Source organism: Panicum hallii, chromosome 7, assembly GCF_002211085.1.
Source record: "Panicum hallii strain FIL2 chromosome 7, PHallii_v3.1, whole genome shotgun sequence".
Classification (NCBI taxonomy): Eukaryota; Viridiplantae; Streptophyta; class Magnoliopsida; order Poales; family Poaceae; genus Panicum; species Panicum hallii.
In genome coordinates this window covers 19,908,359-19,980,447 of record NC_038048.1, presented here as the reverse complement: position 1 = coordinate 19,980,447, position 72,089 = coordinate 19,908,359, and the positions used below count along the sequence as shown (strand labels likewise).

At 45.4% G+C, this 72,089-nt stretch overlaps 1 protein-coding gene across 1 annotated transcript; it reads left to right on the top strand.

Annotated features, from left to right (window-relative positions):
• Window positions 1-40,521: 40,521 nt before the first annotated feature.
• On the top strand, window positions 40,522-41,029 carry LOC112898724 (two-component response regulator ORR42-like). Its single transcript, XM_025967000.1, has 2 exons — window positions 40,522-40,734; window positions 40,844-41,029. The coding sequence occupies exons 1-2, from the start codon at window positions 40,522-40,524 to the stop codon at window positions 41,027-41,029; spliced, it is 399 nt and encodes a 132-aa protein (XP_025822785.1).
• The last annotated feature ends 31,060 nt before the right edge of the window (window positions 41,030-72,089 follow it).

Sequence of the window (72,089 nt, the reverse complement as noted above, 5' to 3'; positions counted from 1 at the left end):
CCTCGGGACTGGTGATGAAATTGGCCCATCTGAGCCTGCACTAGCGGGTTGAGGAGTTCTGTTTGTCGGGCCATGACCTCGGCTAGATTTGGCGGGGCTGGTGGCGGTTGCTGGGAACCGCTAGCTTGGTCTGGCCGAAAACCTTCAGGGGTTCCACGAGTAGCTCCAACCATCTGAAACAAAGGAGATATCCATTATCAACCATATTCTTACTCCTAATTTGAGATGATATACAGTTGCCAAACAGATTTGTAATTCATATGCTTCATTCAATCAACTCATTTCAGATGTAAAGATAGTGAATAAGATGGCAGAACACAAGGCTTAGATTACTGCGCAGATACTGGTGGTCCTTACATCTTACATCAGGGTGGTTTGATTGCTACAAGTCGATTCATAAATACACATGCCACATATATTACAACAAGTGGCTCTAGGTCTAGGTAGGCTACACATTACCTATGTCATAATATGCTACACTAATTACATCAGAAAGATCGACGATTTAGTTAGACAAAAAATTGTCGAGGTTGCCTACTGAGGACTGGCTGCTAGAGGAGGAATGATCTGGCTGAGGATTGGGTTCTGGGTCTCCATGCTCGGAATCGAGATCGGAAACTTCCTCGATTTCCTCCGGGTCTTCTTCTTCGCCTTCCGGTGCTACAGGTACAGCAGGAGGTACTGGCTGTTGTTGGAGTTCGTCGATGTGGGCACGAGCGTCATCCACCTCAAGGATAAGATCGTGGATTTGTTCCTGGAGCAACTCAATGATCATGTTGCGTTGAGTGATCATTGCATCACTCTCGTTGATCTGATCCTCCCGGTGAAGAATGGTCTCCTCTCACACTGCGATAATCTCCTCCTTCTCTGTGACCAAGGCTTGAAGCTCTACTATCTGAGTGACCTGTCGATCAGCATTCCTGTAGTGACCTTGCGCGACACTGGTTAATTGACCCATACCACGGCGTAGCAGAAGTTGATAGTGATGCTGAACATTCATGAATCTGATGGTATTTCGGAGCGTTTCTTCAGCTGAATCTCCCAACATGTGACCATAATGAGCTATCCTGAAATTCCACTCAGGATCACTGGAATCTATTGCAGGGAATAGGCCGATGGGATGCCCTGCAACTTCCATGGGATGCTGGTTGCAAAAGAGGTGGATGGCTTCAAGAGCTGCAGTCTCAATAGTGTTGACTAGATGATAGCGCACCACATCGACCTCGATGGGCTGCCACTGGGAGCAGAAAGGATGTTGAGGAATCATCATCTTGACTCGGCATCGGGGGACACCTTCTCCCCGATACTCCACTCCATCATATTGTGGGGGCTCAGTGTAGAAGAACAAACTTAGTGATTCCCATAGAAGACGGGGAAAACCCTCCCAGTGCAAGGCATTGGTGTGGAGATGCCCTGCGTGATCCTAGAAGATGTTGGAGGGGCCGCCATCTGCAACAAGAATGCAAATGGTGAGATATATTTACCCTGCTGAGAACTCACAAGGTAAATGGAACGAGACAATCGATTCTGATAACAGCAAAGGTTGGAAATCTGATGGATGCTTAAGGTACTCAACTAAAGCTATCACAAGAATCTTATTGACCCATACTAGAGATAAACAACACTCTATTCATTTTTAAAAGTACAACCTATACAATGCATTTACTTACTTGATGATGAGTTATGCATGCACGTTCTACCCGCCCTTACAACCAAAACAATTGCCGAATATCTTCGGACGTACGCGGTTAATTTCGGTGGCATAACACATACGTCTCTCTCTAATAACTAGTCGATAAATCCTATCCGTCTTAACCTCTTAATCATGGTTAGTGTACCTGCAGAAGATCACATATATATAACATGAACCTTTCATGGCAGCACGACATGAAAGCGTCCCCAAATAGTACTATTCACTATAGAAACAGCATCCGTACCATTACCGCCGTACAGAAAACGTTGACATACGTCGTTAAAATAACGAATTCACGGGGGTACCACAGAATGCGGGGGTATGAACAGCGATCGCCATACCCTGCGCCAAACCATATACTCCCAATATAACCAACCTAAGTTGATATATTGGCAGCATCTCAAGTAGGCCACTGCTTGAGAATCAGCGTTCGGTTCGCATCACCGACGGGAAGGATAACTCCCTAGTTAGCTGAGGATCCTTACCTTCTTACCTCACCATCGAAGGTGTCGTTACAGAAAGTAAAATTGAGTTATGCATAAATTTAAGTTCTGACCAAAAGTAGTGCTGCAAGTTAGAATTATATCCTATACATATATATATATATATATATACCAATAGCCATCTGATTATTCCCATATAATTCCCTAGGGCTTTTTGATCTAAACACCAACCGTAACGGATCCAACGCACTTTGTAAATTCATTTGTTTAGCAAATTTTTATCCTGAAACCATTTTTAAGAGCTGCTGCAGTTGTAAGAGTAAACCTATAGCTCTGATACCAGCTGTGGCAGAACCGCCTGAATTATTCCGGCTTAAGTGCGCTAGTCATCGCTATACAGCCAATACTAACTCAACGCACTTCAAATGGAACAACTCATTGGTTTGTCGGGTCTCCGCCCGATGCAACCACGTTTCAACAGGATCGAAGCAGGTTTACCACGCACGAAGGCGAGTTTACAGTCGCACAATAGCTCATCAACTTTTAATTCACAGAGCATTAAGCATTATTACAAACCAGTTCAAACTTAAGTAATAAACAAATATTGTTTAAAACGACAAGCTAAACATGCTTGTCAAGTTCATAGCGGAAGAGAAATTAACATGCGACTACACACGTCGCGAAAGTTGACACCACACTCAGCCCGAAGTATGGCATCATTGAGGAGGGTCACTGCCAGCCAGGGATGGATCCCACACCACGGACCAGCCAAACGGAACAGAGGTTGGCCATGCAGGACTATCTGTGGGGTTCTCAAGGGTCATACCTGAAAAATTCACTAGCAAGACTGAGTGTATTAATACTCAGCAAGGCTTACCCAGGATTAGGGTATACTTTGCCCATAACTAAACTCATGAAGGCTTGAAATGGTTCTGGGTTTAATTTCAGCTGAAAAGCAACAAATAGTATCAGCTAATTTTTATATTTTAGCTTTCAGATTCTAGTTTTGCTAATCATTCTAGGTAAGCACCTATTCTAGACAAGCAAGATAGAGATTATCATCCATCAAGATTATTCCAACAATAGTTGTTATTTTTTACTCTATGTGGTAGAAGGAATAAGCAGTCTCAATCTCCACAAGAAACGGACAATTCTGAATCGAATTTCATAACCTTGCAAGGGTAAACCTAACTCACACGCTTGGAATATCCAACGATAGTTCCGAAGCAACCGTTTGCCTTTCGTTCCGACTCGTGGAAAAGTGCCACCACAAGAGACTGTAGGACCGTACGCACACCAATTGTGCAGGACATACGTCTGTAGCGCGACTACATGACCGTACTCCTGTCCGCGTTACGGAACGTACTTCCGCACATCGGTGCATGAGAAAAACCAAATTACGAGTGGTGGGAGGTATGTCCACTCCTCGGGCCGATTGGTTACTAGGCTTACCGCTTTACCATATTTCGCGGCATGTGGCTAGTACTTTCAAACGCTTAGCCACCACTACCACACACTGCGACCTTATCAACTTTTATCAACACAGACGGGGTAACCTTCCGGGTGATATTGCACATGACCCCGTCCATCATCCTTATAGTGATTGCAGAATAGTAAACATTCAACTCCTATATCGCGTGAGTGACAGGAAATCACCCGACTTCTGCCGGTCCTATTAGCAGAGCATCTACTCGATATGGACTCAGATACAATACATAGGTACCTAGGATTCATGCATCTAGGGTTCCATTTCAACTCCTAGACTTAATGCAAGATATAATATATAAGTATAAAATTGTAGTAAATTAAATACTGGGTTATGCACCGGGGCTTGCCTTCTTGAGCGGGGCTAGGGTCAGTGGTGTCAGAGACTTCCGAACTTTGGTTCGGGGCTTCAGTTATAGTCTCGACAACGTTCGCAGGATCTTCAGAAAATCCTAGCTCATTTTTCGGGACTAGCTCGTAGTCTCCATCGTCAAGTGTCATTGACTCTACATGATATGCAAGGATTTGATTAGATGGTTCTTGAGTTAAAGATTTTACTTCACAATAAGGTTGCAATCTAATAAATTAACAAAGATAAACTCATGAAACAAGGGGGAATCAATTCTACTATTTGTATTTAATGCATTGTCATATTAATGGAATTACTTTAAAGTATTTTGAAAAGTTTGATTTTTATTTTGAGAACCATCAAGGTTCTGACTTTGAATTTTTGGTGGATAAGCTTATTCCTAACAATAAGCTTATTGTGAATTTTTTATAATTTTCTGAAAACAGAAACTAAAGCATTTGAATTTAAGTTCAAATTTCAAGTTTAAATTCAAACCTTGAGCAAACAGAGCTTTAATTTCTTGAAATTTAATTAGGAACTCATTATCAACAGATTGAGTTATGTTAAAAATATCTAAGCAGGAAAGTTTTAGGAACTTGCTTAAATAAATTCAAACCATTTCAAATTTGATTTGCAAAAGTTTAAAAGAGCTTTAACTACAGAGCAGTACTGAGTATGAAATTTTCACACAAGCTCACTTATTATCTAAACAGGCTACACACCAAAAATCACAAGAAAATAAGCTTGTATGCAAAAGTTATGCATAAGATACCCTTTTACTTAAGTTTAAAATAAATCAAAACGTATTTAGTTTCAAACCATATTTTATTAACAAAAGTTGTAGAATTATACTTCTAGATTCCAACAAAACTGGTTTGGAAATTTTTGGATTTTTCTACATATTCCTATAGATTTTACAAGTTTACAGCTAACACTCATTAAGAAACTTGCAGAGAGGCCCTCGGGTTCTTGCACATGGGACCCTAATACATAAACTTAGATTACAATTGGGTCCTTGCCGGGGCGAGATGGCGGCCATGGCGTCTGACCGGCGTGTTCTCGCCGACGGCGAGGGTTTGGCCGGGGGAAAGCTGGTCCTACACGACTTACAGGACCTGCTATGCTCAAGGGTGGGTGATGTGCACCAGGACAAGTGGTGGAGCATGGCCGGTAGCGAGGATTGGCGGCGGCCGTGATGGCGTGTCTGTGTTCCCGGTGAGGGGCCGGCGAACATGGATGGATGGGACGCGCATGAGCACCGTGGAGGTGTGGGGGTGCGATTGCCATACCTAATTTGGCCGGAGGTGAGGCGGAAGGGGGTCGTCGATGGTGAGGCGGCTTGGGTTCTTACCGGCGGCGATGGCGGCACGGCGTTCTGCTGGCTGGGGTGTCAGAGGGCAGTGAGGGAGTGGCCGGATCACTTCTGCGGGATGATGTAGTGTTGCCGGTGCCCTTGGTTGGGGCTAAGGGGCGATGTAGCGTTGGGTCGACGGCGAGGCCGAGCGGCGGCGGAGCTTAAGCTCGCCGGCGCTGTGGGGAACGATGCTCGGGTGCGGGAAAACGAAATTGGACGGGTCAGTGAGCTGCAGGGAGTTGCGGTGATGCTCTGGGAGTACTGGACCGGGGATGGGAAGCGACGTGGGTGGCTGTCGACGGTGGCCAGGAGTGGCGGCGAAGGTCCGGTGAGGAGCTGCGGTCTAGAAAAGAGAAATGCCCGGGAAATGAAGCGTTTGAGTGAGTAAAGAAGGGCGTGGAGCAGCTGCTGAGCATGCTTTAAGGCTGGGAGAGGCGTTGTGTGCGTGAGCAGGAGCTGGTGATGCCGGCGGCATGCGTGGCGGCTCGGGCGGTGGCGGCGCGATGTGGAGAGGCGAGGGAAGAGCCAGCGGGGGCCGGGAAAGCGGCGGCGCAGACGCTAGTGCGACACGTGGTGCGAGGAAAGGCGGCGCATGGGCGGCGGGTGCACAGCACATGGCCGGCGAGGGCAGCGGGGGCGGCGCAGAGAAGAAACAGAGGAGCCGGGGCTGGAGGAAGATGATGAGGACCGATCTGCAATTTCTCAAAACTACAGGGACTCCACTGTAAAGTCTAGGTAACTTTCAAACCATAGCTCAAATAAAAATGTGCCCAAAAGAAAAAGTGTAGGGTTTAGTAAGGTCTATAACTTTGCTTTAAGGTTCAATTGCAAAAGAGCTAAGGATTGGAAACTAACATAAAACTTGGCAAAGTTTTAAACTTTAACTAAATCCTATTTAAAAACTACACTACACTTACATCCTATGTGTAGTTTCACCTATATTTGTGATTTAAAAGCAAATTTTTGACTTTTGCAAAACAACCTTCATATATTTTGATTTTACCTCCCATGCTCTCCCATTTAGCACTAAAGGACCTATATTTTCCAAAATATAAGAAAATATCCTTTTCCCTTTGCATTTAGATTTTTGCGCACCTATGCAAAATCAAACATACACACTTCATACTAGAATCTAGTGTATTTTAACCCTAGTTACCTGAATGTCACAGAATGGGTCCATCATCATCATTTTCAACTTGTGGAGCATCTTCTTGAGCTCCTCCACCTTGTTCTCCCCCTTGATCAATGCCATGAACTTGGAGGTTCAACTCTTGTGGATAATGATGGATCATTGTTTCATTCTTCAACCAGAGTTTAAGCTTGAACTTCACGAGGCCTCACCTCTCGCAAGCCCATCCTCATGATTGATAGACTCGAGGGTTCCTCTTCGTCTACAATATTTTTATCAACTTGCTCTACTTGAGAGCCATTGGATTTATTAAAAGTTACGTCCACCGTGACCTCAACACAACCAGTGGTTTTGTTGAAGACACGATAGGCGTGTTTGTTAGTACCATAACCAAGTAGAAAGCCTTCATCAACCTTTGATGCAAACTTTGAGCTTTTGGTTTACTTATTAAGTACGAAACACTTACTCCCAAAAACTCTAAAGTAGTGCACCTTGGGTTTGTTACCGGTGATTATCTTGTAGGGTGTTTTGCCCAAGTATTTGTGGAGGTAGAGGCGGTTGATGGCATGACACGTTGTATTGATTGGTTCGGCTCAGAAGATATCCGGAGTCTTGTACTCATCAAGCATTGTTCTTGTGGCTTCAATCAACATCCTATTCTTCCTCTCTACAATACCATTTTGTTGAGGTGTGTATGATGCGGAGAATTCATACTTGATTCCTTCTTCATCAAGAAATTCTTCAACATTGGTGTTCCGGAATTCTGAGCCATTGTCACTTCTTACACTCTTGATCTTCAACTCATATTCATTTTGAGCTCTTCTAATGAATTTCTTGACAATTCCTTGGGCTTCACTTTTATCTTGAAAAAAGAATACCCAAGTGAAACGAGAAAAATCATCAACAATGATAAGACCATATTTGTTACTGCCAATGCTAATGTAGGCAATGAGTCCAAACAAATCCATGTGTAGAAGCTTCCATGGTCTTGATGTAGTCATGATATTCTTGACGAGGTGTGGAGCACCAACTTGCTTCCCAGCTTGCATGCGCTACACAACCTATCTTTCTCAAAGATAACATTTGTGAGTCCTAGGATGTGCTCGACTTTTCAAAGTTTGGCCAAGTTCCTCATCTCAACATGGGCTAGTCGGCGATGCCAAAGCCAATCCAAATCAGATTTTGCCACTAAACAAGTCTTGGGCTCAACTTTCTCCTTTGTGAAATCAACACGATAGACTTTGCCCCTTAAGCGACCCATAAAAGCAATAGAGAAATCCTCCCTTCTAAAGACGTTCACACCCTAATTAGTAAAGAGACAATTGTAGCCCATCTCATAAAGTTGCGAGACCGACAACAAATTGTATCCCAAAGTTTCAACCAAATAAACATTTGAAATAGAGTTGTCATTTGAGAGTGCAATTTTACCCGAACCAATCACATCTCCTTTGCTATTGTCTCCAAAGACAATAGTTTCTTAGGTATATCATGAAGCTCTAGGGATGTGAACAAATCCTTCTTCCTGGTCATATGATTTGAGCATCCACTATCAACCAACCATGCGGTGCCACCTGAGGAGTAGGCCTACAAAACAAGTTAAGCTTCGAATTTAGATACCCAAAAAGATTTGGGTCCTTGAGGGTTAGATGGATACACTTTTGGAACCCACACACTCCTAAGAATTGCCCTCTTAGTGTAAGCTCCAACATACTTAACCACTATTTTACCATTGTGATCCATTGTCACCATGTAGTCAGTAGTGTAGCTTGGTGATGACACATAAGTGATAACCTTAGTCTTGATGTGAGCCTAAACCTTCTTTTTGACTTGAGAAGGAGTTGTGGTGGTCCTCAAGATTTGCTCCTTTTTTTGAATGTGACACATTCCTTACCTTTGACCACCTTCCAGTCATTTACCTTACCTCCCTTGTAATATCCAAGTCCATCCTTTTTGTTTGGATATCTTCCATCCTTGTAGTTTACCTTAGGCTTAGGCTTGGTATTAACTTCATATCCATTCTTTACTAATATGTTCAATCTCTCAAGTTGAGCATCCTTTACTTGGATCTACTTTTCTAACTTAGCCATGTTAGTAACACAAGCTTGTACATGAACTTTATAACATTTTGAGCACCCTTCAGGAGACATTGGAGTCAAGAGTTGCTTTAGAATTGGTTTTGGTGCTTTCCCAAAGGGCATTATAGCTAACTTCAAGACCTTTGTACTTGGTCGTTAAGCATGAGAAGTTTTCTTGAAGTTCACAATGAGTGGCCTTTAGGGAAGCTAGAGATTCATTTATCAAAGTGGTCTCCTTTGAAATCCTCTCTTTTGAATCATTAACTAGAGATAAATCGATAGCTAGTTTTCAACTTTCACCTTTTCTTCGGCAAGAGCCTTCTCTAAGACAAGGTTTCTCTCCTTCTCAAGGATGAGCAAGTCCTCTTGCCTATCGAGACACTCTTTCTTTTTCTCCAATTTCTCCAAAAGCTTTTTAATTTCTTTAAAACCTTTCTTTCCAAATTCTTTTATCATAAATGCTTTATGTTGCTCTTCCTCATCACCAAAATTATTTTGTGTACTACTAGATGTGGTGGAAGGATGAGAGGAAGAGGTGGATGATTCTTGTACCTTATTCCCTCTTGCCATGAGACAAAAAGGGGAGTCATCTTCATCATCGGAGATGTTGTTGAAGAGTTTCCTTCAAGACTTGGGTATGACTAGAGTTGCCATACCTTCATGATCGGAGTCTTCATGACTAGACTCCCACTCTTGACCAACATGAGCATGACCTTGATATTTCTTCTTATAGTCCTTCCTCTTCTTTTTATACCTCTTCTCATCCTTTTCTTTGTTCTTCAATTGTGGGTACACCATTCTTTGCACTCATAGCATCTTCTTTGTCATTACCACCTTCTTTATGATGGCTTCTTCTTGTCATTACCTTCAATTGTAGTGACCCACTTCTTTGCACTCATAGCATCTTCTTTGTGATGGCTTCTTCTTGTCATTACCATCTTTCTTGTAGTACTTTTTGTTCATGAACTTCTTGAAGTTTCTCAACACCAAAGCCATCTCTTCATGGGTGGAGACTTCATCACTTGAATCTTCCTTCCTTGACTTTAGAGCCTTGGGGCTTGATTCAACATTATCACTTGAGCTATCATTGAGTGTTACATTCTTGTTCACTTTGTAGCTAAATAACTTGGCTACATCCCTCTCAACCAACTCTTGATGAAGAATTTCACCAAAAAGTTGATTTGGTGTTTTGGTCTTGAATTTGGGATCTCTTCTAATTATTGTTGCAAGAGTAGGGTTCCTTGGTGTGAAAGCCGTAAGCAACTTCTTTGTCACCTTGTGATCTTCCCACTCTGTGCTTCCAAGAGATCTAATATCCGACACAAGGACCATTAGTCTATCATACATTTGCCTCATGGTCTCTTCATCACGCATGGCAAAGTGCTCTAGCTCTCCTTGCAACAAATCCATCTTGTCCACTCTAACTTTATCGGTCCCGTCATGAGCTTCTCTTAATGTGTCCCAAATTTTCTTGGCTACTTCAACATTGCGAACCTTGTTGAATTCTTGGGCACAAAGGGAACTTGTGATGACCCTCGCGGCTTGCGCATTGCGGAAGTAGTCTTGAGCTTGTTCGACCATGGGTACACCGTTCGTAGGATGAGTCCCACCAACAACCACCACTTCCCAAATAGAAGGGTGAAGCCCATAGTGATGCATTTTCGTATCATAAGACCACTTGGGATAATCTGTCCCATCAAAGAAAGAGGGTTTTCCCAAGTGGACCGATTAAAATTGAGAAGTAGAATGTTGAGATGAAGCATAGTTATGAGGAACTTGATGTAGCCCAAAGAAAGGATGCTTCTCGCTTTCTTCCTTGATTCGCTTCATCATCAACTTCTCGGCCTTCTTCTCAATTTTGGTCTTCATCTTCTCTTTTCTCCTTCTTCTTACTTCTAATGTCTCACCCTAGCTTTCATCACTTGAACTTGAGTCGACATCATGAATGGAGGGTGAACAGCTTGTTTGCCCAAAGGGATTTCCGGCACCATCTAACCCGGTAACGGCATCGACTTGAGCAGCGACGGTTGTGGCGGCTTCGGCACCATCCCCAACTATAGACATCTCTATATCCCTTAGCAGTTAAACCTTAATCAGGAGATTAGGCTCTGATACCAATTGAAAGGATCTTGGTGATGCCTAGAGGGAGGGTGAATAGGCGTAACCGTAAAATTTGAAAAAATCTTCGCAGCAATTAAATCTGTCAGAACTTCCGACACTGGATCGGAACTTCCAACAAAATAAAAGTTTTTATACAAAATTCAAAATTAAACTTGAAACTGTAGAACCTGGCTGAATCAAAAGTTGCACAATGATACTAGGAGACTTCTGCAGATGATCTTTGCAAACACAACAACTCGAGTCCATAGATCAGCACAAAACAAACTCTAGGTCAACAAGAACTAAATAAATGCAATAAGCACAACACACAAGAGATTTGTTCCAGAAGTTCACTTCCAGTAAGGAAGCTACGTCTCCGTTTAGGAGCTCATAAAGAGACGGGTCTTTCACTAACCCTCTACCTCACTTAATCAACCACAAAGGAGGATTGAGTCAGTTACTATGAAATCCACAAAAGATAGGGTAATACAAACTTCCCGAGGCGCACACACACGAGAGACACTCCACAGGCGATACCAAACCATCTAGAAGCAAGCTTCAAGAGTAACAAACATGAATCAAAGGATAAGGATGCTTCAAGTGCTCTGAGATGAACTTGGCTGCCCTCTCACTTAAATGGTTGAGTCTCACACCTCAATCTTGCTCTCACCCAAGCCCTACCTCAAATCAACTAAAGGATTAGCTCAAGAAGGGATTGGAGAGAAGTAGTAAATGCTCTTGGAGGTGTTTGTCTTAGGTTAGGTCAGCAGCAAATGGAGGAGGGGCTGAGAGGGCATAAATACCCGAGCTCCAAAAACTAGCCGTTAGTGCACTGGTTAAGTGATTATCGGAACTTGCGACACAAGGTTGGAACTTCTGACCTAGCTAAAATCAGCTGGCCGAGCACCCCCTGTTGGAAGATACAGGGAACTTCCAACAGGTGTCGGAACTTCTGACCCACACTGAAACAGTTAGAAAAATAGGTGCACAAGTGTGTGATTATGTGTCTCTCCTTGATGATTAGCATCTCAAATAAGCACTTTGACATCTTCATGCTATCCATTTGCATCTCTCTTAAATTCAAATTACAGTGTTTCCTATACTCAAATTCAAAGTAGAAAATATTAAAAGATCTTCTTTTAAGCCCAACACCTTCCTTTAAGCAAATTTTGCGTCTTTTTTTGCTCTTTTCCATTTCATTAAATTTTAACCTGTCCATAACTTGATGAACTCATTAGCTCCTTAATTCTGTATGTCATCAACACCAAAATCCACTTAGGGGGCCAAATGCACTTTCAAAGAGCAAGCAAGATCCAAGGTGCACAAGCGTCGACCAACCAGAACGCTCTGTTCAGCCTCACACGGATCAAAGGGCCCACCAGAGCCAGAAATGGACTTAGGAAAACACCAAGTCACCTGCCATAGAGTAAGGGGCCCACCTATCAGCCTCCTACCCGAAGATGGAGCTGGTTGGAGCCCAACCTGGTTCGGCCGAACTAGGCCAAGCTCCACCGACTTAAGGCTGCGACGTGGCATGTCCTCATTGACTCCCAAAGTTGGTTCAAGGTGCAACCTGCTGAATTGCCGGCCGAGAGCTGTTGTGCCACACCTATAAATATGAGGGGAGGTGGGAAGAATTAAGACACACAACACCTTTGCCTTCTCATGCTCTCTCAATTCCAAAGCTAAGCTTTAGGCTCATCCTAGAGGTGTTAGAAGATAGGGAGAAAGTGAGGGGAAGTTGTAAGCATCTAGGCCCTTAAGGTATGTTTCGGTGATTAATGACAACCATTATTGTGACTAATGAATTTGTGCAGCTTTATAGATCATTATTGCTCATTTGGTTATATGTCAAAAGAGGCCCCTAATTTACATTATTCAAAAAGGCGATCTCGGCTTTCAACTCAATAATATGTCAAGACTAAGGATCTTTCTAATCCTAAGTGTCATAAGGTTGAGAAGGACACTTAGGTTAGTATAGGTTTTATAGTTTTGTAGTGATCGCACTATTAAGAGGGGTTTAGGCTTAGTAACTTGAGCATGGACATGGTCATTTGAAAATGGATGCACACAAAGGTCACTCAGGTTTCTAGAAGCTCAAATAAGTGGTTCTCAACTTATATCTCAAGAATTTTTGGATTTCATTCAAGACTCAAGTTAGAATAGGCAAAATCAGAAAAATCATATTCACCAGTTTAACCGACGCTTCAAGTTTTATATACGTCGGTTAAACAAGGTCAGCAGGACTGGACAAGTCAATACACCGGTTAAACCGACGTTATTTGAATTTTGACGTCGGTGCAGTTGTCCAGAGACTCGGTTTTCAGTTGATCAGTGGACAACTACACTCACCGGTTAAACCGACGCTATTTGAAATTGGACGTCGGTGCAGTTGTCCAGTGACTTGGTATTTCTGTTGATCAATGGATGATTACACTCACCGGTTAAACCGATGCAATGACGGTTAATCTGCCCAAGCTGTAACGGCTAGTTTTCAGAAGTGGCAGTTTACATTCACCGGTTAAACCGACGATGACTATTGGAGGGACGTCGGATTAACCGGCGCTACGCAGTTTTCTGGCAGCTTTTTCTCCAACGGCTCTATTCGTGTGAGCTGCCCATATATACCCCTCCAATGGGTCATTCTACCACTCTTGACACCAGGCAACATCCAAACACACATACTATAGTCAAGAGCCACCTTGAGCTTCAACATTTCATACACTTGTTCATTCAATCATTCAAGAAGCAAGATTAAGGACTTGAGTAGAGAGAAGCTTGTGTGCATCCATTCTTGGTGATTGGTTCTTGCTCAAGTGAAGGCCTTAGCTTGTTACTCTTGGTGATTGGCATCACCTAGGCGATCTTGGTGATCGAGGTGATTCTCGCGGAGCTTGCCAAGGATTGTGGAAGCCCGGAGAAGAGATTTGTACGTGGCTTGATCTCCACCACACCGGGATGGTGAACGGAGACTCTTAGTGAGCGCCCTCGTCTTGGTGACTTGGGAGGTGACAATACTCTTTGTGAGTGTCACAACGTGGATTAGGGGTGTGTGCCAACACATCGATACCACGGGAAAAATCCGGTTGTCCCTTGTCCACTTTACTTTTTCAAGCATTATCTTTCATGCAATTCATTCATGTGCTTGATTTAGGAATCACTAGTTAGATCTACATTGCTAGGCTTTATCTCTTTTCATCTTAACTAGCTTGTGTAGGTTGTTTAGTTATCCGGTTGGTGAATTGGGGCCTTTCTAGTTTTTGCATAGGTTAAGGTTGTTTTACCTTGGTTTAGAAATTGAAAAAGGCCCAATTCACCCCCCCTCTTGGTCCATCGATCCTTTCAATTGGTATCAGAGCCTCGTTGCTCATTTGGATCATTAGGCTTCACCGCCTAGAGCTATGGCCAAGATGGGTGGTTCGCCGCCTCACTTCGAGGGCAAGAACTTTGCCTATTGGAAAGTTCGCATGGCCGCATACCTTGATGCGATTGCCCCCGAAGTGTGGTTGGCAACTAAGGTCGGGTTCACCGGAGATCCCACCCCCGACCAATTAAAATGGAATGCTAGAGCTAGAAATGCAATCTTCGAAGCTATTAGTGAGGAGGTCTTTGCTAGAGTAAATGGCATGGACCTAGCAAGTGATATTTGGAAGGAGCTCATTGAAATACATGAAGGTTCCACCAAAGTTCGTGAACAAAAATATCACCTGTTTAGAGCTAAGTATGATTCCTTCAAAATGCTAGCTCATGAAAATTGCAATGATATGTATTCTCGCTTGAATGTCATTGTCAAGGACATTAATGCACTTGAAATATCCAAAATTGACAGTGCATCCATCAACCGCAAGATCCTCATGCTACTCCCGAAGCCCAAGTATAACATTATCAATGCTATGCTTCAAAAGGAGGATCTCGCCGCAATGGAAGTTGGAGAACTTATGGGCGAAATTCGCGCTCATGAAATGAGCATTCTTGGTATGACCGAAGAGCCAACTTCAAGCAAGTCAATTGCTCTAAAGACCAAGACAAACAAATCCCGCAAGCTCAAGATGGTCAAACAAGACTCAAGCTCAAGCAATGAAGAAGATGATCACCATGAGAGCTCATCCGATGTTGAAGATGATGGAGAACTTGCTCTCATGATGAGAAAGTTCACACGCTTGAATGAGAAGATCAATAAGAAGGGCTTCAACTTTGACTCCAAGAAGGGAATGTTCCGGCCAATGGATGTCAAGAACAAGATTTGCTACAATTGTGGCGAAAAAGGACACATCCGTCCAAATTGCCCCAAGCCGGACAAAAGAAGCAAGGACAACAAGAATAAGCATCGCCATGATTCAAGTGATGATGAAGAAGAGGAAAGAAAGAACAAAAACAAGAGATTTGGGAAGAAGAAGGCCCATGACAAGAAGACCAAGCTCTTCCCAAAGAAGAAAGGGCACACCAAGAAAAGTTTCTTGGTAGAGAAACAAGAATGGGTGACCGATGTCTCATCAAGCGAAGACTCAAGTGATGAAGAAGACATTGTCACCATCGCCCTCACCAATGAAGAACCATCTCTATCTCCGCCTCCTATGTGCCTCATGGCAAAAGGTAACACCAAGGTATGTGAGGTAGATAGTGAAGATGATAGTGATGAAGAGCTTGATCCTAATGAATTTACTAACCTCATCAATGAGTATACATCCGTCATCAAGAGGGAAAAGGGCAAAGTCAAAACTCTTGAGAGCACTCATGCCAAGTTAGAGCTTGCCCACTCCGACTTACTTAGTAAGTACAATGACTTGCTCAAAAGGCACAATAAGTCACTTGTACTTGCTAAGCAAGTTGAAGAGAGCCACAAAAAGCTCAAACAAGAGCATAGGGAGTTGGCTCACAAGTATCAAGAACTTGAATTTGCTTATGAAGTAATTGACCCAAGTCTTGAGAAAGTTGTTAATGAAAAGGTCAATGCTTCTACTTCATGTGATGACCTACTCATTGATGCATATGCCACTAATGTTGTGCCCAAGCTTGCCTCTTCTAGGGAAAAGGAATTGATGGATCAAGTGGCAAGCCTCAAGAGTAGTGTGGAGAAACTCTCAAGGGGAGAATACATCCACAAGGAGATTCTCTTTAACAATGCCCGTGACTATGGTAAGAGAGGTCTTGGTTCATTTCCGGAGCCAAACATGGCTACAACTCCTTCTCCGGAGATCAAGACAAGCTTCATCAAGGAAGTTGGGTCATATTGCCAACATTGCCAAGTCACCGGGCACCACACTAGGGAGTGCACTTTACCATCACGTCCTCTTCCTAAATTACCCAAGAATTACTCATCAATGTTTCAAAATAATCATTTTCTCTTGAGTAAAGTGAAGGGCAAGGTGAAGGCCAAGTTCATTGGCAAAATTGCTAAGGAGTCGAAGAAGAAGCTCCCCAAGCAACTTTGGGTCCCAAAAGCTCTTGTCACACATGTGCAAGGCCCAAAGCTTGTTTGGGTTCCGAAAACTCAAAAATAAATTCTCATGTGTGTAGGTGAACTACAAAGCCGGTGGAAAACATTGGGTACTTGATAGCGGTTGCTCTCAACACATGACCGGCAATGATAGCATGTTCACCTCACTTGAAGACCCCGGCGATCATGAACATGTCACCTATGGTGATAACTCTAAGGGGAAAGTCTTAGGTTTGGGTAGAATTGCAATTTCAAAAGATTTATCCATTTCAAATGTTTTGTTTGTAGAAGCACTTAGTTTTAACCTCATCTCTATTGCACAATTGTGTGATCTTGGACTAACGTGTGCCTTTGACAAGAATGGTGTTGTAGTGACTCATGAAAAAGACAAGTCATTGGTATTCACGGGGTTTAGGCATGGCAATATCTATTTGGTGGATTTCTCTTCAAAGCAAACAAGCACCATGACTTGCCTCTTCACCAAGTCATCTCTTGGGTGGCTTTGGCATAGAAGAATTGCTCATATTGGCATGAGCAACCTCAAGAAAGCCCACAAGAGAGGGATGATCACCGGCATAAAGGACGTCACTTTTGACAAGAACAAGCTATGCAAAGCATGTCAAGCCGGGAAGCAAGTTGCAACTCATCATCCTATCAAGACAATGTTGTCTACCTCCAAGCCGCTCGAGCTACTACACATGGATCTCTTTGGTCCAACTTCATACAAGAGCATTGGTGGTAACCTCTATTGCCTAGTAATTGTTGATGATTTTTCACGTTACACTTGGGTCATGTTTCTAGGCGATAAGGGTGAAACTCCGGAAATCTTCAAGTCATTTGCAAGAAAAGCTCAAAGGGAATACAATTCCCCAATCGTGAAGATCCGGAGTGACAACGGCTCCGAGTTCAAAAATATGAAGATTGAAGAATGGTGCGATGAAGAAGGAGTCAAACATGAGTTTTCCGCCACCTACACGCCTCAACAAAATGGTGTGGTGGAAAGAAAGAACAAGACACTCATCACCCTAGCAAGAGCAATGTTGGATGATTATGGCACGTCCGAGAAGTTTTGGGCGGAAGCAATCAACACGGCGTGTCATGCATCCAACCGAGTGTATCCTCACCGACTCCTCAAGAAAACTCCATATGAACTCATCACCGGGAAGAAACCAAATATATCATACTTTCGAGTCTTTGGTTGCAAATGCTTCATTTATAAGAAGAAAAGGCTCGGTAAGTTTGAAAGTAGATGTGATGAAGGTTTCTTTCTTGGTTATGCATCAAACTCCAAAGCATATAGAGTATTCAATCAAACCTCCGGGTTAGTTGAAGAAACATGTGACGTGGAGTTTGATGAATCTAATGGCTCCCAAGAGGAGGTTGTTGGCTATGAAAATGTAGGGGATGAAGAGATTGAAGAAGCCTTAAAGAAGATGTCCATTGGGGATATCAAGCCGGAAGAGGTGCATGAAGGCAATGATCAAGGGGGAGGACCTTCCTCATCTACACCAAGCACCTCCACGGCACCCCTAGTGGATGAAGATCAAGATAAAGTTGATCCACTACCTCAAGAAAATGTGTCAACGCCAACACCCCAAGTCCAAGAACAAGAAGAGCAAAATGTTCCACCACAAGCACAAGTCACTCATGATCCACCCCAACAAGCATCTACGGAAATACCGCTAGTGAAGCACGGTCGCATCTCCAAGGATCATCCAATTGGTCAAATCATTGGTAGTCCTTCCAAAGGAGTAAGAACTCGCTCTAAGTATGCTTCATTTTGCGAACATCACTCGTTTGTGTCTTGTATTGAACCCACTAGCATAGAGGAAGCACTTGAGGACTCGGATTGGGTGATGGCCATGCAAGAAGAGTTGAATAATTTCACCCGCAATGAAGTATGGGTCCTCGAAGCTCCTCCGAAAGACAAGAACATCATCGGCACAAAGTGGGTCTTTCGAAACAAGCAAGATGAACATGGGGTGGTGGTACGCAACAAAGCAAGACTTGTGGCAAAAGGGTTTTCTCAAGTCGAAGGTTTGGATTTTGGTGAAACTTTTGCTCCGGTCGCAAGACTTGAAGCTATCCGCATCCTTCTTGCTTACTCTTCACATCATAATATTAAGTTATATCAAATGGATGTGAAAAGTGCGTTCTTAAATGGCTTTATTAACGAACTTGTTTATGTTGAGCAACCTCCCGGGTTTGTAGATTCGAGGAATCCTAACCATGTTTATAGGTTGCACAAGGCACTCTATGGACTCAAACAAGCTCCAAGGGCTTGGTATGAGAGACTTCGTGACTTCCTAATCATGCAAGGTTTCAAGATCGGGAGGGTGGACACCACTTTGTTCACAAAAGACGTCAACGGGGATCTTTTCATTTGTCAAATTTATGTTGACGATATTATCTTTGGCTCAACTAATGATTTACTAAGCCATGAGTTTGCTACCATGATGTCTAGGGAATTCGAGATGTCCATGATTGGCGAATTGACCTTCTTCCTTGGCTTTCAAGTCAAACAAATGAAGGAAGAGACATTCATTTATCAAGAAAAATATACTAAAGATATCTTGAAGAAGTTCAAGATGGATGAATGTAAGCCGATCAAGACACCCATGGCAACCAATGGACATCTCGACTTGGATGTGGACGGTAAACCGGTTGACCAATCCCTCTATCGTTCTATGATAGGGTCTTTGCTTTACCTTACCGCATCTAGGCCCGATATAATGTTTAGTGTGTGCTTGTGTGCCCGTTTTCAAGCTAACCCTAAGGAATCACATCTTTCGGCTGTGAATAGGATCCTTCGGTATCTCAAGCACACCCCTAGCATAGGCTTGTGGTACCCCAAAGGCGCTAGCTTAGATCTCTTGGGATACTCGGATTCGGATTTTGCCGGAAGCCGTGTCGATCGCAAGAGTACCTCCGGGGGTTGCCACTTGCTTGGGCGTTCTCTAGTTTCTTGGTCGAGTAAGAAGCAAAATTCCGTGGCTTTGTCCACCGCGGAAGCGGAATATATAGCTGCCGGTGCATGTTGTGCCCAAATTCTATATATGAAGCAAACACTTTTGGACTTTGGTGTGAAACTAGGAAGAATATCACTCCTCTGTGACAATGAAAGTGCCGTAAAAATTGCCAAGAATCCAGTTCAACACTCTCGCACAAAGCACATTGATATTCGCCATCACTTCTTGCGTGATCACGAAGCCAAGGGGGACATTTCCCTTCAAGGTGTGAGATCCGAGGAGCAATTGGCGGATATTTTCACAAAACCTTTAGACGAGAGTACCTTTGTTAGGCTAAGAAATGAGCTTAATGTATTAGATGCGGCAAACGTCATGTAAGTTGCCATGTCATATAGAAAAATGCATACATATAGGACACTTGTCTAACCATGGTAAGATAGTGATGAGCAAGGGTTTAGCTAGAGGTGGTGGTCCACTTGTTTTCCTCTAGGCTTGTAGAAAGGCTCATCATGATGAAGCTTTCCGTGGGATCAAACTTGACAAGTAGATCTTAAATTCTCGCTATGCATTTCTTGTCATATAGTTGTGCATCTCATGTTTACCTTTCTTTCGCATGTGTTTGTAATTTGCATTATCATTGCATGCGTAAAGGTCACAAAGGAGATCACTTGATGAAGATGAGACTTGTTTTACATGCAAGATCTTAATTCATGAGAAGTGAAGAGAGTAAAGTGTTAGGTGCGTTATTGCCTAGTGAGCAATGTCAGTGTGAGTTTGAAGCTTTCCTCCTTCAATATTCCTATGACATGGCTCATACATTTTAATTTGGCGCTTTGTCTCTCTTGCGACTTATCCTTGATTTTGAAAAGAAAAACTATTTAAGTTATTAAACTATCCTATTTTGAGGGGTAAAGTCGCCTATGCAAGTCCATTAACTTGAGTTTAGTTGAATCTTATAAGTTCATTGGACTTAGCATAGAAAAGTGAGCTGAGAGAGGGTTTTTGGGTTCACCGGTTAAACCGACGTTCAATGGATCTATACCCATCGGTTTAACCGGCGTTACTAAGTGTCAGCCACAGCTCAGTCATTTCAGGCGTTCAACCGGCGTATACAAAGCTTGCAGCATCGGATCAACCGATGAACAGAACACAATTCTGACCTAAAAATCAACTGTTATTTGCATCGTTCAACCGACGAGTTCATTTTTCAGATCATCGGTTCAACCGGCGTACAGATACAGATTTGGCTGGGTTTCTGGGAAACTACACCGATGCAATCAACCGGTGTTCAAAACCTAAGCGTCGGATCAACCGGCGATAAGAAAAACTGCGGGGTCCACATGTCATATTTCCCTCTTGACCGGTCACAACCCTTCACTCGCGTTCGTGTCTAGCGCGTCTTCTCGCCTTCGCCCTCACTGCCGTCACCGCCGTCCGCCGCCTTACGCCACCGCTCGCCGCCGCTGTCGCCGTCCACCACCGTGCCGCCGCCGCCCGCCACATTCCCGCGCCGGCCGTCGTCGCACCACCGCCTGTCGCGCCCGCGCTGCCGCCACCGTCCTTCACCATCTGCCGCGCGCGCACCCGTTCCACCGCCGCTTTGCTTCGCCCGTACGCGCCGCCATCCGCCGACCGCACTCGACCGCGCCGCTGTCCGCCGCCCACACGCAACCACCGGTCGCTGCCCGCACACACACCTTCACGCCATCACCCGTGCGTCGCCAACACCACCACGCCTTGCAACGCCTTGCATTGCCCTTGCGCCACCGCGTCGACGTCACTGCCGTGTCACCGTGTCTTGTTACTATCTGTGATCGTGATGGGCCGTGACAAGAGGAAAGGAAAGGAGGTAGTGGTCGAGGAGCCCGCGCGCAAGCGGACTCGCGCAGCGAGAGAGGCCGAGAGGGCCGAGATGGTGGCTAAGGCCGCCGAGGAGCAGGCATCCGGCCGTGCTCGTCCTTTTGCGATCAGAGATCCGCCAGCCAGAGGCAGAGGCAGAGGCAGAGGCATGGGCAGAGTCAGAGGTGCCAGGGCCACCAGAGCCACAGCCGCAGCAGCAGCAGAGTCAGAGCAGTCAGCTTCAGCGGCAGAGTCCGATTCAGATACAGAGACAGCGCAGTCCGAGCAGTCTCAGGGGCAGGACACTCAGTCACCAGCTCTACGACGTTCTGGCCGCACCCGGCAGACGTCCCCTGCAGAGCAGCCCTCACCTGCGACCGAGCGTCGCACTGGACCTAGGACGCGAGGAGGCCACCAGCCACAGGAGCCTCGCAGGTCCACCGCAGCAGCAGCAGCAGCTCGACGAGCCGAGGCCCTAGCGGCCGAGCGCGCAGTGTTCCGCATGGACACTGTCGTGCGTCTGGAGCCAGGTGTGCTGCTCCAGAACTTGACCAAGGCCAATGCGGCGAAGGTCAAGAGGCTCAGGTGGAGTGTACAGGAGGAGGAGTGGTTCCCGGTGACACGAGACAGCAGGGTCGATCGTAGATTCTGGACGCTACTTCAGGCCAGTTTCTACGAGACCTATCAGAGGCGGGGCCACAGGATTTTCCCTCACCGAGTACTGGACTGGGTTTCACTGAGGACAGCTGCAGGGGGAGCCGATGTCCGCGAGCACTTCGATCACTTCAGAGGTCTGCCCAGGTTGCTCTCGATTGAGAGGAACAGATATATTGAGGACTGGGTCAGAGTTTTCTACGCCACAGCTTGGATTGCCCCAGAGCGCAGAGCAGTTCACTTCATGTTTGGGGGGCAGGTGTTTGGTTTGTCCAGGGCGACACTCGCAGGGATTCTAGGAGTTGACTTGGTTGACGTCTCTCTGCACGAGATGGTCTATGGTGATGCAGATCCACCGCGCAGAGCCATGATTGGCGGAATAGCACCTTCTCACGAGGCTATCTCACAGTGCTTCCGCCAGCCCTTCCCGGCTTCCTACGCCAGAGTACCGAGCTTGCTGACCCCAGAGGCCTACGCTGTTCACATGGCACTCCGGAGGACGTTGCTCCCGAGGAGTGGCTACCCTGAGGGGTTCACAGGTCTGCAGCAGCTGCTACTTCTTCACATCCTCACTCACGAGCCCTTTAATATTGTCGACTTCATCTTAGCTGAGATAGAGGATGTTATCACTGACGGGATGGGCATAGTACGACAGTTTCCTTATGCTCACTGGATCAGTTTCATTTGCTCCATGATAGTACCAGCTGAGTCACCCGTCAGTGCAGTCTACAGACAGGACGAGACTCCCTGGTTTCCAGTTTACCGACCGACTGCACCCTCAGACAGGAGGAGAGGGAGACAGGCAGATCGTGCTGCCATGGCACGATTGTCACCGGAGGTACAGGCCCGAGTGGCCCAGGAGGATGAGGCACTGCTCGCCGCTGAGGCACAGCTTCCCGGAGGAGATGATGAGATACATTGGTCAGACCTTGAGTCAGACTCCTCCGAGGATGAGGAGTACTTCCCTGCACCTGCTCCAACGAGTCATGATCACGAGGCAGGGGGTTCAGGAGAGCCGGCTCCAGTGACAGCTGCTGCTACTACAGTTTCAGAGTCTCAGGTGTCTCAGCCGTCTGAGCTCACCGCACTTTTGCAGCAGCTGGTCACTCAGCAGAGGGAGGACCGCCGGGCACAGGAGGAGGCCAGGAGAGCCCATGAGGCCCAGCTTGCACAGATTCAGAGGGAGGCCGCCCGAGAGCGAGCTGCTACAGAGGAGCGTTTCGTCGGCCTTATTGACAGAGTCTCTCAGAGGACGGACGCTCAGTTTCAGCAGATGCAGCAGGGCATGATGGCGATGTTCGGGATGATTTCACAGCTATATTCTCACACCGGACTCGCCCCTCAGCAGCCAGGACCATCAGGCCTTCAGGGCACCGGAGCACCTCCACTTGCAGTCACACCAGCTCCGGCCACTACTGCTCCAGCTTCTTCCGCGACCCCAGAGATCATGTTCTCCCTGTCAGCATTACTTGGGTCTGCGAGTCGTCCTCTCTTCTCTCCACTGCCTGCGACCTCGCTCTTCCAGGAGTCACCTTCAGCAGTGCAGTCCGTTGGCCTCCCCGTCGTACCACAGCCATTACCTTCAGGGGGAGGCGGAGAGGTGTCCTTACTTCAGCAGTCGTCACAGCCGGCAGCATCAGCACTCACTACTTCAGATGTTGACACATCTTCTGCTGAGCCGGCTACTACTTCCACGGACCCTCTCCCAGGCAGTGCTAGCACCAGGGCCTCGACGACAGCCTCGACGACAGCTACACCTCCGGTCAGCTCAGCACCAGCAGGCCCTTCAGATCAGCAGCTACCGGCAGTCACTGAGGATCCACCGTCTGACGACGACGACGACGACGATGACCCGGATCGCTTCCTCGCCGTCCCTCGTCACCCGGATCAGTAGCTACCCTTTTTGGGCTTGGATGCCAAAGGGGGAGAGGGAGTGAGAGTCAGGGGGAGGGTAGCACTAGACAGAGCTCGATCAGGACTTTGTTGTCTCTTATTGTATTATATATTGTCTTATATCTGGTTTTAGTTCATGGATATGTACATTTGTCATTTGAGCATGCTGAGCTTTTGAGACATATCTATGGATTTCGTTTGAGCCTTTGAGCTCTTTGGTTCCTTTCTTTCGAGTTTGCCTGTGTTTATTCCTGCCATATCTTTCTCGCTCTCTCGTTATTTATGTCTGTGTTGTCATCAATCACCAAAAAGGGGGAGATTGTAAGCATCTAGGCCCTTAAGGTATGTTTCGGTGATTAATGACAACCATTATTGTGACTAATGAGTTTGTGCAGCTTTATAGATCATTATTGCTCATTTGGTTATATGTCAAAAGAGGCCCCTAATTTACATTATTCAAAAAGGCGATCTCGGCTTTCAACTCAATAATATGTCAAGACTAAGGATCTTTCTAATCCTAAGTGTCATAAGGTTGAGAAGGACACTTAGGTTAGTATAGGTTTTATAGTTTTGTAGTGATCGCACTATTAAGAGGGGTTTAGGCTTAGTAACTTGAGCATGGACATGGTCATTTGAAAATGGATGCACACAAAGGTCACTCAGGTTTCTAGAAGCTCAAATAAGTGGTTCTCAACTTATATCTCAAGAATTTTTGGATTTCATTCAAGACTCAAGTCAGAATAGGCAAAATCAGAAAAATCATATTCACCGGTTTAACCGACGCTTCAAGTTTTATATACGTCGGTTAAACGAGGTCAGCAGGACTGGACAAGTCAATACACCGGTTAAACCGACGTTATTTGAATTTTGACGTCGGTGCAGTTGTCCAGAGACTCGGTTTTCAGTTGATCAGTGGACAACTACACTCACCGGTTAAACCGACGCTATTTGAGATTGGACGTCGGTGCAGTTGTCCAGTGACTTGGTATTTCTGTTGATCAATGGATGATTACACTCACCGGTTAAACCGATGCAACGACGGTTAATCTGCCCAAGCTGTAACGGCTAGTTTTCAGAAGTGGCAGTTTACATTCACCGGTTAAACCGACGATGACTATTGGAGGGACGTCGGATTAACCGGCGCTACGCAGTTTTCTGGCAGCTTTTTCTCCAACGGCTCTATTCGTGTGAGCTGCCCATATATACCCCTCCAATGGGTCATTCTACCACTCTTGACACCAGGCAACATCCAAACACACATACTATAGTCAAGAGCCACCTTGAGCTTCAACATTTCATACACTTGTTCATTCAATCATTCAAGAAGCAAGATTAAGGACTTGAGTAGAGAGAAGCTTGTGTGCATCCATTCTTGGTGATTGGTTCTTGCTCAAGTGAAGGCCTTAGCTTGTTACTCTTGGTGATTGGCATCACCTAGGCGATCTTGGTGATCGAGGTGATTCTCGCGGAGCTTGCCAAGGATTGTGGAAGCCCGGAGAAGAGATTTGTACGTGGCTTGATCTCCACCACACCGGGATGGTGAACGGAGACTCTTAGTGAGCGCCCTCGTCTTGGTGACTTGGGAGGTGACAATACTCTTTGTGAGTGTCACAACGTGGATTAGGGGTGTGTGCCAACACATCGATACCACGGGAAAAATCCGGTTGTCCCTTGTCCACTTTACTTTTTCAAGCATTATCTTTCATGCAATTCATTCATGTGCTTGATTTAGGAATCACTAGTTAGATCTACATTGCTAGGCTTTATCTCTTTTCATCTTAACTAGCTTGTGTAGGTTGTTTAGTTATCCGGTTGGTGAATTGGGGCCTTTCTAGTTTTTGCATAGGTTAAGGTTGTTTTACCTTGGTTTAGAAATTGAAAAAGGCCCAATTCACCCCCCCTCTTGGTCCATCGATCCTTTCAGAAGTCGGGAAAGTGCCAGGGTTGTCTGTACTCCTCTCCAGCTTGTACCTCGACAGATGCTTATCAATCAAAGCAAGTGTTCGTGACTTCCTCTGTGCTTTAGTTTCTAAGTTAAGTAGTATTCTAGTTCCTTAGTTGTTTACTGGATCAATAGTTCACTAGTCTAAGTGGGTGCTCTAGCTTAAAGCTAAGCCTAGAGTTAGTAGAAGACGGTATAGACGTGGTGTCAGAACAGACTTTACCTGTTGGTACTGGTATATCCCATGGTGAGATGAGGTAGGTAGCAGGTGGTGATATCCCTGCCTATCCAGCGTAACCCTCTACGTTCGGGTATATCCCAGTGCCGTATTACTGGAACAAGCCAGGTTCTATCCAGAAGAAGCCAGTAGCCCAAAATAAACAATTAGGAAAGTTCTATCTTATCTTTGAATCTTAGCCTTAAGAATCCTCTCTACCCCTTTCCTCTAGCTAGTATGGTGTCCTTGGATGAACCTGAATCTTAGAGAATATACACACGTTTCTTAGTGGATATGATACCCTAGAATACTCTTGGGTGAAAGCTACAACGGTACCTATAAGCTTGTAGATTTATTTGTAATTGTAAAAAGTACCAACAGGTGGAATCTTCCAGGTGCCTTATGTAATCATCTTGATTGCGGCTCTCCTTGTGCCAACACAATAGTTGTGCGTCCTTTCTTAATTCAAACAAAAGCCTCAGACGAGGAACCAAAGGGTGTCGATATTTTACCGCCAAGCCCACCGAGGGATACCCTCGAGGTGGTGAGTTTTAGATGGGGTGTCACCGAGATCAGGAGCTCGAAGGTGCAAGGAACACAAAGTTTAGATAGGTTCGGGCTGCCGAGAGCATAATACCCTACATCTTGTGCGGTGGTTTTTATTGTTTTAGGTGTTGTATGTTTGGAGGGGGTTCCTGCCCGTATTTATATAGTCTGGGGGGACACGGTTACATGGAAATCCTAGCCAGATACAAGCTTAGGAGCCCTACCCGAGTACTACTCGGGTAGTTTCCTTCTGTTCTGACTAGTTCTACTATGGTACGAGTAGTTACAACTGATGTAGGGTGTGGGTCATGTCCCATCCCTTATCCAAGCATATCTACGCCATGTGTGCAGTCCTGTGGCCCCGGGTGTGACAAAGGAAAATACCATGCCACCTTTTGAGGAGCTCCGTGCCTCTTTTCCTCATCATTAATGTCATTTCTTCGCTTATATTGAGATGTTCCACACTCAAGGCATTCGGTGTCGTTTGCATGGTCATCTGATCTTCCACGTGTTGGTCCCAAGTGCCTCCCTTGGATCAGTGGGTCCATGGCCGCGCCGTTCTTTCTGTGCAGGTAGGCCCTTGAATCCAAGTGAAGTGTTTCTGGAGCCTTAGATCAACTAACTCAGTTTTCATAGTGAGTGATACATCTATATGAGTTTTCTTGCATGTAGATGAAGTTGGGCAACGGAAGAGCTAGGCTAGGGTCGCCCCACTCCCTAGGGTCGATCGGGCCTGGTTCTTGACGCCATATTGGTTAAAAACGCGTTGAACTTTCTTTGATGAAATGCAATGTGTATGAAACTTTGCTTATACTCCATTATTTTTTGAGTGTTTGGGTGTCGGATACTGAGATAATGACCGCCAACATGTATCATTCCTAGTGGTATTAGAAAGGCTAGAAAATCCTTCTCTCAGCCTAGAAAAAGAACCCGAACAACAACTTTACTGGCAAGGGAATTTTATTAACACCAGCATCATAAATTTGACCTAGAATAGCCCCGGGAGTAGTAGTGGAGAATCAAGTTAGATGGGAGAAACTACGGGTAATGGAAATCTCACAAGGTGAGTTACCTTGAAGCGTTGTCTCCCGAGGCTTGGGAGATCACCGAATCTCAATTGAAATGGACCGCTAGAGCTAGAAATGAGATCTTTGAAGCAATTAGTGAAGAAGTATTTTGCTAGATTTGTAGCAATGCCAATGCGTTTGATATATGGGATGAGCTTGATAGGGTCAACATTGGCTCTAAGAAGGTTCCTAAAGTAAAGTATCAAGTACTTGTTGACGGTCCTTAAATGCTAAATCTGACCGTCAACTATACTCATAAATAAAGGAAAACTATACCCCTTACTCACATATATATGTATCACTAACCTAGTTCCACAGTTGTTTTGGATAATAAGCTATTTTAGGGATACAAGTCTACAAGAAGAGATAAACATACACAAAACACTGGCAAAAGTACACAGAAGATCCCATCCTACGATTACCAAAGATAAGAAGGCCCACAAATCAGACTAAATGGGCGTCAAGGCACAAATCACCAAGGATCACCATCAGGACCCACATGCCAGCCAGCCAAGGAAGGTAGAGATGAGGGAGCACCATTTGTGTTCAGCCGACCCTCAGGTTCAGCCGAACCTGGATGGCTTCCCGGCTGCCCAATCTTTGCCGGGAAGATTGTCCTTACCTCTTTAGAGGCGATGGCTAAGGTTTCCATATGAAGAGATGGAGGGAACCACCCTTGGAGGCTATAAAAGGAGGCCTCCCCCCTCATTCACACACACCACACATTAGAGCCTCTCTCCCTCTCTCACTTTGTGACTTGTAATCCTTAGGGTAGTGGAGCTAGGCTAGAACTTCTCTTTAGCGAATCCAGTCATCCTCGAGGTCGTTGAGCAATCCTCGGCCTCCGATATGGCTTTGTATTCGAATTTTCACTATCTCATTCATAATGCAGAGCTTACTCATGGTTGCTATGCTATCTTGATAGTTTATCATATCATGCCTTGTTCTTCCAAAAATTATGTTTTATATGTGGTTAGGGCAGATGTTCTTAGTAAGGATCTCGGTTCGTTCTGCCTTTGGGCTTGCCTTAGTGCTTTACTTGTCCATCCGAAGGGTGGGAGACCTGGGCGGTAGGATAGTGACCTCATATACGGGCGTGGTGCCCGGGTATGCGGGATCCTTCGGATATGACAATGCTCCACGGTATTGTAGGGGTAGACGGCAGGTGGTCACAGCTCGGTTAGTCTGCTACGACGGAATTGCCGTGGTTAGTGTAGTTCCCCATGTTCGAGTATGGTGTAGGAGTTCTGAAAGATGTAATGGGTCTGGTTGTACACCGGTGCGGGACATTCTTCCTGATATCTGAGCCTTAGCTCTGACCCCTAACCATTTATCTTGTTTAACCCTTACTTGTATGAATAGATGATTTTAGGATATTTTTTGTATGCCAATGCCCTGCTAACATTATTCTTTATCTTGAGATTAGCTTGTGTGTGTGTCACATTACCCTTATCCATACCATTTATCATGTCTTACCCTGTGTGAAATATAGTCTATAACTTATTCATACTATTTTGTTTATGTACCTAGTAAACTCTTTTACACCATGCCATCCTAGGGAAAATATAAATAAGGATACCCGAATATTCTTCGGGTGAAATGCTACAGCGGTATATCTGTGTGCTTGCAGATCCAATATGTAATCGTTAAGACATACCAACATGCATTTCTTGGTGTCGTTGCCAAGGACTAACAATCTTGGTGATGAGGCTAAGAAATGTCAACAAGCATTTTCAGTGCCGTTGCTAGGGATGGCATTGGTTAAAAGATTTACTAATACATAATCTTGGCAATATGTTTAATAAATAGCTATTGCTTCTATAGGCTAATGATGTTTTTGTTCTCTCGTGATAGATGAAAATAGGGTAGTGTATGACTAGTTTCTCTCTGCCAACAAACTCCATTGAAAATCCAGGGAACCTCATGAGAAAGGTTCGACCTCGCGTCATCCCTCCTCAAATCATTGTCTCGGCAACTGAACCAGTCGTTCAAGCACCATCAGCGCCTGAGCCTATGGCTGAAAAGATTCTTCATGACTTCCTCGTCCCCTCCGCTACCAACGTGGCCACCGGACCCAACATTGACGTCGGGGACGTGAACTTTGAGCTTAAATTGAATCTCATTAACATGGTGCAGGCTAGCCCATTCTATAGCAAGCCAAACGAGGACGCCAATGCATGTGAATCTGGAATGACGGATTCTTGAGATGGTGTACCAGAGCGTCAGTCGACCCTAGCCCATGAGCACCTTTGCCTATAATTACCGGCAAGTTACCTTAGCACTATAGATTGGTGTGCTCATGCCAGAATTAGACACTCACCAAGAAGGAGGTCTCCACTTCAGTTTGTTGCATAGTAGAGTTAGAGCAGTGTAGTTGGAAGTTAGAGTTCGGGTCGAGCTATGCCTTAGGGTTCCGAAGGAGTCTTCAGAAGTTCTAGTATAAAGTCTTGTATCTTTTCAATTTTCTTTTGAAATACTTGAGTTATCAATATATGTTCAGTTATTTTCTTACTTTGAGTCAGTTTATGTTCATCATCTACTTTATTCTAGTTGCAATATTTCTAGTTTAGACTATAGTTGCTCAAGTCTTGGCTCTAGTAGAATTACTCCGGTAACTCTCTATTAGCGTGTTTCTTGCTGGACTGCTATTGGACTCTGGGCTTCTCCCTTGGATCTAGGGAGAATATTCATGGGAGAATTCCCTGGAAGGCCCTGAAATAAATCACGCTTCATTCTATGGCCCTGGAAAACTGAAACGCCCTATTGTGGCCTCCTTTTATTTTCATTCTCTTCCATGGCCCTCCCATTAGACCCGTTAGGCCAATCTGTTAGGGTTTGAGGTTTGAGGTGAGAAGCAAAAATTTCTTGGACTGAACTACCCCTGCCACTCCCACACACACCCCCGACCCCATCTCCCACATCCTATCCCGTGAGCCCCTCATCCTCTCCCGTGGCCTCCAGGCGGCGTTGCTCCGGAGGACCGGAGCAGAGGCGGGTGGCGGCGTGCGAGCGGCGGACGGCGGCGGGCCAGCAGCGGGCGGGCGGCGGGTGGCGGGCAGCGGCGCGCGGGCGGCGCCGGCGGGCGAGCGGCGTGCGGACTCGGAAGCCCCTCGTCCTCTCCCGTGGCCTCCAGGCGGCGTTGCTCCGGAGGACCGGAGCAGAGGCGGGCGGCGCGCGGCGGCGCGCGGGTGGCGCCGGCGGGCGAGCGGCGTGCGGGCGGCGGGCGGCGGCGTGCGGACTCGGGAGCAGAGTCACCCCAGGGGCGCGGTGGAGGGCTCCCTAGGGGCACGCGCGGAGGAGGCCCACCCCCAGGGCTGCGCACGCGGCGGAGGCGCCAAGGGGCGCGCGCGCGCAACACCTGGCGGTGGCCGCGTGCCTCCCGCCGCAGGTGCGCAGGAGCAGGCGCGCAGGAGCTCGGCGGCAGCCTTTTTGGCAAGGTAAATATCCTCTATTCGTGATAGATCTGCATGTGTTTTCTAGGGTTTAGGAAAGATTAGTATTGCTCATGTGTGTAGGACAATAATTGACAGGATTGATCCAAAATCAACTTATTTGTTGGAAATTAAGCTTCTTGGCAATCCAAAAAAGGTCAGAAAGGATGTCCGTTGTTTTTGCTTTGACAAGGTTGTTGACAGTGATACAACAAATTTGAAAGACTTGGTCGATGAGATCACAGATATGTATCCACCAGGTTATCTAGAAGTAGCACATGTTCAGTACTACGATGCAGATTTGAAAAGCTTCCCAGTAGTTAATACCGACCAAGAGTTGATGTTAATGTTTTAGAAACATATTGACAGTAAGGTCGTGCACATGTTCATTGCATATAGTGATCCATCAGGATGCTATGAGCCTATCATTGAGTGGGAGGGTTATCCTAGTAATAGCAATCAATTTTCTGAGCCTGAGCCAACCATACCTAGCAGCAGCACACAAGCAAATGAGGAAACTTCTACAGAAAACCCAATCACCGGGAATGAACATGTTGGTGTTGATGAGGAGGGTCTGTATCTAAAGATCAAACCTGTACTTGATCTCACTGTCATTGCTTGTAACAAAAAACAGGACTATGTTCCTGAGGATGAGGATGAGCATGAGGATGAGGATGAGGTTAGTGAGGATGATGAGGAGTTTGTTGGAGCAGCTCATGGGGAACCCATTACCTATGACAAAGAAGACCCTCCAATGACAATAGGCTCCAGTTATCCGAATATGTATAAATTCAAGGTGGCACTATCTCAGCATGCAATCAAACATGAATTTGAGTATAATACTGTCAAAAGTGCACCGCATAGATGCACGGTATATTGTTCAAGAAAAGTTGAAGATAAGTGTCCCTGGATGCTGCATACTTCATCTAGGAACAGGAGCTGCACTGTAGTGGAAAGAAAGAATCAATCTATTTTTCCCCCCTTTGTGCCTGTTCATTTTTATTTGACAATGATATTTATTTGACCAAGCCATATTGTTGTAGGTGAAAAAGAATCAATTTGCTCATAGCTGCTCAAGCAGTCAAAGGAGTACGAAAGTGAAGAATGCAACCAAATTTTGGATATGCGAGAAGGTCAAGGATTGGCTCATTGCAGATCCTTGTATTGGAGCAAAAGCATTGCAGAAGAAGCTTAAAGAGCACTACAAGGTGAAGAGCAATTACAAGAGAGTTTATGTGGGTAAGGAACTAGCAACACAACAACTCTTTGGTGATTGGAATAACAGCTTTGATAATCTGTTTCGGTTCAAGGCACAAATTGAGAAGTCTTGTCCAGGTAGTTTAGTAATTATTGATCATTACACAATCAATGGCAAGATCAGATTTAGAAGATTGTTCTTTGCTTTGAAACCTTGCATAGAGGGGTTCCTAAATGGCTGCAGGCCATACTTGGCAATTGATAGCACCTTTTTAACTAGCAAGTACAAGGGACAGTTTGCTAGTGCCACCGCTATTGACGGCCATAATTGGATGTATCCGGTATGTGTCGGGGTTTTTGCTTCTGAAGATAATGAAAATTGGATCTGGTTCATGGAAAACCTTAGGCAAGCCATTGGATCACCAAGGGGGTTAGCCATATGCACAGATGCAGGGTAGGCAGTGATGAATGGGGTACAAACTATTTATCCAGAAGTAGAACATAGGGAATGCATGCATCACTTGGTTACCAACTTCAAGAAGAGGTATACTAGCAGAGTTTTTGATGAGAACCTTTGGGCAGTAGCTTACTCATGGAACCCGTACTTGTTTGAGAAGCATTGGGCTGCTATGGATAGAGAAAAGCCTGCTGCAACTGCATATCTAAGAACTTGCCATACTAAGTTGTGGACACGGAGTCAATTCTCAACCATATGCAAGGTAGATTATGTGACCAACAACTTGGCTGAGTGTTTTAATAACTGGATTAAAGAGCACAAGGCCATGAATTTGGATGACTTGTTAGACAAGCTTAGGCAAATGCTCATAGTGAAATGGAACCACAGGAGGAAAATCTCTAGACAGTTCGAAGGCTTGATCCTGCCCCACATTATTAAGCATTTGAATGAGAAGAGTAGAGAACTAAACTTGGAGGTTATAGAATGCTCTGAACATGTTGCTGAAGTTACTACATTGGGAGGTAGTGGCTTTAGGTTTGTGGTGAACTTACATGAGAAGACATGTTCTTGCAGACAATGGTAAATTTCTGGCATTCCTTGCAAACATGCTATTCAATTCATTACCTCACTTAGCAATGTGCCTCTAGAGAACCATGTGGATATGTATTACTCAGTTCAAAAATTTAGATTAGCTTATGCTCAACTAATCCCAGCTATGGAGGACAAGTCACAGTGGCCTCAATCTTGCCATGGGTTTTTCATGCATCCACCTTTGTTAAAGGCCACAGCTGGTAGGAGAAAGACAGAAAGATACAAAGGTTGTACGGAGAAGACAAAGAAAGGACACCACAAATGTCCTATCTGTAAAGGTTATGGGCATCACTGGCCAAGTTGCAAGAAGGGCAACCCAGAGGATATTGCAGCTCTGCTGGCTGTGAGGTAATAAACTATACTTTGTTTTAGTATTGGGTTAACATGAAACCAATTTCTAGACTAAAAATGACACATTTGTTTACCCCATACTTCTGTAGAGGACCACCAAAGAAGATAAAGACTACCAAGGCATCAACTGAGGAAAGCATAGTGCTTTTTGATGGTGAAGCACCAGCATCCTCTATGACTTTTCCACCAAGGTTCTCTCTTTCACAATCTTTTTATGTGCATCTTAATATTCATCTAATTATCTCTCTTTGTTTCCAATAGCTAAAGTGTGCAACCTACAACTAAGAAGAAAATTAGAAAAGGTACATTAGATTCTGGAGGCTCAATTAGGTAATATATGCTTCTAATTTTGATGTATTTTATTTTGCTGCAATCAGCCTTGAATACAAATCAGTCTTATTTTATCTACAACACTTGATATTTTTATTTGTTATACATATATAGATCCAAGTCAGCAGGTAGTGCAGGTAGTACAGACCAGCCTGAGCCCATTAGCTCTGAGTTTCCCATGGCTAGGGGAAATCCACTTGTTGCAGCCAAAGAAAAAGGGAACAAGCTAGCTAACAAGGCTAAAGATAAGGGAAAGCTCATGAAGAACGATGTATCATTTGAAAGCCTTGCAATGGGCACAAGAAGCAAAAAAGTTGATTCTTGCAGCCCTGCAATGAGCACAAGAAGCAAAAGAAAGCTCAGTTTGTGATTTACCATATTCTGGACTTGTTGAACTCGTTTTGTGGAGCTGTATGTGAACATGCATGTCATGCAGTATCTATTGTTAGGTGTCTGAACCTACTATATGTGAACTCACGTAAGAAATATGGCTGTGAACTCATTAGTATGTTGACTGTGTGATTTACATTATTATGTGAATCTATTATATTGTACGTGAATCTAGTGTGTTAGAAATATGGAGAATTTGCTGCATAATATCGTGCTGTACATCTCCAATATCTGTTGTCCATGAGATCTCAATATCTGTTGTTTGTGCGCCAGGGGTACTATTGTCTTTTCACAGTCACTTAACTGGGAGTTAACTGCAGATGTAACGGCAGGGCCATGGAAGGGAAGGAAAATGAAATCAGGGTCAAATAAGGAAGTTGCAATTTTGCAGGGCCATAGAAGGAAGCGTGATTTGTTTGAGGGCCTTGCAAGGAATTTCCCCAATATTCATTGATTAGTTCAACAGAACCTAGGACTTATCTATGATTGATATTGCACTCCATTCAACGGACTATGTGGTAGCCGGCAGGTGGTGTCTAGCCTACGTAATCCGCCACATTAGTTTTCGGTAGTAGGACTTAGGGGTGGGCTCGCCAACTTCTCTTCTCGTCCCTTTTCGCAAGTTGGCTAGTCCTGGGCACCCGAATGTAAGAGAGAAATCTAGAACAAGGATATAGAGCCACTGTTACGATCTTCTGTAGATTATATGAAATGAACCGGATTCCCAGCTCGAGAATCCGACTCCCTGTATCATTGTGATAGTCCAGGATCAGGCGCTATCACATACAGAACTTATTCTAGACATAATTTCATAGTCATACTTTGCATAAGATCAATCACGGGTTTAATTATTACATAAATCCATAGGATTTGTAATACGGGATTCATTACAAGCCTCTCGGCTAGAGCGAACAAATAGAAAATGGTAAATGGTAGCTAGGCTTCTGGCCATCCTTCATCTTCTAGAATCTTCTCCATAGGCAAACTCGAGCGTAGCATGGGCTTCAATCGTACCAACCGTCATCGTTGGGGTCGAACTTCGGATCGGATCCTGCATCGTACCAGACTATCCCCAAAGTATGGGATAGGATAGGTTCACGTCACCATCCAAATGTAAGCTTTAAAGTGGACTATACTAAGGGTATAACAAAAGTTCAAGGGATTAAGCTGGGGTTTTCTATGCATGCGCAACAACGTGTATAACGTCTTCCAAACTCCAAACTCGGGCCATTCCGGCATTCCGGACTCTCGATCCAACACACACCTTCCAAAACCACCAAGTCGATGCGAGGACTCCCTCTCCTCGCATCTCAACTACCCCAGGCAGGAAGTCATCTCTAGGTGGAGGTAGAAAGCTTAAGTAACACTAACTAATAAGAGCAACAGAAGAGTAGGGTTGTCCATGATCAAGGATGCGGCTATATGTACAGTTTTCACCATGCAGGGGTTGTACACTTGGACCCACTCAAATCGAAGCCAACAGGGGATCAGCCAACTGAACGACGAGACACAGGTCTACTGAAATAGAACTAGGAGCCATGGCACCATCCGGCTTTCCTGGGTCTTAGGTGCATCCTCCAGCAAGAGGTCGCCCCGGGACTATGAAGCCTCCCTTGCGTCTCGGGGAACGTGAGGTTAGCACCTCCTTCCCCTGCTTAATCCCTTGAATCGGCTTGGTACCGTACTTGCTAGCCCCGGATCGGGCCCACCCTCTCAATGGGTAAGTGGTGTGCATGCTTAACATAGTCCCACTAGTCATAGTTACTCTCACCCGATCCTCAATTGCCGAAGCGAGCATCTTCATCATATGCGTCTCCACCGAAATGGTCTGCAACTGCGCCCATTACGGGTGCCCCCAACACCTCAACCAAGTATCCAAAAATTTGTACCCGCCATAGGTACTCCGTAGGGTGTGCCAAGATACACACCACCCCAATCTCTCGATCCATAATCGAGTTAAGTTCGCTCGCTCCCAGCTAAAAGGCCCTAAGCACCAACTCCTTAGAAGTGTAGCTCCACTCACGCCAAGACTATTCATCCATTCACACACTTACACATGCAAGCATAGCAGGGCATTTCAGAAGTGTATGGGATAGCAAGGAATTTAGGTAAATAAATAGGCTATGCAGGTTCATTTCATTGCAATACATTAGGGAGCACTAGCATATCTAGCAAGCAATATCTAATAGGTTTCAAGTCAAAGATGGACGTGAACCTGGTGGTTCTTTGAAGTCCTCTTGGGCTTCCGGGTGGTCCTGGCCATCGATCAGCTCCTCGTAGTTGGGTCCTATTCGTAAATACGAGTAAGAGCAAGGACTAAAGTGCAAAAATGCATAAAAGTCACCAAATAAGATCCAAATCACCAAAAACCTACTCTAATCGGTAGTTCATGATTTTAGAAGAATTATCGAACTGGTTTCATAATTTTTGGAGGTCCAGTTGATTTATTATAAATTTTCTAAGGAAAAACCTCTTTCTGAAATTAATAAAAAAATTTGGAAAAGAAAAACACTCAGCAGTGACACGTGGCAGCACCAGGGCATGCCACGTGCCATGCTGATGTCAGCAGAGGGTCAGTACCTGCTGACGTTAGTAGTGGGTCCTGGTGACGTCAGCATTGACCAGTCAACGCTAAATGGTCAACGGTCAACGAGGTCAGCAGGTCAATGGGACCCACTGGTCAGTCTCACCTCGAGGCTGACAGGTGGGGTCCACAGCTCGGCTCCAGTTTTGGGCTGAAAGTGATGGGCCGGCTCGATCTAGCCCATCAACTTGGCTCGGCTCGCAGGCCGGCTCGGCTACGATTAGGCGGGCCGGCTCGGGGTTCAACAAGCTGGCTTGGGCTTTGGCTTCATTGCTGGTTGACGCGTCTTCGGGCCCAGTAGCACTGTGGACCGATTTGGGCTGGAGCGGCTCCTCCCATCCTTCTCCTCCTCCTGCTGACTGGGCGGCCCCACGCGTCGGCCTTAATCGGATCCGGTGTGGCAGCGCCTAGATTCGGTGCGGCAGATAGGTGTGCGTGTGTGCATGTGCGTGCAGCGAGTGTGTGCGTGTAGATGCATGCAAGGCGCTCGACGAAATGCCATAGAGGCATCTGCAAGTGCCACGCCGCGGCGTCGCGGGGACGTGTGCGGTCACCGTGGCCGCAGCGCGATGGCGGCAGGGTGGCGGTGTGGCAAAAAGGGAGGCCGGTAGAAAGGCTCAGTACAGGTCGGTGCTGGGTGTGCGCGTGTGTGTGCCCGCGGTGTCCTGGCCTTCTGGGGTCGCGGCACAATGCTGTTAAGGCGGCACAGTGGTGATCTGGATGGGTCAAGGCCAAGGCTTGGGCTTGGCTGTTAGCTTAAGTGTGCACGCACGCGCGCATCCTAGCATCCCGGGACCATGGCATGGGCGTGCTGTATGCGGGGTACTGGCATTCTAGGCCCGCGGCACGATGCGGTAGCAAGGAGGCGACGACGGTTGCAGGAAGTACGGGTGGCGCGAAGGACTCCTTCAACAAGGGCGACACGAAGGCCGGGAACAGGGGCTAGGGGTCCTAGAGCTGCGCTAAGGAAGGCTCATCAGCGGCGCCGGCAGCACAAGGGTGATGGGAGCGGTGGCGAAGCTCAACGGTTGAGGCTGGGGAAGACCGAGCTCAGGGCGGCGGAGAGGCGAGGCCGTGGCTAGACAGAGCAGTACCAGGCAGCTACAACGGCGTTGTAGATGATCGGGGTGCCCGCTCGGACGGCATCGCCTTCTTCTTCGCGTTCCCTTCCTCCTCCTCAGCTCCCTCTTCTCCTTCTCGGTTGTGGCGGCGGTGCTAGAGGAAAAACCCCAAGGCAGCTAGGGTTTTCGACAGCGGTTGTGGGGGGTTCTTAAAGAGGCCGCACTAGGGTACGCGGCGCGGGACCGGATGTCGAGGGCAGCGATGGGATGGGCCGCGGCACGGGAACGTGTGGCGCCATCGCACGGCGTGGCGCGGGGCTAGGGTTTGCGGTGCGGGGCTTGGTGGCCGACACGGGAGGCGCGACGGTTTCGCTCCCGTGTCGCGGAGTGGGGATAGGCGAGGTGCGGGCTCGGCGGTGATGCAGGCGGAGGGCATAGCCGGTGGGTTGCCTTGTCGTGGAGTGGGAGAGGGAGCATCGCGGGCGAGCGAGGGAGGCGCGGCTGGAGGTGGAAGGGAAAGCTGACAAGCAGGCCCCGCTTGTCAGTTGCCCGGGGAAACAGGAAAAGGGGAGCAGCGGTGAGCATGGGGGGCTGTGCGGCTGGCGAGCTAGGCCAGAGTGGGCCGTGCTCGCGTGGGCTGTGCTCGTGGGGGAAGAAAGGATGGTGCTGGGCTGGGCTGCCTCTGCTGGGCCGGTTTTAGGTTAGAGGCCCAAGTAGGCTTAGGGTAGTTAGCATTTGAGTTTGAATTCGAATGGTCCATTCAAATTTGAACTCCACTCAATTGAGTCAAACAAACCGGAAGAAATTCATGCAAGATCCAACAAACAATTTCAAAACAATGTAGATTGAAAATAAATCCAAATAACTCCAATGTTGCACACTAGCAATATCGTCCTTAGTTTAATTTTGGTTTTATTTTCTAGGGATTTGGGTTAGCAAAAGATTATCCTTATATTTGATCCTAACTAAAAGCACTTGCAAGAAAAGTTTTTAGAATTCACGAATTTTGCGAGATTAACATTCCAGGAAAAATCTTGGATGTTACATTATACTCGAGTTGACTCAAACAATATAATATACAGGAATCTTACCTTGTTCTCATTGTTCTCCCAACTAGCTTGTTCTTCTCTATGTTTATTTATCCTGGATCTCGTTGTATGTCAAAGTTCTTACTAGAGCATTGAATGTTAAGTTAGCATATCTTCAAGACATTTAGTTATCGATCATCTTAGCCACCGCTTCCCCGTGGAAAATATAAATAAGATATCCTAAAATACTCTCAGGTAAAATGCTACAATGGTTATTCTTTGCGCTTGCATAATTAATTTCAAATTATCTTGAGAGCATAAGAAATACCTACAATAGCCCACAACATCGTTGGTAGTTCTTTATCCCACTTGCCTGATTTCTTAACCAAGCGGTTGAAAAATCTAGTCTTGAGGCTCTGGAGCAGAATCATGTTGGTTCCCTTATATTGCCCATTGCTGAGTGGGGCTATGCCACTGAGGCAAGTCAATGTTTTATGCTGAAGTCTTTGGGAAGCTACTGTCTCCAAACGCAACGCTGGTGTTCTATGAATCATTGTCCATGATGATCTTGTTGGGAACATTGAATCGGGTCACTACATTACACATTATCAAGTGTGCTGCTGCCTTGGTGGAAATCATAGCAACAAGCTTGCCTCAATCTACTTTCTGACATGGCGATCGCAATGAAAAAGGAAAGGTTGGCATGAAGGTGAATTTGGCGACTATAGAATTGGCATTGCTCATACCTTTCGTACTAGCTCGCACACAACATAAAGGGCTGTAGGGTAAGTAAAAACCATGTTGAAAGGGCCTTCCTAACATGAGCATGAAAGTGTACTTGAATAATGAACATTGACCGTACCAATCTGTACGTGAATAATTCTTTTAGTCTCGTATAACCCGATGATACAACATAATATCATTTTTAGGTATGTTCACAAATATTTGCTAACCAGTTGTTATTCTTTCAGGAGTGGAACCAACTATACACACCATTTATAAATTCAAGTTGTAACCAGAACATAAGGGAGAGTGCAAAACAAGACAAATATTGTTCCACCACAGCCTGCTGGATTTGCCGAGGAAAACACATTCATGCAAGATGCATGCAGATACTTCCAAGGCATTGTCCACACCTGCATGTTTGCAAAAAATTTAATCCCTTGTGGTATCCTTGAAATCCTAGAGGCCATTTTTTTTCAGAAATACAGTGCTATATTTAATGACAAATCTTACTAGATTCTTCCACAACTAGGAATCCAACTGGAATCCAACATAAAAAATGGCCGATTTTGATGTGTAAAAATGCTGTAACGGCTTGCTCATCATCCGAGAGGATCCCATGGCGGATTTGACATGGAATGGCCAAGAGTGAACTCATAAACAACTGAACGCCATGCATACACGTGTTAGAACCCAAGAGATGTGATATCTCATTTTGATCTGGAGGGAGAATTGAATTAATTGACCATATCAAATTTTGGATTCGCATTTATTTTCAAGCACATATAGAAAATCTTTAGGATTTGGCGTGGCAAGATTCTGCCCTTGGCTTCGCCTATAAAATGGACCGTGCTGTGCAGAACTCAGAGGGGCAGCAGAGTAGCAAGAAAGAGACGTGCATCATCTCAAGTAAAGGTAGGTCTAGATTTCCTAGCTTCTCTCTCTATGTGCATTCAGCATTTTAATTTTTTTGTTGTAGAATATGTTTGACGAACTTACAGTTCGTATAAATCATAGTTACTGCAGCATTAATTCATCTAACCTACGTTCCTTTGTTGTAATCAACAAGAAAATATTACGATTTTCCTTAATCTTGAGATGCTACAAGGCGATGAAGAATCTTGAAGTTGTTTGGTGTATCTAAAATATTTACTGATATCTTTGTTTTGGTTGCAGAAGTTTCTTCATGGCATCCAAGATGCAAGGGTCTGCTACAAAGGCACTAGTCGTGGAGGATATCAAAGTTGACTGTGTAATTCTTTTGCGTATGTTGCAGAAACTTAACTGCAAAACTACTGTTGCGCATAATGGCAAAGAAGCTGTTGACCTTTTCCTTGAAGGGAAAACATTTGACATTGTTTTCTTTGATAAGGATATGCCATTGATGACTGGTCCTGAGGTACTTCAATTTCGTAGTTGACTTAAATTTATTTACCGCTCTACTAGTTTAAACTTATAAGCAACAAAAGTTACACTTCACTGAGGATTAATTCCTGGTCATTTTGTAGGCTGTGACCAAGATTCGTTCCATGGGAGCTACTGAGGTGAAGATGGTTGGAGTCTCAGCAGATTTTGGTGGCATGGAGGCATTCATGCATGCTGGTGCTGATATGTTTGTTCCCAAACCCATGAAGCTCGAGACCCTCGATTCTATGCTGCAGGAGGTCATTAGCAAGAAGAACATGAGTGTCTAGCTTGTAGCAGCAACAGATGAAGTGCAGCTCATAATATACATGGAGTTCTCATTATATACTTTATGTGGGGTCGTAGTCGTATAACTAGATATAAGGAGTTGCACTTTATATATGCTTTGTTAGGGGTGAGAACTCAAGTTATGTTTTTTCAATATAAATTTGGATACTATCAATGATAATTTATGTTTGAGTCAATCTGATCTATTGTTCTATCTTTCTAGTTTCACATACTCAAATTCAAAGAATCATGCAAACAGCAGTATCTTTTTTATTCAATGCATTACGCCTCTAGTATATAATTCATCAATAACAATCTGCATACACCCACCCATGCGTCACAGGATCACGTCAAAATTGATAAACGATAACCCCTGTTCCATAAGATGCATCATCACCTGTTGGTACAACTACGCCATATGTGGAACTTTTTTAATACTAATTATTTTGGCAACTATACATTAATAAATCCCAAAACCAAGAAATTCAGAAAAAAAAATATAACCACATCGCGTACCGAGCTGATGAAAAACTAAATTGTCTTTCCAGGCCATGAAATCATGCATTTTAATTGAATCACAAAAGAACTATTTGTCAAGCACATAAAATCTCTATGGCCCGACGATGAAATTAGAATTCTGACCAACCAATCAACAGAATTTAGGCAGGCCCCAGTGTGGCTGCTACGAATGCGATTGCAACGGTTGCCGTCGTTCTTGCCACCATTGTTGTAGCAGGGCCTCTCGTCGTCATCCTTGGCCACGCTGTTATGGAGTGCTTGGCAATCACGTGCGGTGTGGTTGACATCTTGGTGCCAGGGGCACTTGCCGTTAAGGAGTTTGTCAAGGTCCGCCTAGCTGAGTGTACTTTCGACGGCGAGCGCGATCAACTACGGCAATGACGTTGTTGGCTCCTTGCTTGCGGTCTTGGTTGCGAGATGACTCAGGGCAGTCGCCTGGATTGTTGTTGTTGTGGCGGGATGGACAATCATTGTTACACCAAGGTGGATGGTCATCGTTGCGGCGGTTTGGGCGGTCGTCATTGTGCCAATTTTTGCGAGTGTCAGTGAGTTGGCATTCCTTGTGTTAGAGGTGGGCCTCTTAGTGTTTTCCATGTCAGCGTGCTTGGTGGACCACCGCCACATCATCTTGAAGACCATCATCTGGTTGCTCTCGAACATCTTACACCATAGATGTTGTGGAGCCCTTCGTGGGAGTAGCTGATAACGTCCCGGTCATCAGCATTCGTGACGGTGTTACACAATTAGCGAAGTATCTCTTGTGATAGTCATGGAGGGAATCCGTGATGGGATGCTGGGTGACGCTTCCCCGATCCCATCTAATTTTGGAGTCTGGGCAGGCCGCCTGATAGTTGATAAAAGCATCACAAAGATCTTGCCCGCTATCAATGGATCTCGTGGGGAGTCCTTCCAACCAGCTTTGGGTTGTTTGCTTATCTTCACCGGGAAGTAGGCGGTCATCCTAATGTTGGTATTGTTGGCCACCCTGATCACGATGCAGTAAGTGTGCAGCCACCTCTTTGGATCCGAGTCAGCATCGAATTACTCAATGCTAACTTGTTTGAAGGTGATGGGCTAGCGGATGGCACGAGGTCGAGTGGAAAAGGCCGAGAAGCTGTCCGGATCTGAGACGCCATCATTCAGAGCGTCCTGGTTCTGGTCATTGTAGTCATTGCCTATCTAGAGAGCAACGCTGCCGGTCATAGTCGCGAGGGTGCCCAGGCTCGGCATGACTGCACTTGCGATTGCAATTGGCTCCTAGGGGCCATAATCAGCATCCTATTCGGCATTCCTGCTCCACAGCGTCCTGTCGCAGTGTCACTTGGTCAAGCTGGATTGGAGATCGCAGTGCATGTTGATGTTGGCCTTTAGGTCCCGGGGTTGATCCACTTCTTTATCCCTGGAGGAGCGATATCCCTTGCTGCTACGATGATTGCAGGTAAGTTGAGCACGGAGCGCCGAGTTCTCATCCCTCAAGCGCTGGGCTTGCATTGCTGCCACGTGGAGGTGAGCGAGCGCGATCAATCCCGGGGGATGGCGGTAGCACTTCAAGTATCTGGAGAACCACCAACATGTTGGTGGAGGGGTGGCAAAGACTGCTTGGTTGCCGCAGTTGAGGAGAAAGTCTTGGTCGAGGTTGCGAGGCTCAATGAGGGTTCGACACGGGGTGGTACCTACAAGAAATGTTAGTTAAAGTAATTCTTTAGGCAGCTTTTTTAATTAATTCTATATATGGGCTTTTCAAAACTTGAACATACTATATATGAACCAAGTTTAGAACCAATAAACTTAGATTGTGTTTTGAGATTAACACTAAAATGATAAAAACCCTAAGGTTAAAATTGAAGCTGAACAACTTTTTTGAGATAGTAGGTATTAAAATCAGTACGTTTCCAAATAAAGAAATTATGTTAGATGAAAACATATATTATAGTATAGATCACTTAAATCCTAATTTCGCCTATATTTTGAAATGGAGTAAGTGTTTTATTTTTATGATGCGTGACATCTGCATCTTAAGTATTTTGAAGTTGATTAAGTAAACAATTCTAAACTTTTGGTGCGAATGACTTCTTTCTGTGTCAAATTCAGATATTTGAAAATACAGTTGGATTTGTCTAGAAACATAGTTTAAGAAATTATATTTTCACTATTTTAGAAATTAATCGTAACAAAAACTAGTGAAAGTTATGTTTTGGAAGCCACGTCAATATGTACTTATTTGTGACTAATTGGGGCTATTTATTTCCTTTGCCATGACTATACGTTATAAATCATCCATGAAGAATAACAGTAAAGGTGTCAGATCAATTGAAAGACCATACATGTTCAGCTTTTATTTTTTGAGTTTTTCGATCTCGGGTGGTCCTCTCCATAAAATATGTATGCACAAATCCTAAAGCAAATAATTTATCAATTATATATTTTCTTAACTATTCTTGTCCAGGGTCTCGCCTAGTGTAAGGAAAATGACCGTCAGGCCATTGTTTGTGATTCTGATGATTGAATAACAACGTAATTATTTGGATCAATATTTTGTCAAGGCATACTTTTATAGATGTTTATAGGTTCAAAAAAATGCAATGAAAGTCATTCAAATGATAAAGAAGAAAAGACACGTGAAGAAAATAACTCAGGAAACCAAGTTTTAACTGAAAGATTAAATCGGTGAGGGAACAGTTTAAATTGGTGAAGAGACCGATTTAATCGGTCAGGCAAATCAAGGGCAGCAGCAGCAAAAGTTACTGGAATGACCGATTCATTCGGTCATGCAAATCAAGGATACCACCGATCAGTCGATGACCCTGGGAAGCTGAAAAACAGCTCTTGATTGACCGTTTAATTCGGTATATCCATAGGAGCATCACCGAATCAGTCGGTGAGGCATGGCCCGGGAGTCAGCCACCCAACGGCTACCTTGCACAGCGAGACCAATTAATCCTGCAGTGCATTAGGAAGGGACCAAATCAGTCGGTCAGGCTAAAACGGTTACCTTGCACAGGGGGACCGATTCATCTTGTCAAAGGACCGATTCATACTGTCAGGGACCGATTTAGTCGGTCAAGGCAGATTTTCTGATCCTTGGTGCAATGGCTAGTTTCTTTGGTTGGCGCTATAAATACCCCTCCACCTGGTGTTAGAGCTTGGAGAAGCTATAGGCTTGATTTCACATACACACAAGTGCTCTATCCACCAAAGTGCTCAAGAGAAGATTAAGGCAATTAGCAAAAGTCTTAGGGCTTGATTAATGCCAGTTTAGGCCTCCTAGCGCATTGCTTTAGGTGTTAGCTTAGAGTTAGGCAAGGTTTGCACACCTCATTGCTTTCGGTGCTTGCGCGCACCAAGTGTTGTAAATCCAGGGTTTGTAAGTATTGCGAGACCCTCCAACCAAGTTTGTGGAGAGGCCGCCGGTGCTTGTGAGAGGGAGGAGAGGCCCTTGGTGATTTGCCAAACCTCTACCCTAGTGAAGATGGCGCGAAGCATCCGGGAGAGGCAAGGCGAAGACGCACTTGCGTGTGGGGAAGGCCCATCGGCTATACTTGACAGAGAGCTTGGTCCTTGCGCGGGCATTCCCTCACGAGGGCTCCAACGAGGATTAGTGGAAAGTGAGAGCTATAGTTGGCCAAACGGGCCGCACGGCATGGCACGGGCACGGGCACTAACAAACACGGCACTAAGCAGCACGGCACTAAGTGGCATGGCTAATAAGCTGTGCTGTGCCCATTAGTGCCGCCGTGCCGATGCCTCGGTACTAGCACAACACTATATGCCAGTGGCCATACCTAGCCGTGCCACACGGCACGGTAGTGCTCGTGCCTTCACTGGCACAGAACAGCTACACAAGATAAGAGATCAAAAACATAAAAAATCACAAAATACCAATTCATTAGGAGCTTTGTGCAATGGCTGCCTCATTATAAATCTATCCAGGTAAAGCTCACCCTTTGAGAAATCGTAGACAGAAAAAGAGTACAGCCAAGCTCCATTAAAAAGTTCATTGTCTTACTCTTACATCAACAGCACAAGTCCAGGTCCAGCACCAGCAGACCAACAGTCACAAAGTATTACAGTCCCATTACATAAATGTTCATGAATCAAGATAAAGTCCTTCAAATGCTTCTTCAAGTTCCTTGTCCTCCACATTCTGTTGCAGCCTTGCTTGTGCACCTTCCCAGTCCTTGATGTAGGTCAGGATCTCCACCATTTCAGGCTTCAACTTCCTTCACCACTCCTCGATGATCCTACCAGTCATACTAAAATTGGATTATGAAGATATGGTAGACTCAGGAACAGTTAAGATATCTTTAACCATGATTGAGACTACTGGATATGTAAGTTTGTGCTGATGACACCAGTTCAAGATGTTAAAGTCATCAGTTAGATGGTTGTCAGTGTCACAGTCCAAGTAGGACACAAGTTCAGAAGCATTAGAAGCTGATGACCTTACCGCATGCAGCAGAGAAGTTGCAGATGTATCTCTAGACATGTTAAGATTACCAGACAAGATACCACAACCCAAACCAGCACCACCACCATCATCATAAATTTCATCCCAAGCAGTTCTTGACCTAATAGCACCATATTTCTCATCATACTTATTGTACATATCAGTAAGTCTAGCTCTAGTGCCAACCAAATAAGCAGCATAATCTGTACTGGTGAGACTACCTAACCTTCTAAGCACCCTATTAAAACCTTTTAGCTCTAGGATCCAAGATGAATGCAAAAGAATAAAGCAAAGGTATGTTCCTCCGGTACTTATTATATTTGTCTATCATAGATTGAACCACAGATCTGATGTGCACATCATTAGCATAATTGTTTAGGTGTAGAGCAATATTAACAAGATAATGAATCATAAGTGGAGATGTAGGATAATACACACCAGACAATGCAACTGTTGAATCATAAAACAGCTCAAGAAATGATAGCATTTTTTGTGCCACAACCCAATGCTCATCAGTTAACAACAAGGTCTCACCTTCAGCCCTAGGATACTAAGCATGGATGAAAGTAGTGAAAGGGGTCTTATGAGGAAATAGATGCTTAAGCATTAAAAAGGTAGAATTCCACCTAACATCCATGTCCAGCTGAAACTTTCTAGGCATAAAACCAGTTGCAATGCAGTAACTTTTATATGCAGCAATTCTTTGATTAGAGGAATTTAAGAATGATATTGCAGTTCTAAATGTTTCTATCAAAGGCTTAAGAGCAGTTAGGGCCTCCTTAACAATCAGATTGATAATATGATATGCACAACGCTGTTGCAAGAACATAGAATTAACTACATTAGATAATGCATTAGATGATGCATACTCTAGTTCATCAATAACCTCAAAACCAAGGTATTTAGACAGGATAGGTCTTAGTTTTTGCATTGCTGCAGCATTAGATGATGCATTGTCTAAAGTAATAGCAAACACCTTTTCAGTCAAACCATAATCAGCAAGCACAGATGCAACACGGTCAGCAATGTTTTGTCTATTGTGGGACACATCAATAAGACCTAGACCAAGTACCCTCTTCTCTAGTTGCCAGACATAGTTTATGTAGTGAGCAACAACACTAATATAGTCCTCTTTGGTATTACCAGACCAAATGTCAGAGGTTAGACACACACAATCAACATAAGCACTAAAAGTCTCAACAAGCTTAGCCTTGCAATCAGTGAAGTACTTCAGTATATCTCTAGTAGTGCTTTGCCTACACACTCTACCATATTTAGGGTTATGAATAGTTTTAATATACTCTTCAAAAGTCTCAGATTCACCCATAGAGATAGGAACATCAAGTCTAGCAATCAATCGAACTAGTTGAGTATGACCAACCAGAGGACAGTATTCCCAACTATGCATACTACCATCAGGATTAAAAGAGATTTGAGACTGAGACATGTGACTCTTTTCACGCTTCTTAACGCAAACTGCAATATGCCGGGAAAGGTGACCAGTACCACCTCTAGAGAGAGCAGAGTACTCCTTAGAGCAATGCAGGCACCTAGCTCCATACTTGACCGTCTTACCATTGATGTTCTTGAATAGTTTTTCATAGTCATCCCAAACAGGAGAGGTAGAGGGATGTGAGCGCTTGGCGCTGTTTCCGTCCAAGGGAGGTGCAGATGGATCATCAGCGTTGTCAACGCTGAGGGGATCGTCAGTGATAGGCCGAACATGGCATCGCGGTCCTCGCGCATGTTGTCCTCGTCGTCATCTCCGGCCAACCCGGACAACCGCCGCTCTTCGTTCATACCCACCTCAACCATCTCGTCGTCAGAGCCGGCTATCGTCACTCGCCAGTGACTTGGTTCCTCAACAGCTGCAAAACAAACGAGATCTAGGTTAGGGAAACATTAGAGAGAAGAGATGACCTAGATCTAGGGTTAGGGTTGTACTCGTACCTTTGCAGCCGGAGCACCAGGATCGCCGGCGATGTCGACGAAGCATGGATCCAACCCTCTAGTTCCTCAACGGATCTAGTCTACATCTGCAGAAAGAGTGAGAGACAGTGAGACTGAGACACACACACATTGACACACACATGGAGAGAGAGAGGATTCGAGGGAAGAGATCTTACGCTAGATCCGGAGCACCAGAGTTGCTAGAGTCCAGCGACGGCAAGGTCGACAACGACGGAGATGACGAGGTGGACGACAAGGAGAGGAGGAGGCTACATCATCTGTGCGAGATCGAGATGAGGGGTCTAGATGAGCGTGCCGTGTGCAAGTGCTGGCCCTCGGCGGCTCAAGGCCACCGGAGCTCGAGAAGATGAGAGGACGGCGGAGAGAGGGGCGAGTCACAGAGAGGAGAGCGAGAGAGGAGAAAACGAGCGGCGCCGGCGCGGCGAGTCGGGCGAGAAAGAGGAGAGAAATGAATTAGGGTTAGGGTTAGGGGAGCGACGGCCGACGCGCCGTGTTATGTAGTAGCCCTCCCCCAACGAGCCGTCGTCGTGCCACCCCGGGCCGGCCCATTAAGCGTGCCGGGCCCGTGCTAGTGCCGCGTGGCGCGAATGCGGCCCAGACACGGTACTCAGCCAAGCACTAGCACGGCACTGGCACAATGGGCCACATGCCGGGCCGTTTTAGGGCCGTGCTTTCTAGTGCCGTGCCAGTGCCGGCCCGGCGGGCCTAGCCCGTTTGGCCAACTATAGCGAGAGCTTCCGATACCTTGATAAAAAGTTGTCGTGCCGGGAGTTTGCATTCTCTACCCCATTTACATTGTGCATTACTTCTCGCACCTACTTTCCGCATTTACCTTTCCTAAAATTACCTTGTGTAGTTTTTGGCTTGGACCTAACGTGCAAAATTTTTCTGCAGTAGAGATAGCAACACACAGAAAAACCTATTGCATATCTAAATAGATTTTGTAATAGATATTTATATGTTTTTTGGAGCTTAACTTTTAAAACATCTAATTCACCCAATCCTAGGGTTTCACGGTCCTTTCACCAAGGCCCGACCCTGCTCGCGCCCAGCCCGTTCCCATGTGAGACCCGTTTTCCCGATCAGCTTTGTCGGCTTGTCACCGGCTCATTTCCCACGCGGGATCGAACGGAGCGACCATGGTGGCAGCGCATCGAGTCCACGCGGCACCAGTTGTCAAAGTTGTGCCTGGTGCCACCTACATGCATCTGGGCCACCCCCGGCTCCATCTGTTGCGTCACCAGCACAGTAGTCTTGGCAGCTTGCCGCACCACTGGTGAATAACTATCCTCTTATCGCTGAAGAAAAGGGAGAGACGGGAGGCGCTCTGGTTACTGTAGCAATTTATTGGTGGTGGACCCTAGATCCAAGGAATGGTGTCTTCGCACGTCTATCATACTTCATACTACCTGGTCGCACCTCCTCTTTTATCTCGCCAGGTATACCATGTGCCCACGTCCTTGTGTGGGCAAGAAATCGCCTCTGCATATGTCCGCACCTCCTCTTTTATCTCGCCAGGTATACCATGTGCCCACGTCCTTGTGTGGGTAAAAAATCGCCTCTGCATATGTATGAGCGTTTTTTAAGAGACTACTTATATACATGTATGCACATTCACCCCTATAAATATAAGCACCTTGGAGAGATTGAGCTGATAGATCTTCGAAATTGACGAAGTTACCATAGGTGCCTCGCTATAGACGAACACATCGCCTACCACTGAAATAATAATGCAGGTTAAATTATAAAATTATTTAAAAAAATACGAGCATATATGTCAAGTCAGATTTCACCACAAGAAATATTATGAGGTCGTTCAGTTCACGAGCGTCTGATCATCTTTCGAGCAGACCCTCAAACATTCCTTCCAAAACCAATCCAATCACCCCCTAATGGTGTGCCCGCCGCAGAGCTCTACGTGCACGGCGCGCCGAGCACTGCCGGAACAGCATATAACCTGCGTTGTTAATAACGAGAACCAATAAACATATGGCTGCAAAACGTAATACAGGTATATGGACGTGGCAGGTATACAGGCGCTGCGAAGCGCGCCGGTCATCCTAGTACCTCCATTGGTTAATGAAAGCCGTTCTGTCCATCTGCTCGGTTCTACAACTGCCGTCGAAGCCATCCACCTCTGTATCAAAAAAAAAAAAGAAGCCATCCACCTCTACTGGCATCTTAGGCTATGGCGAAGTTCTCATCGTCAAGGCTGTTCATCGACACCCCACCCCCGTCCCCCGGCCCACCAGGCGTTTGACGGCTTGGCTGGAGGAGGACACGAAGGTGCCAGCATTTGCAAGCGTGGCCGCCACATCGTGAATTGAAGATGGTATCCATCAGGCATCGATCATGGCTGTAACATTTCTATGGGGCGGTTAGCTCGAGTACCGTAACAAATCAAACCGAAGCAATAGAAGGAGGTAATTGCTTCCCATTTTAGAAAAAAACTGTTATGGTGCTATTGTTCTTGGCAAATGCTAGCATTATTTTATTTGCATGTTAAAGAAACACTATTTATTGTGTCATCTTCTGTTGTACTAGTAACAAACTCGGCTGATGATACGTGACATGGCGGACCCAGCCGAAAAATATAGGTAGGGCGGAGATACATGACAAACTTAACCAATAATAAAAATAAACGGTAATTTGGTAGCGAATTTCAAAGAAAAAAATGGTACGTACATCGTCTCTCTTAAAAAGAGCAAACAATGTTTTCGCCCCACAAAATTAACTATACATCAAATTATTAAATTAAGCATGTGCCCTTCTATCACTACCGGAAAATAAGCCATCGGTCCACCCTAAAAATACTGGTAGACATTGAACCCGGTTGCATTTGTACCGGATCCAATGGCTACCGGTATACTTGGGGTGGATGGAAGAATCTGGGGACCTTCGGTACTCGTTGGTAACACCAAATGTACTAAAATCTATGTCACACCCGGTTTTAAGGATAAAACCGAATACATAACTATATGTATACCAGAATCAAGTTCTATAGATATAATGACTTCATCAGTGAATAATCAGCAACAATATCACGAAAAGAGAATTAAAAGACTATAAAGATTACCAGAGTTATACAGCTTATCCTGAAAATGAAGACTCCAAACTTCACACGCAATCGACCGCGGGTTGCGTAGGCCTAGAACTCAACATTATCTTCAAAAGACTTCACATCACTTTCTCCTCTGAGTAGCAATTATAACAAGCATGAGTACATTTATGGTTGGTACTTAGCAAGTGTTGGGAATTATATAACATGAAGACCAAAATCAAGGAAAGGTTATCTGGCTTACTGTGATAAGCAATTTAGTTGGTCAATTTTATTATCACTGATTACAAAGGTATAAGTTCATACCAAAACCCACATTAAAAGAAACAAAACACGTAAAATAGAAACATAATCATAACCATAAATATGGTCCATGATTTAATTCATCTTGAAGTTCAATTATCATGTGAGGGTCCAAACCGCTCTTAACCATGAGCATAACTGATATATCAGTTTTCACTCTGCAGAGGTTGTACACTTTAGCCATAATTCGTATCTTCCAATTTGCCTGAGATAACTAGCCTCTTAGACACTTTCGAGGTGAGTGGCAAGAGATTCATTACGAGGTCTTTACAAAGATTTTCTAACTTATGATAATCCACTAAGATTTTAAGTCAAATCGGTTATAACTCTCTCTAGTGAGGTAGTGCCTTAGCCAAGGACCACATATCAAAGCCTCAAGAAGACCGAGCTATACCCCAACGATGCAACCCCTCTTGCCCTTTCGGTAAGATTATCAAGTGTTTCTAATTAATCAGTCAAGAACAGAGCCATATAGTATTATGGTCGCACTATTTTCCTGGGTGGTTCTCCATGTTCCGATTAAACATATGATCTTGTGGTTAACAACATAAAGAGCATGAACATGGATAAAACAGGTGTAACATCATCATTGTTGTCATCATGGTTATATTATTCCCAAACCAGAACAAGTTATAGTAACTAAGCAGAAGCTACCCAACAAGAAAGATAAAACCCAACTTGACAAGGAATGATCATAAAGACTAGGCATATTCTTAATTAGGATCCATCAGGTTAAGACACATGCATGCATAAAAGAAAGTTATATTTATTGCGACTATTAGGATAAAAGCATGATCAAGAAAACACTTGCCTTTCTTTTAGAGAATAGCTGCTCAGAGTCTTCAACTCTTGTTCTTGAAACTCTAAATCTTCAAAACTCTTAGATCGCGCTCCTTCTAACGTCACACAAGCATCGGACCGAAGCATACAAGCAAGCAAATAAATAAGAACAACTAAGAACAGATATAACAAACAAAAGGTAAGCTTTAAAAGAGCGTACAAAAAGATAGAACTCATTGCTATGGTCAAGAGGACGAAAGAAACACGGAAAACAGAGCTACGACAGAAAAGAAATAGCTATCGGAAGGTTTATGTTATAAAGAGATAAAAGAACTATAAGCTTCATTTATTTTAATTTAGAAAACTGATGTAAAGGATATTTTGAAAGAAATATCTAGATTATTATTAGCTCATATTATATTTTCATTTATAAAAACAAAGTAGAACTTAGTCCAATTTTATTTATAATTCTCTAGGTATAAATTACACTAGTTAAACAATTAATTAGCAAAGAAGTTGTGAGAATATCTAAACGCATAACTTCATATGATTCATGTTGAACTAAAAAATTAAATTACAAACATATTTAAGTTGATATTAATCAAATTAACATTAATTATGAAAACCAGAGTTTAGATCTAATTGGATTTTAATTGGAAAAACTAGATGAGAGGAAATTAATCAAATTAAATCTATATTTAATTTTAAAAATGGGAACTATGGTATAACAACACTATTAAATGATAGCTTAGGGTTTTAGAAGACTATCGCAAAAGGAATGGATCAAAACGGATCTAAAACGCGGAAACTACGCATGAAACAAGGTTGTAAGGACCTATACGTGATTAACTATAGATTTCAAGGGCTAGCAGGGAAGACCTGCAAGACATAGAAACAGTGCTCGCAATTTAGGAAAAGTTTAGGGTTAGATCTGAAAAAGATCACGGGTGGGGCTCGGTTGAAAAGATGTAATAGATCTAGGGGATTTTCTGTGAAATTTGCAAGACACAGAAAAGTACACGATAATTACAGAATCTTTCAGGGGCTAAATTGCAAAAGCTTCACAGCATAGCTATGGTGGCCGGCGGCTACTGTTTTGCAAATTCCCGACGTTCTAGGGCACAAGATGTCACGAGGAGTGGGGCAAAAGAAAGAGGACGACGAGAGGATTCGATTCCATACCTTACTTACCGCGGGGATGCATCGTGGTGGCCGGATTTCGCCGGAGAAGAGGGCGGCAGTAGTCTGCTCGTCCTGTTAATGGGCGGCTTCACTGGTTGAGAGGCGGCTTGCAGGAGGAGGTGGGCAGGGAGCGAGGCGAGACGCGGTGGCAGGGCCTCGGGCTGGCGGCGATGCTTGGGCGGTGCTCGTGGTGACGGCGCACGAGCACAGGGGTGGTGCGGTAGCAGGAGCAGGGCAGGGGCAGCAACACTCTCGCGTGTAGAGGCGGGGGCATATATAGGCTTGCGCAGTGGTGCGGGCTGCGCAGGGACGGCGCAGCTGGCGGCGGCGCATAGGGACTTAAGCGCGGGCACGATAGCAGGGGGCGCTAGGGAAGACGCAGGCAGCAGGGGCGTGAGGGCAGTGTATAGGGGGCGGCGACAGGCCTAGGCACACGGTGATGCAGAGCCTCAGGCATGGAGACGTAGGCGCGCAGGTGGTGCGGGGAAACAGGGAGGAGGCGGCGGCGGCGGCTGTGCAGGGGGGAGGGCGAGCAGGAGGAGATGCGGGCCTAGGGTTGCGTGCAGGATTTATAGGGCGCGGAGGCCTAGGGTTTGGCAAACTAGGATGAAGCGGCGTATCGGGTTGGGACTTGTCCTCGAGTCCAGATTGCCCACGGGAGAAACGAGATTGAGCTGACCAATGGGCCCCACAAGTTAGTGAGCAAAGAGAGGAAGGAAGAGGTAAAGGAAGGAGAAAACGACCTCACGTCAAGACTTGAGTGACGAGCGAGTTCAGTTATGGGCCGAAACAGGTTCAGGTGGAGGTTGAACATGAAAACGTGCTGGCAGTGCTGGTTGAACTCGAACGGCTATTCGAGAGCGTGAAATAAAAAAGATAGGGAGATAAGGATGGGTCATTAGCGGATCAGTTCAAGATCTTGCAGCGGCGATTCTTGTTATCGAAACTGGCAATTCGTTAACTTCAACGAGTAATCAAACTACGGGATAGAAAGAGAAAGGAAAGCGAGGGGGTTCGCCTAGGGTTCCTCAAAGAGAAGCTTTTGATTTACTTGTTCTCATCAAAACGCGATAGATGATGAGATTACGACGGTGGCCGAGCTCAACAGCACGGTTCTATGGTCTTGGGGCGAATTGGACCAAAAATAAATTAACTCTAGCTTGAGATGGAAAAAAAAGAATTCATTTTCCAGAATATATTTTTAAGCTTAAAATTAATATAGAAAAGTCCAGATAAATCTTTTAAACCATGAAAAATATAACCAGAAGAATCCTAAAAATTTTAAGGAAAACTCTGGAGATAATTTAGGACACGAGGAATCCAAATAAATTATTTGGGACTCATCAATAAGATTTTAGAGCCTTCCAAAAAAAATATGGACCTAGCTCTAGGATAAATGAGAATAATTACCAGAAAAATTTTGAAAATTCTCAAGAAACCCTATTTATAGATAAACACATTCTAAAAAAGATACTTACATCCTAAAATTAGATATTTTAAGGTGTGACAATCTACACATTAGTACCGGTTGGTGTATTAGTACCCGGTATTAAAGAGTTCTCCACGGGTACTAAGGGTCCTCTAAGGGTTAGTTAAAAAGAAATCATCTTGCTCCCGATCACAACAGCCGTGAGTGGCTAAGAGGGTTCACGCGAGGTAAAAGAGGTCTTGAGATCGACTCCTCGCATTGCATGCGCGCATATTTCGCATGAAAATTCACATGAATTGTGACTTCCAAGTTTGAAATACTCTTTTAAAATTTGAAATATTTCTTGGATGTAGTACACTTTGGTACCCACTAGTATAGAAATTGGCTTTAATCCCGGATTGGAACCCATTTTAGTCGCGCTTGTAGCAACCGGGATAAGGAATCCGGGGCTAAACATCCCGACCTTTAGTCCCGGTTCCTAAAGGATCCATCCCGACCTTTATTCTTGGTTCCTAAAGGATCCATAAGGCTAAAAGATAATTAGCAAGGACCGCCAATTCTACTATCTGCGGGATTGGAATCTAAGACTTCTTGCCTCGCGTATAGCTTTTTTATCACCCCACCTACACAGCACATGTGACCTTAGATGGGATACCTTCCTTTTAAACTAACCTGTGAAGAACTCTTTACTCTAGGTTGGTAATCCCAACCGGGACTAAAGATAGAGGACTTTTAGTTTCGGTTATTGATACCAACTGAGATTAAACAATGACTTTTAGTCCAGCTTGGTGTTAATAAAAGTCCTCTTGCATCCATAAAATTTAGACTCGAGACTAATGGGAGCATTAGTCCCGGATCTAAACTCTACCGAGACTGCGGAGAACAATGTGTATTTCTGTACTATTGATTGGTTGGTGTTACCGACGAGTACTAAAAGATATATTTAGTACTGGGCACTAAATTGTAGAGTTTTTTTTATCTCGGTTGCATACTACCAGTTGGAAATCCGGTACTAAAAGGTGTTTCCAACCAGTACTGATCGCTAGCCTATTTTCTAGTAGTGCCTGTTTATGACTACGTACTCGATAGGCTTAGGCAAGTCAATTCTTTGATCATCGCTAAAGAACCTCTCAAATTTGAAGCCTTTTCATAAAATGCAAAGCAATGAACATAAAGTGCATATGAGTTCTCATCACATTTTTGTTTCTGCAGATCATTTAATTCACGTCTCATATTTGAAGCTCCATCCTATCCTTGCTCACGCAATCTACCAATTGATAAACCATAATTTGCAAGCATCTTAATCATGCTTTCTTTAATGTACTTCTTGTTGTATCCTCATGTTTGAGACTCGGAAACCTTTCCGCAATTTGGATTTTGGACTTCACGTCAATTGGGCATTTGGGCCAGTAGTGTAGCCTTGCATCCAACCCAAGTGCTGTCTAGTCCAACTGTGCAAGGCCCAATAAGGCAAGCATGCCATCTTCAACCTCGTGCATCTCTCCGTGGCTGCTTATCCTGATTCCTAAGGGCGTGATTGGTTCCTTTCCCTGACGAGCCTGGCTGGTTTCCGGTAACCAGGCTCCCGCTGGCCTGGCCGAGTTCATGCGAGATAGGTTTGTTTGAAAGGCAGCACGAGTATATTCTGGCCAGACTGATTAGGTGTTTGGTTGCTCGGATTGCACCATGCATGCGTACAACAGTTTTGACTACCGTGCGCAAGCATCCGCACGCTCCGCCTCGCATCGCGGGAGCCTAGCCCTGCAGAAACGAGGATAAATTTCGTATCACGGGAGCCAGGTTCGAGCGCCCATTTTGCTACCTGTCAGCCAGGCCGGACAGCTGGTGCGGGCATCCAATCAATCAGAGCTTGCATCCACAAAGCCACTCGTCCCTACTTGTCTATGCGGCTACGCTAAGCCTAAAAATCGAGGGTGATGGATTGTAGCGCCGCTGTCTACCTTGGGCGGCCACCCACTCTGCTGTAGCGGTAGGTCCGCCTCTATAAATTCTTCCATGGGATGGCTGGATGAGAATTGCAGCAGAGGAAGAAATTCTTCTCTGCCTTGGAACGGTGCATTGTGCGTTCAGAGCTAGCGTCCATGTCTTTTTGGTTTTGGTTACTGATGAGTCATTGTTAAATTGTAGTGTCCATTGTAAGAGGTGTGAGAGCAGAAGGGATCGTAACAACCTCGCTGTATTGATCAAAGAATCAGTGTACATATATACACGTACAAAGCTGAACTAGTCAGCAACTAACCAATCTCTAATTACTCTAGCTACAAATAAGGAGAGCCGGTGGACGTGATCTCCAGTGAATACACATCGCTACCCCCCCCCCCCCACCCCCCTGGGCGCAGTGTGAGCGTCGGACACCGTGGAGACGCACAAACTGTTCCTGAACTCCCTCAAAGCTTGACGTCGGTAGACCCTTGGTCATCACGCCGGCGAACTGTTGAGTTGTAGGCACATGTAGAACTCGGCAGTGGCCTAGAGCAACTTTCTCCCTGACGAAGTGTACATCAAGTTCAATGTGTTTCGTTTTGTGATGATGGACGGGATTGCTGCTCATGTAGCACGCAGACACATTGTCGCAGAAAATAACGGTGGCCTTCTCAGGAGCACAACCCAATTCATCATGTAGCTGACGAAGCCAAGTGCACTGGGTGACGGCATTGGCAACCCCTCGGTACTCAGCCTCTGCACTTGATCTTGAGACAGTCGTTTGTCTTTTAGATGACCATGAGATCAGAGCATCGCTAATAAAAACGCAGAAACCAGAGGTGGAACGCCTCGTGTCCGGGCATCCTGCCCAGTCCGCGTCTGAATAGGCCACAATGTCTGTGCCGTTGGAGCTCCGCAGATGAAGACCTAGCGTGGCAGTGCCGCGGACATAGCGAAGGATACGTTACACCAGAGCTTCATGATCACGTTGGTTCATGCATATGGAGGCAAGCTTGTTGGACTGCATACTGAAGGTCAGGCTGGGTCATGGTCAGGTAATGGATGGCGCCGACAATACTGCGATATGACGATGAAGCAGTGGCGTCCAGCTTGGTGCCTGAGCTCCCTGAAAGCTTTCCGTTGGTGTCGATTGGTGTGGAACAGGGACGGCAATCTTGCATACCAGCTCAGCTCAAGAAGATCAAGTGCATATTGATGCTGATGTAGGAAGAAGACGTCACTGGACCGTTGTACCTGAATACCGAGGAAGTAGTGCAGAGCCCCCATGTCCTTGAGCTTGAACTCAGCATTGATGCTGGAGATGATAGTTCGGTGCTGATCGGATGAAGAGGTTGTGATCGCAATGTCATCGACCTAAAGCAGGAGATACACGGTGTTGTTGCCGCGAGGAGAACGAAGAGGGAGCTCTCAGACTTGGTCGGGGTGAAGCCGATGTCGTCGAGGAAGCTTGCAAACCGCGTGTACCAAGCTCGTGGAGCCTGCTTGAGGCCGTACAAGCTCTTGTTGAGTTTGCAAATGTGGTCGCTCCGGTTCGTGTTGATGAAACCAGCAGGTTGCCAAGCGTAGATGTTCTCGTCGAGGAGGCCGTGGAGGAAGGCGTTGTTCACACCGGCCAGCCACGAGAAGCCGCAAGAGTGAGGACGGTTCTGACCGTAGCCGATTTGTTGACGGGGCAATACGTCTCGCCGTAGTCGACGCTGGCGTGCTGAGTGAATCCATGGACAACCCAGCGAGCTTTATAGCGGTCGAGAGTACCATCATCCTTGTACTTGATGCGGAAGATCCACTTGCCAGTGACAACATGAGCACCACGCGGCCGGGAATGAGTTCCCATGTATGATTGCTGAGGAGGGCATCTCGTACTCAGCCTGCATGGCAGCGCGCCAGTTGGGGTCACGGAGCGCAGCGTGAGCAGACTTTGGGATTGGAGAGATCACGCTTGTGGTCGTGGTGGCGACTCCGGCATAGCGGGGGTTGGGCTTGTAGATGCCAGCCCGAGAACGCGTGGCATCGGGTGGATGTCGTGGGCGCGATCGACCACGGGCAGGTGCTAATGCAGCGTGGACGGAGACGGTGACGCGGATGCTGAGCGTGGCGAGGATGTGGCCTCCGTGGATGGTGTTGGCGGGCCCGTGCAATGCGTTGGTGTAGGAGCCGGCGTCAGAAAATGCGGGTGGCCGTTGTCCACAGGAGCCGAGGTAGTCGTACGAGGCGCCGTTGAACCAAAGTCAAGGCCGTTGGCGATGATTGTTAGCAATAATCTAGACATGGGAGTGTTAGCGTGTGTGTGTCAAGTCCATGTTCAGATTAGGTGTGTGTGTCGAGCTGCAGCAGGTCTGCACCAGGCGCGCGTTAGAGTCCAGAGTCCACACGCCATGCAAGTTTGTTGCTGGCAGGTGAATGAGTCGTAGATGGTTAGGAGTGCATATTGCGCGTAGTGCTGATCCATGCAGTAGAGGCCGCAACGTCCGGAGTGAGCAGCTTACGGGGACGTTGCTGAGCAAGGTATGCGGATCGTGGTGTAGGAGTTCGTGGCATGCATGTTGGCCAGGTCGTGCGCATGAAGAGAGCTCGTGCCCGTGAGCTCTCTTCACGTTAAATAATGGCCAGATCGTGGTGAATGAAGGTAGTGCTCCAGTATACATGACGCGCAGGTCTATAAAGGCCGATGAACTCCATCGTTGTAACTTGCCAAGTCTAGAGAAATAAAGTCGCCAACATGCAGGCCATTATTGCCGCCGGGGCATTCGTCGCCATTGCTGTCTCCTTGAGCTGTTGCGCTGTGTTCTAGTGAGTTGTGAGCGTGTTTGTTTCCTGGGCTGCGCCAACAATTGGCATCAGAGCCGATGGGAACCACGGAGAAGGACGGCGGCGGCTTGAAGATGTTCGGCGATGCGGGCTCGTCGCGTGGCACCACGGCGGAGTGCGTCGTCAGTGGAAACTCCGTCGAGCTGCCGCTGCTATCCAAGGCGAATTACCACAAGTGGGCATTGGTGATGCAGGTCTCGTTGGAGGCTTTGGAGCTCTGGGATGCGGTGGAGGCCGAGTGCAAGGAGCGTGCGAAGGATCGGCGGGCGTTGGCAGCGATCCTGCGTGTTAGTAGCAGAATTTTCACTCTCATTAAGAGTGAAGATGACACTAGGAGTTGGGAATTTTTTTCTGGGTTTACTTCTCAAACTCTACCACAATGCCATACCCTCTAGGGGTTGGGGATACATATTTATAGGCTGCTGGCCAGCCAAGGATATGCTAGTTGCTAGTCTAAGATGCCAAACTAGATGCTGTTCTAGATGCTGTCCTAAAAGCAGTCAAGATGCTGCTGTCCTAGCTGCTCTAAAAGCAGTCCAAGATGCTGAAAAATGCTGAGAAAAACCCCCTGCCCACAAAGACCAAGTACAGAGATTTATTCCCATCACTGCGCACCGTACCGTCGGAGATGAAGGCGGGGCTCGCCGTGAAGAAGTCGGCAAAAGAAGCATGGGACGCTCTGAGGTCGATGAGGGTCGGCGACGACCGCGTGAAGGCCGCGAGCGTGCAACGCTTGTGGAAGGAATACGAGAACATGGCGTTCCGCGATGGCGAGAGCATCGACGACTTTGCAGTGCGGATGAAGGGCCTCGTCGTAAGCTTGCGGGAGATGGACGAGAAGCTGGAGGATCACCGCGTCGTCAAGAAGATACTCCGCGTCGTGCCAAGGCGGCTCAAGCAGGTGGCTGTCGTCATTGAGATGCTGACTGACCTCAATACGGTGACACTTGAGGAGCTCGTTGGGCGGCTTTGGGTGGTGGAGGACGCGGACATAGAGGACGCCCAGGAGGTGGCCGAGGTGTCGGCCGCCTAATGCTCATGGAGGAGCAATTGGAGGCTCGCTAGCGGCAGCGCAACAAGGAGAAGGCGCGCGGCGGAGATGGGCGCCGCGGCGGTCTCGGCGGAGACGGGAGGCGTGGTGGCTACGACGGCGACGAGCGCAGCGACAGTGACGACGACATGAGCAGCGTTGCCTCGGGCTCGAGCCGGCGCGGGCGGAACCGGAGCCGTGGGCGCTGCTTCGAGTGCGGTGGACGTGGACACATCGCGAGGTTCTGCCGTGAGCGGAAGGAGGAGGAGGTGGCGCTGGTGGCCGATGCCGGCAACACCCCGGCGCTCCTGTGAAGACGGTGATTGCACCATGTCCAGCTTAGAGGGGTGATTGTTAGCAATAATCTGGACATAGGAGTGTTAGCGTGTGTGTGTCAAGTTCATGTTCAGACTAGGTGCGTGTGTCGAGCTGCAGTAGGTCTGCACCAGGCGCGCGTTAGAGTCCAGAGTCCACACGCCATGCAAGTTTGTTGCTGGCAGGTGAATGAGTCATAGATGGTTAGGAGTGCATGTTGCGCGTAGTGCTGATCCATGCAGTAAAGGCCGCAACGTCCGGAGTGAGCAGCTTGCGGGGACGTTGCTGAGCAAGGTATGCGGATCGAGGTGTAGGAGTTCGTGGCATGCATGTTGGCCAGGTCGTGCGCATGAGGAGAGCTCGTGCCCGTGAGCGTCAAGTTGCATGGATCGTCGGTGAATGGAGGTAGTGCTCCAGTATACACGATGCCCAGGTGTATAAAGGCCGGTGAACTCCATCGTTGTAACTTGCCAAGTCTAGTGAAATAAAGTCGCCAACATACATGCCATCGTTGCGGCCAGGGCGTTCGTCGCCATTGTTCGTCGCCATTGTTTCTGGACGCCGTTGGACCCTGAGTTCTGGCCGTTGGTGACAATGGTGGTGGCACCGTGTTTGCTGCACCAGGGGTCCACGCGATGGGCACGCACGGCGCGGGCGTGGCATCGGGTGACTGCGCATTGGTAGGATCCGCCGCGGGCGCCGCGGTGAGCGCTCGGAACGGGAACACGTTCTCATCGAAGTAGACATGCCTGGAGATGATGACACGGTGGGTAGACGGGTCGTACCAGCAGTACCACCCTCGATGATCCTGTGAAAGGCCAAGCAGAACGCATGCTACCGAGCGTGGCGCAAGTTTGTGCACACCGGTGGCGGCGGTGTTAGGGTAGCATAAACAACCAAAACTCGAAGCATGGAGTAATCCGGCGCGCGGTTGTAGAGAAGATGATGAGGGGTGTCAAGCTGTTTAGGCTTGCACAGTCGGCGATTCAAGAGAAACGTGGACGTGCAAAGGGCTTCGACCTACAAGATGGGCGGCAGGTCAGCGTGTAGTAGAAGAACGCGAACGCCATCGTTGAGGGTACAAAGTATGCGCTCAAGTTTGCCGTTTTGAGGAGAGGTGTAAGGGCATGTGAGATGGAGATTGATGCCATTGGTGGAGTAGAAAGAACGAAGGGTGGCATTATCAAATTCTCGGCCGTTGTCTGATTGGAAGGCAAGTATAGGGCGTCCAAATTGAGTGTGAGCATAAGCATGTAAGTGCTGAATGGTGCTTGCAACTTCTGATTTTTGGCGTAGAGGAAAGGTCCAAACAAAATGAGTATAATCATCAAGTAAAGCTAAGTAATACTTGTAGCCAGTGAAGCTCACAACCGGAGAAGTCCACACATCACAATATATAAGTTCAGAAGGAGCATGTGTTTTGGAACTTGAAGGATGAAAAGGCAGCCGAACATGTTTGCAGACGCGACACGCATGACAAGTGTGGGACAAATCTTTATTACAGCTAAAAGTTGAAGAACGAAGCATCTGTTGAAAAGAATCCCGCCCAGGATGGCCGAGTCGCTGATGCCAGAGATCAGCGGTGATGGCACTGAGGCAATGAGTGGTGGACGACGTCGACGCTTGGAGAGGGTAGAGGTTGCCGTCACTTTCACCGTGGAGTATCACTGTCTTCGTGGAGAGATCCTTTACAGAGAAGCCAAATTTGTCAAACTCAATTGTAATGGGATTGTCTCTTGTTAAAGCACGGACAGATATCAAGTTCTTGATGAGAGATGGAGAAATCAAAATATTATCAAGAACAGGAGGGGAAGCAGTGGTAGGAATTTGAGTGGCACCATAATGTGTAACAGGCACTGCCGGAGAAAGGCACATCAGTGCCGGTCACACGGAGCTTTAGTGCCGGTCCCTGTGACCGGCACTAAATGGCCGGCACGGCTATATTGACCGGCACTAAAGGGCGAGTGTTAGTGCTGGTCCGTAATTCCAGCCGGCACTAACGTGCCCGACCCGGACCGGCTCCTGGCAGCAAGGTTAGTGCCGGCTGGTATAACTGGCCAGCACTAAATCTTTTTTCTTATTTATCTTTTGTTTTTTGTTTTTATACGTATGGCTATGCGTATTTCTACCTTATGCGACTACATAATCGTACTTTTTGCATTGCAGAGTAATATTAGGACAGCATATTACACTAATATTATATATATATATTCATCATGTATGGAACACTTAGGAGTTTAAAAGTACTTGAGATATTACAAATTATTAAGAACATCAACTATAGTAATTTATCAGCTTCCCCGTCGTCGGATCTTTTTCGGCGACGCTTGTACGGACATCGCCATAAAATTCGCCCTTAGGATTTATGACTTCATCGAGCAGGAATCCGCATATAGCTTCTTGAATTGCCTTGATCCGAGCCATTTCAATGAGTTCTTCTTTCATCCGCCAATGCTGTCATATTTTTCGATAAAAACATGAGAATAAAAGACAATGAATTAAAATGATGAGCAGATGTGATTGTGCTCACGTATATTGAATGCCTCCATTGTCATTTGCCCTTTTTCACTTGCAAAAGTGTTGATCCACTCGCATACGTAGTATCCACATAAGTTGTTTCCTTGTTCCTGTCTCCAACACTATGGACAAATGTGGGTTAAGATATAGAATTTTTCTGATATTTATTGCGAATGACATTAGTAGCGAGAGTATATTCATACCGGAAAATCAGTCACCCAACAAAGAGGCTCGATTTCACCTATGGGCAAGCCTATGTGTTTGCGGAGGTAGTGACGCCATGCAGTATTTACCACCTTGATGAGATCTTGGTACTTTGATTTATCTTGCCTTAACGAGTCGTACACCAAGACCTTGTGCTCGTCAATCCGAATACAAAGCAATGTCCAATGAAAGCTGTGCATATACATACGCATAACCAATTAATGTTGATTAAAATAGTTATTAAATAGTATTATTAATACGAAGGGATTGAAAAAAAGAGGCTAACAAAGAACGACTCACTGATGGTTGTATGGCAAGAGAATGAAGGGACACATGCTATTCTTACGCAACCCCCTGTATATAATATTGACTATTTCTTCAGGCTTTGCTCTACCGTTTTCTCGTGTATAATATCGGGGTCGAAGAACCCGACGTTATGGAAGTTCTTTTTTCGGCAAATTTGAATTTTTAACCTACGGGACACAAGAAAAACGGGGATCAGTCAACACACAAGGCTAAAAATAATGAAACCAGAGACAATACTCACATGCACCATACACTCACGAGGGACTTGTCAAGGGCATCTTGATGGTATAAATCGTAAAGTGCTTCAAACTCGATATATACTTCACCTGCCCCCCGCCAGAAATGCTCATCTTTAATCCGGGCTGGGAACATCTCTAATTCATTAGCTTTAAATTGCACGGCATACCATTTGTGTAACTCGGCCATTCTCGTTGGTAGGAATGGTAGCAACTCTGGCCATATCAAAGGTTCACCAAGTACAAACTTTTTTCTACCGCGGGCATTCTGTAGGGCCTCCCCAAGCAATTGAGCCCTTGTTAGATCAGTTTGCAATATCATCCTAGCCATGGTCAACGGATCTCTTGATTCATCAGGACATTCTTCACGCGGCACTATCAACGGAGGGATCGATTGTTTGGACTGCTCTCCGAGCTGGGGAACGGTCTTTGCATTGATCCGTCAATTCTTGGGGTTGTTGTAGCACTTTCTGATCTGCCGATCATAATCCGACTCCCTTTCTTTCTCCTTGGTGGGATCTTTAATGAAGTATTTAATGAAGTGTGCCTTCGCAACCGGATCTATTTCTGGCTTCTTGTTCGCAGCCTCCCTCAGTAGCTTGCGCTTCAGCAAGAAGGTTTCAAACGATTCTTCTGCCTCTTTCTCTTCTGGAGCCTTCGCTTTCTTCTTTCTTTGCTGCTTACGAGATGGCTGGACCGAAGGTACCGTGTATGCCTTCTGTCGCTGACTCTGATTCTGTTGTGCGGCTGGTGATGATGCCGAAATTGGCTCGCTTTGTGCGGCTGGTGATGGCGGATCCATGCTGGGGTCCCGTGCAGGCGGTGGAGAAGGTGGGCCAACACTAGGATTCCTATCATCAGCTGCCGTTGGTGATCTTTGCCTTGAGCACCGAGCGGAATCTGTGGCTGCTTGCACCAATCTTATGTCGCGCTTTGGCCACGCAATCCATGTGTGTACGGCATGTTGTAGTTCTGTTTCTTCAAGACTATAGGGATCGGGAGGTCCAAGTCTTCCCAGCGTTCTTCAATAATTCGGTCAACAAAGACTTTGGCGAATCCTTCAGGAATTGGCTGGCAATGTATTGTCCTGCCTTCTTCTTGGACTTCCGCATAACCTTCAGCACAAACTTTGAGCTTTTTCCCATAAAGAACCAGAAGCTCACATTGGGTCCTAACGGGGATGTCGTCGATGGGGTCCCTCGTCCTGTCGGCACCCAAAGTAGGGTGCTCTGTGGAAGCAACACTGCTACGACGCTGAGAAGGGGTGCTGAACTCCACATTGGCAGCTGGTTGGTCCAAGCGTTGCCCAACTGCTGCCTCAAGTGACATTATCCGGTTTTCTAGGCTACAGATCTTCTCTGCCACTACTGCCTTGCTTCTGCATCGGCTTCGGTAGGTTTCGAGATCTCCGGAAAAGCCATATTTCCATGGAACTACGCCCACGCCTTGGGTCCGTCCAGTGTGTTCCGCATTCCCAAGAGCGTAAGTCAGCTCGTCATTCTCTCTGTTGGGCTGGAAGGTTCCTTCTTCCGTACGCCTCATTGCGTCGTCAAGTCTTTGGGCAGCCTCTCTTAGTACGTCGCTAGTCACAAACATTCCAGTGTCAGGGTCTAGTGTGCCTCCATGAGCATAGAAGTAATACCTTGCTCGTTTGGGCCAACTCAAGGTCTGCGGTACGATTCCTTTTGCAATTAAATTATTTTCCATCTTTTCCCATTTCGGAACAACAATCTTATAACCTCCAGGCCCAAGTCTATGGAAGTTTGTCTTTTTGCTAGCATTCATTTTGCCTTGAATTGAGGCTACCATGCTGTCAGCACTGTGCTTGTAATTCACGAATTCATTCCACCACTCTCGTTGCTTCTTCCAGACTTTATCAAAATCTGGTGTGAGGCCCTTGTTGACAAAGTTTGCCACCAATTTTTTCTTGAACGAGCCGAACTGAATTGCCATCTTCTTAAATGCCCATCCCTTTACTTTGTCAGCTTTGCCTGGGGGAAAGTTGAAGTGCAACGACACCTTTTTCCATAACAAATCTTTCTCTGAATCTGGCACGATATCTTCAGGTCGATCAGAGACTTTGTTTCTCTTCCAAAGCTTGTACTTTATGGGGACGTTCTCCCTAACAAGATATCCCAATTGATTTACAAAGGTCGTCTTAATTTGACCAGGGGCTAGTGGCTCGCCGGTTGCTTCGTTGATCTCCGTGATGGTCGTACATCCTACCATCTTCCTCTTGGAGCCACGTTTCCGTTTAGGCTTCGTCGATCCTGATGCCTGAAAGAATCGCAAATTTATCAAGCGGGTTGCTAGCAACTAGTGGACGTCGCGGCAGGTATTGACAAAACGTTTATCCTGATGCCTGAAAGAATCACTAAATTTCATACCTCGGCTTCCTCGACATTTTCTTCTTCCTCCCCACTAATATCTTGCTCCTCGTCGCCATGATAATGCAAGTTTAAAAATTGGCTGCCATCGTTCTCGTCCTCGTGAAACTCTAGAGCTATGTGCCCAGTACTACCACAAATGAGCTCGTGCATTAACTCGTCTTGGTTGTCCGTAGGATCCATTTCCACTACCCAAAACAATAAAAAAACATTAAGTATTTTCTAGTACTAATAAAATGTATGTATTTGCAAAAATATTGTACACACGTTTATATTCATAAATGCTCACATGGTTATTTAGATCCAGAATAAGTTAATATCTTTTACAACTGAACAAAACAAATTCCTAAATTTATATATACAGAAAAGAATTATTTAGTAACAATTAACAGACGCCTCTCCGCGCGAGGTTGACGGCCCGTCCTGCCCCGCCTCCATGCTCGGGCCTCCCGTGTGCGAATCGGGGCCAGTGCGTCTCAAACTGAATAGCTTTCACAAATAATTCTGGACTAAACTACGTGGGCCCTTACACACTGGACTACATAGGGTAGATATACATGTGCCACTTACACAGAAGTGCTCATGTGCACATACCCTGGAATTTGATGACGAATGAATAGATTATGTGGATATGACTGTATTAGACTAATATAATATGACATAGATATGTTGACTCATCAGGACATTCTTCACGCGGCACTAGTAACAAGAAGGAACTAAACAAAAGAGCAAGCGGAAGCAACATATAAACCATCTAGTTAAAACAAAAGGCAAGACTTCACATCCAAACATTTTTATTACAACTCATCCATCCAGAACGTATGCATATCGAAAAGTGTGCACACGTGCTGTTATTACCATCCAATAAAGCACCCTCTAGCTCAAGAACCTGAAGAGGAGAAAACATGTGTGAGGTTTATGAAACCTCAGCAAGCAAACTGGTTCAACCAAACCATTTAAATAACATATTATTTAAACATCAATTTAAGAAGCAGCAGTATTATAAAGAGCTACCATAATAAATCAGTTTATTGAGTAGCAAGATGAACAAGTACATACATCAATTTAAGAAGCAGTATTATATAGTTTACCTTTGTCTTTTTCATTCTCATACAGTTGTTCTAAGTTTCTAACTTTGTCTTTTTTTTTCTGCCCCACAACCAGTGGTGAACTGAACCTTGCAGAAGTACAATTGATATCATTATTTACATACCATTGAAAGCCTCAAATATATAGTTTACCTTCAAGTTCCAAGGTTAATTCTTTAGCCACATGATAGCAACAATGTGCAAGTTACAAGCAGTTTCATCTAAACAAAATTATCTGTGAAGAATGTTTCAAATATTAGCCTCTTGTCTAAAACTTTGACAATAACTCAAAGTGGACTTATGAATATGATATCAGACATAATATAAAAACTTAGACTAACAAAAATCAAAGAGGACTTAGAGACAAAAATATCAATTCCCCTCCCACGTTGGAATCCAAAGAAACTAGAAGTGTCTCTTCAGGCCTTACGCCTTTCATTTGGCAAAAGTAGCCAACTTGCTAGTGTTGAATGGTTGGGTGGACAAATACCACTACTGCTCTACCCCTTTCTTTGGGTTTGGACTGTGATAGGAACATTGTGGTTTAGCAGTGCAAGAGGCTGCGTGAGTTCTCATATTCTTGATATGGGTACAATTTGTTTCACCATATACATTGAGTTATCCTACCTTAACTGTCAGTTGATGTATGGACTGAGAGGAGGGAACGTATGGACCGAGAGGGAACTCAAAGCCATGAATACATTGATCTAGTAAAATAAAATGGAAAAAACATGAATACATAAGGAGACAGTCAAGGGTACCAGTGATCAAGTGTCAACTTCATGCTAATTGGCTTGCTAGAAGCACTAGGTGTTGCTTCAGGCATGGCTTCTGCTGGTAATTGATAATGTTCCTACTTTGCTGTTACAATTCATTGTTTCAAGTGTGTGCATTTTAAACATTTTCAGTAGTTCAGGTATGGTTTCTTCAGACCATTACTAAATGGAATTATATCGATGTTGTCTATCCTCGCAGCTATGTTGCCTGGGCCATCTATTCCAGTATTGTCGCAGGTAAAATGTCTACATGTACCACTGGGTCACTTCTGATTACTTCATAGATAAAGCTTTGATTGCGCGATGTATGTATGCATTGTTTATATATAACCCTGTAAAAAATGCTGGTCACATGTATGCTGTTTTTGCTATTTATTTTTTCCCCTTAGCATTTCTCTTTAGATTTCTGTATTCATTCTAAGTGCTAGATCAACACCTCTATAATTGTTCTAGCCACAATGTTGGGTTCATATTCGCATGCTCGCTTGTATATTCGTTTTTAGTGATCATATCAGCTATATCGACCTTTTTCACGACCACTTTCCATTTTACCTTCCTGTGAATACTCTAGCATGCACTGTCATCTTTTTGTAGTCTTTTTTGGTTTGGCAGCTTATCTTATCTGTCCTCATCTTGGGAAGGAAATATAGAACAAACCAAATTCTTGGCTGTATGCTTGTCACCGCTGGGGTAATTTTAGCAGTGGCTAGGTGTGTATCCCACATTCGAGGAGATGAAATATTGGTGATCAATATGGTTAAAGATGATATTAGTTGACAATGTTGGATGGGAGGATGGGAGAAATAGTGCCACTGAAAAAGTTGAGCCAGAACAACTTTTCTACTAACATAGTAAACTCTATGATGGATTATTTTCCCTGTACTACCTGACTTACTTTGAGTGTTTCTTATCGTGATGAGTAACTGGTATCCCATTTGCACAACTATGCGCAACTAGATTCACTCACATACTGCAACAGTAGAATAGGTGGCAAGCAAACATTATCGATCTTGACTCCATGCAATAAAATTATTAAACCATCAAAGTGTAATTTCCAAATGAAATCTACAGCTAATAAAGCAAACAAATTCCACACTCCAATGCTTGGTTTTTCAGCCTCAAGTTTGAGTTTAATATTAAGAAAGGCCACCAAAAGATGCTACTGCAAGGGTATAGGGTTATAGTTGTTGATCAACTACACGTACACATTCCTTCAAATTTCATTCAGTTCATTTTGAAGTCAGATTCATAATTCCACTTACCAAAGCATGAATTAAACATGATGAATATTCATTAGAGGATACACTCCCAGCATACTATATTGTATATGATTTACAGCTATTGTCAAATGAGAATGGTAAAATTTAATTTCCACAGAAGCTCACTGTGACAGTGTTGAAGACTCGAAGTCATACATATTTTCAATGTTATTATCCCTTGAGAAGCTCTGGGATGCTAAGAATATAACTCATCTACTAATGATCAAAGTTGAGAAGATCCAATTACCGAAGAGGGCGAGGAGGAGGTCCGGAGGGAGGGGTCGACGGTGGGGGCCGGAGCTTCGGGCGCCGCAGCAATGGTGCGAGGACGCCGAGCAGTGGCGCGAGGACCTCGAGGCGGCAGGGGCAGCCGGGCGGCCGGGCTGCGCGGAACGGGCCGCGCGCGAGGACGACAAGGTGCGCCGCGGCCGGAGCTTCGGGCGGCGGCAGCAATGGCGCGAGGACGACGAGGTGCGCGGCGGCCGGAGATTCGGGCGGCGGCAGCAATGGCGCGAGGACGACGAGGTGAGCGGCGGACGGAGCTTCGGGCGGCGGCAGCAATGGCGCGAGGGTCGGGGCGGCGGGTAAGTTGGGGGCGATGTCGATCTGAATGGGCAAAGGGGCTAATTTGTTGGGGGGATGGCGCGGTTAGTGCCGGCTGACATTACCAGCCGGCACTAATGCGCCCACGTGACGTCAGATGGACAAGTTAGTGCCGGCTGGTATTACCAGCCGGCACTAACGTGCTCAAGTTAGTGCCGGCTGGTAATACCAGCCGGCACTAACACGCCCACGTGACGTCAGATGGACAAGTTAGTGCCGGCTGGTGTTACCAGCCGGCACTAACGTGTACCAAGGGGCGCGGGAATTGGCGCGCGGGAATTGGCCACGCCAGTTCCCATTTACACACTAAATTTGTAGTATTCATAAATTTATTCATAATAGGCTTAATAATTAGAATAATATAACAAAAATTTATATCTTATTTTTAGCTACACAATAATTATAGTAATTATATGTACACAATAATAATAGTAATTGAAGTAAATTAACGAATATGCAACCATTATCAATTATGTGTAGCGTAAAGGGTTTATATGTGTATATGTTTCTGTTATTGATAATAAATCGAAAACATTTCATTTTGATCCATGCAAAATTCTTCAAAAAACTTTTCAATAGTAGCCTATACAATGATGTAATCAATTCGCATATTACTTGATTATTTGTTTGTAATTTAATGTTTCAATGCTTCTAGTAATGCAAAATTAGTGAATGTAAATAATATTTATACCATGCAAAAATATAATATTATCTGAAGATGATATTATGTCATAATTGGAGAAATAGTATCAAGAATTTAGATAAATACAATGCGGTGCGTTACATTACATTACTGATTGAGAGAATTCAATACATAATTTATATAAAACTACTTCTCATTATCATTATCAACTGGAACATTGATAATCTTCCTTTTGACGAAAGTGCCTTGAGCGTGATCACAGCGTAAGTAAGGTGTGTCCTCTTTGGCTAAGAGGATGCTAGGGTCAACGTCAACTGAGAATGGAGGAAGGTCATCAATCTGGTCATAATCTTCCAAATTGTCCGAAATATCCTCAACTCCAACAACTTTTCTTTTTCCTGGAAGAACTATGTGCCGTTTCGGCTCATTTCCAGCCTTGTCTGCTTCAGACGTCTTATCTGACTTCTTCTTCGGTTTGCTCGACATATCCTTCACATAGAACACTTGTGTCACATCCTTGGCTAGAACAAATGGTTCATCTTTATATCCAATCTTTTTAAAGTCAACTATGGTCATCTCATACCGGTCCTTCGTTACGCCTCCTCCAGCCACCCATTCGCAACGAAATAAAGGGACAACTATGAGTCCATATTCAAGTTCCCATATCTCCTCTATGATACCATAGTAGTTGTTCTTTTCTCCATTACTGTTTACTATACACATACGGACACCACTGTTTTGGTTGGTGCTTTTTTTGTCTTGAGCTCTCGTATAAAATGTATACCCATTGATTTCGTACCCTTGGTATTGCTGGACAGTGATTGATGGTCCCCTAGCCAGCCATTGAATTTCTTGATCAACTGTGTTGTTGCCCAATAATTTTCGTCTGAACCAGCCGTCAAAAGTTTTTATATGTTGGCGTGTAATCCAAGAAAGATTCTTTTGTGGATTTTCAAACTGTATAATATTCATGTGCTCATCAATATATGGAGCCACCTTGAATGAATTCTGAAGAACCGTGAAGTTTGCTTGGCTGAATTCACTACAAGGGATGTGCACATTACATTTCTTTCCTAGTGTGCCTTTTCCCTTTAGTCGCCCCTCATGGTGTGACACGGGGAGCCCAATCGGATTGAGATCAGGAAGATAGTCAACGCAAAACTCAATGACCTCCTCGGTTCCATAGCCCTTAGCAATGCATCCTTCTGGGCGAGAACGTTTACGCACGTACTTCTT

Bases quoted from the DNA above. Each gene is read 5' to 3' on its own strand.
- LOC112898724 (XM_025967000.1), top strand. From the start codon at position 40,522: ATGGCATCCAAGATGCAAGGGTCTGCTACAAAGGCACTAGTCGTGGAG. The intron at 40,735-40,843 runs GTACTTCAATTT...GTCATTTTGTAG, and splicing joins CATTGATGACTGGTCCTGAG to GCTGTGACCAAGATTCGTTC.